The sequence below is a fragment of the Dendropsophus ebraccatus genome, chromosome 8 (assembly GCF_027789765.1).
Source record: "Dendropsophus ebraccatus isolate aDenEbr1 chromosome 8, aDenEbr1.pat, whole genome shotgun sequence".
Classification (NCBI taxonomy): Eukaryota; Metazoa; Chordata; class Amphibia; order Anura; family Hylidae; genus Dendropsophus; species Dendropsophus ebraccatus.
This window is the reverse complement of record NC_091461.1, coordinates 110488970-110561058: the sequence shown is the minus strand read 5'-3', so window position 1 is coordinate 110561058 and position 72089 is coordinate 110488970. Positions and strand designations below refer to the sequence as shown.

The 72089-nt window shown below is 45.3% G+C and overlaps 1 protein-coding gene across 1 annotated transcript; it reads right to left on the bottom strand.

Moving 5' to 3' along the window:
• Window positions 1-35137: 35137 nt before the first annotated feature.
• On the bottom strand, window positions 35138-60107 carry LOC138799798 (cystathionine gamma-lyase-like). The gene is made up of 12 exons (XM_069981427.1): window positions 59896-60107; window positions 52962-53043; window positions 46130-46225; window positions 44982-45091; window positions 44663-44794; window positions 44401-44458; window positions 43849-43926; window positions 39435-39587; window positions 38676-38797; window positions 37939-37991; window positions 36717-36855; window positions 35138-35709 (listed from the first exon to the last, which is right to left on the bottom strand). The coding sequence occupies exons 1-12, from the start codon at window positions 60070-60072 to the stop codon at window positions 35644-35646; spliced, it is 1266 nt and encodes a 421-aa protein (XP_069837528.1). The 5' UTR covers window positions 60073-60107; the 3' UTR covers window positions 35138-35643.
• Between the last annotated feature and the right edge of the window lie 11982 nt (window positions 60108-72089).

Genomic DNA, 72089 nt, shown 5'->3' with positions numbered 1-72089 from the left:
CGGGCAATATATGGCACGTGAAGCTTTCAGCTGATTTTGAGAGGTTCTACTGCTCATTTGAAAGACTGTTTTTACTGTTTAAAATTGCTTGTTAATTCTGTTTGAAAAATTAAGGTGTTTAAGCTGCTTGAGATACTTCAGTAGATTCAAGAAACCTGGACCATGCTTCAGAAGCAACAAGTTATATTCCCTATCTGTAGAGAAAGTTGGCATGGCAATGTCACCTTTTTGAACTACAGGAAGAAGTCCAATTGGAAAGGGTGAGATTGCTATCGCCAAGACCAACAAAGTGCAGCTATGCGAAAGGGAGACATGTCCTGTTCCCAAGTGGTCGAGTGTTCTTTTTGCAAATGCTATTGTAAAAGGGTAAAAGGCAATTAAGTGCGGTGTTACTTGATGTTCCTAGGAAAAATCAACCTTCACAGTGCCAGGCTGTTACTGGCAGGAGTCAAGTCCTAGAGAAGCAAGTTTCCTGAGGAGAAAATGGAAAAAAACTACTTTGGCAGCAGATGACTGTCGCTACTGTACAGCACAATGGGCCATGTTGGAGGTGCAAGAGAGAGGATGTATAGGCACTAGCTTATCACACAGAAGATGAAATCATTCACAATAACACATGGAACGATAGCCACTAGTTCCGATCACAATTACGATCGTTTATATACAATCATGGCCAAAAGTTTTGAGAACGATACAAATATTAATTTTTACAAAGTCTACTGCTTCAGTTTTTAAAATGGCAATTTGCATATACTCCAGAATGTTATAGTGATCAGCTTAACAGCAATTACTTGCAAAGTCAATATTTGCCTAGAAAATGAAGTTTATCCCACAAAACACATTTCAACATATTTGCAGCCCTGTCTTAAAAGGACCAGCTAACATCATTTCAGTGATTGCTCCATTAACACAGGTGTGGGTGTTGATGAGGACAGGGCTGGAGATCAATTTGTCATGATTAAGTAATAATGACACTACTGGAGACTTTAAAAGGAGGCTGGTGCTTGGCATCATTGTTTCTCTTCTGTTAACCATGGTTATCTCTAAAGAAACATGTGCAGTCATCATTGCACTGCACAAAAATGGCTTAACAGGGAAGAGTATCACAGCTAGAAAGATTGCACCTCAGTGAACAATCTATCGCATCATCAAGAACTTCAAGGAGAGAGGTTCCATTGTTGCCAAAAAGGCTCCAGGGTGCCCAAGAAAGACCAGCATGCGCCAGGACCGTCTCTTAAAAGTGTTTCAGCTGCGGGATCAGGCTACCAGCAGTGCAGAGCTTGCTCAGGAATGGCAGCAGGCAGGTGTGAGTGCATCTGCACGCACTGTGAGGTGGAGACTCTTGGAGCAAGGCCTGGTCTCAAGGAGGGCAGCAAAGAAGCCACTTCTCTCCAGAAAAAAACAGGGACAGACTGATATTATGCAAAAGGTACAGGGAGTGGACTGCTGAGGACTGGGCTAAAGTCATTTTCTCTGATGAGTCCCCTTTCCGATTGTTTGGGACATCTGGAAAACAGCTTATTCGAAGAAGACGAGGTAAGCGCTACCACCAGTCTTGTCTCATGCAAACTGTAAAGCATCCTGAAACCATTCATGTGTGGGGTTGCTTCTCAGCCAAGGGAATCGGCTCTCTCAGAGCCTATAAACACAGCCATGAATAAAGAATGGTACCAGAATGTCCTCCAAGAGCAACTTCTCCCAACCGTACAAGAGCAGTTTGGCGATCAACAATACCTTTTCCAGCATGATGGAGCACCTTGCCATAAAGCAAAGGTGATAACTAAATGGCTCAGGGAACAAAACATAGAGATTTTGGGTCCATGGCCGGGAAACTCCCCAGATCTTAATCCCATTGAGAACTTGTGGTCAATCATCAAGAGACGGGTGGACAACAAATGCTGACAAAATGCAAGCATTGATTGTGCAAGAATGAACTGCTATCAGTCAGGATTTGGTCCAGAAGTTGATTGAGAACATGCCAGGGAGAATTGCAAAGGTCCTGAAGAAGAAGGTGCAACACTGCAAATATTGACTTGCTGCATTAACTCCTTCTAAGTGTCAATATAAGCTTTTGTTACTCCTAATATGATTGCAATTATATTTCTGTATGTGATAAAAACATCTGACAAACACACATAAAAACCAGAGGGCAGCAGATCATGTGAAAATATAAGATTTGTGTAATTCTCAAAACTTTTAGCCATGGCTGTACTCTAGTATATGAATAGTAATAGCAATATAATTATTGGGGAGATTTATCAAACAAGGTATGAAGTGAAACTGGCTCAGTTGCTCCTAGCAACCAGTCAGAAGAGTCTGTGAGGAATGAAAGGTGGAATCTGATTGGTTGCTAGGGGCAACTGAGCCAGTTTCACTTTACACCATGGTTGATAAATCTCCCCCTATGTGTACATACACCGAACAATTAGCGAACAATTAACAATGATTTTATGGTCAGCTCAAAAGATGCAATCAACGAGCGTTGATCGTTGCCTACATACACACAAAAAGATTATTGCTTAAATGTAACGATTTTTGGCACAATAATCTTTCCATTTAATAGGGCCCTAGGAGATGGCTGCAAATCTGTGTACTCCATACTTCTCTGTAATAGCGCCTTTACACGGAACGATTATCATTCAAATTTTTGCAATAATAAGCCTGTGATGGCGAACCTATGACACGCGTGTCAGCACTGACACACGTAGCCATAGTCGCTGACACGCGGCCGCATACAGAAAAGTATGCAGCGGTGACAAGATCCAAGGCAGTCCAGCGTCCTTACAGTGCGGCCTGACCCCACGTATTCCCCGCTCCACATACCGCCCAGACGCAGCTACTGTGACGTCAGCCGCCACAGTAACTGCATATGGCCGGCAACAGCAGTGCCGCGCTCCAGCTCCGTCTTACTTCTGCTTCCAGCGTTGTCTCCTGGTGCCTCAGCCCATATCCTGGACCGCAGCAGTATTGTAAGTGTGTGTGGGGAGGGATGGGGGTCGGGAGATTGGTGTCAGGGGATGGGTCAGATGGAGTATTGTGTGTGTGTGGGGAGAGATGGGGTCAGGTGGGGTAGTGTTTGGGTGGGTGTGGATGGAGTCAGGTGCTGTAGTGTGTATGTGGGTAAGGGGGTCAGGTGGAGTATTGTGTGTGGGGATGGGGGTCAGGTAAGGTAGTGTGGGGGAATGGGGGTCAGGTGGGGTAGTGTGTATGTGTGTGTGTGGAAGGGTCAGGTGGGATAGTGTGTTTCTGGATGGGTGAGGTAGGGTGGTGTATGGGGAGGGATGGGGGTCAGGTGGGGTTGTGTGTGTGGAAGAGTCAGGTAGGGTAGTGTATGGGGAGAGATGGGGGTCAGGTAGGGTAGTGAATGGGGAGGGATGAGGGTTAGGTGGGCCTGTGTGTGTGTGTGTGTGTGTGTGTGTGTGTGTGTGTGTGTGTGTGAAAGGGTCAGGTAGGGTAGTGTATGGGGAGAGATGGGGTCAGGTAGGGTAGTGTATGGGGAGGGATGAGGGTTAGGTGGGCTTGTGTGTGTGTGTGTGTAAGGGTCAGGTAGGGTAGTGTATGGGGAGAGATAGGGGTCAGGTAGGGTAGTGTACGGGGAAGGATGGGGGTTAGGTGGGGTTGTGTGTGGAAGGGTCAGGTAGGGTAGTGTATGGGGAGGGATAGGGGTTAGGTGGGGTTGTGTGTGTGTGTGTGGGTCAGGTAGGGTAGTGTATGGGGAGGGATGGGGGTCAGGTAGGGTAGTGTATGGGGAGGGATAGGGGTTAGGTAGGGTAGTGTATGGGAAGGGATGATGGTCAGATGGGGTAGTGTGTGTGTAGTTTTAGTTTATTTCACACAAAAATTATTTTTTGGTTTATTGAGTACAGTTGTACAGTATATTACAATTATATATTTTTGTTATTTAAACTATAAATATTGCAAAATTATGGTGTTTTTTATGGTGTGACACACCATTCGAGTTATACTTGTTTTTTTGCCGAATGTTGACACACCAAGCTCAAAAGGTTGCCCATCACTGTCTTAAGCGATCTTAAAAACGATTTTTCTAACGATTTATTCGTCTAAATGCTGATCTATATAAAAACCAAACGTTGCTTCAAAATCATTAAACAATCGATTGGGCAAATTATCGCTTTGTGTAAACGGACCATAAGAATCACATAAGGATAAGCATCTGAGGAGATGGCTCCCCACATGAGAAGACTCCAAAGACTGCTATGAGACAGGTGTGGTGTTTCGAGGTATTTAGTTCTATGTTTAGAAATGCAGAGCTAGTGTTGCTGTTTAATGTCTAGTTAGAGGCTAAGTGGCCAGGATTTATTCTGTAAATGTGATCTGTAATGTAAACAGTTTGCAGTGGATTGATGAATAAAGATGGTCACAGTCGGTCTGAACACATCAATTTGGTGTGAAGTTTTTGATGTGCCAACCATCTCACACAAGAGATAACAATCAATGTCCATGAGCTACTTTGCCATTTAAGGGCCAGTTCACACTGAGGAATCAGCGCTGAATCAGGAAAGTGTTCCGGGCCGAAAATGTTCTTGCGGACTTGGGTGACTTCTAATACAACTCCACTGATTTATCATATAGATCAGTATAGTATACATAATACAGCACTGATCCAATAGATCAGTGCTGTATTACTTTGGTCTGCTGCAGCCCAGATCTATCAATCTATCGATGAATCATTCTGACACTGAGGCCCGACCCAGTAAGGAGAAGGGATCCCCCTATGTGGTCACACTAGACCACAACAGAGGGGCACCGCAGGGCATTTAAATGCATCTGTCATCTCTGAAAGCTGCATTTAAATGTCCTGATTAGTGGGCGTGACGATCGGCCCGCGATCAAATCAATTAAGAGTGGGGTGTCAGCGCTCTCCTCTCTGAATTCCCATAATGGTGCCATGACGTATGAGGTGCGTCATGGGTCGTTAAGGGGTTAATAAATCTACATTGTGTATTTTGTTTTTTCTTCACTTTTGAGACCTCTGCAAACGTTACGTAGGTAATAGAATGGCACATTCGGGGGATGGAATCAAATATATCTGGAAAACAGTGACAAATGGATGTCATGACTTATCGAGTTATTACTTGGGGGATATATGTAACTTTTAATTCTCTTCATGCTTCAGTCTCTTGTAACATTAACAAGACCCCAATTACGCGCTGAGTAAGTAAATTACCAGCATTATCTGACGCACGGTGGAACCGTAATGATTTCATATGCACAGGATCGGTAAAATGGGGCCACGGGGCCGAGGTGATTCATGACTTTGCTCATGTCAGATACAAGAGGCGTAAACAAAGTGTTACATGCTCCAATTATCCCGTATTTCAAGCATCCTGTTACCATAGCGATGCCTGTTAATAACGTAAACCTGCTGGACAGCGTAACGTGTGTATATCATCCGACTAAGTAGTCATTACATATAATAGATCTAATACGATTACTTCACTCAATTACATGTTAAATAAAGCTGATTGGTGTGGGCCTGTACTCTCAAGAGTTATCAACGCTGCCCGAGCACTGGATGTGAAGCATCACAAGAGCCCCATGTCTACTAACAATCCAACAATTGTCCCTGTCAGGGAGACATTGTTATTGCAGCAACTTTTGCTTTTTGTCCTAGGTCAACAATGAAGATGGTAACTATATTAGTTAAAGTGATACTGTCACCTGTTTCTACATGACGACTTTTCTACACAGCTGTAAGGCCTAAATTCTGCCTTTTTTCATAGCTTACTTCATTATAGATTTCTTGGTGCTTGGTACTCACCTATCCTCGAGTTTGAAGCGTCGCTCCGGGGAGCCATTGACAGCTGCCGGTGACCTGCAGCTCTCCTAGCTGCAACATCATATACCCAGCTGAGTGAGTGCCCAGCCCTATCAGTGACTGGTTGAGCGGGCAATCGATCAGCTGAGCCGTGATGTTGCCGCTGTGATGTTTGAACCATCTTGAAAATTATGTCTTTTATAGCTCTTTTGCTAACCCTCCCTTCATACACACACACCACATTATTTGAGCAGAGATTCCTTATCAGTCCAGCAATGGCTCTCAGGGTCTTAGGGGAACCCAGCGGGGTAAAACCAAAAAAGTCTGATCATTCACCTCCAATAACTTACAGACAAACGATTGTTCAGCCTTCAGTTATGTCTCCTGATGGCCACCCCCCCCCCCCCCCCCCCCCATACACAGGAACTTCCAGAACCGGGGGCATATCTGGGATTCATTGAGCCCCATAGAAAAAAAACAGTACGGGGCCCCATGAATCCTGTACGGATCCCCCCATTCCCCATACTCACCTGGCCTGGTGCAGTTCCCTGGCATTTTCTTCATTCCCCCCGCTCCCTGGAGCATGAGTAACATGGCCACCAGGGGACTGCGCCAGGCCAGGTAAGTATGTGTATGGGGCTGGAGGTGCAATGCTGAAGATGACAATGAAGGTAAGTTTAGCTGTTTTCTGATGAAGCGCGCATGTGCGTGAAATGGCCATCATGTTGATGTCTATACTGTGATGCGGTTTGGCGTCTGCTGAAGAGTGAAATGCTTCATTGAAATTTTAACTGTATTTTTGGAATAAAGCACATTGCAACTGATCGGTGAGTGCCCTCAGCTTTCTACTCTATCTGCTGTTTAACTATAAGGACCTTATTGTGAGGAGCACCAACCTTGCCACGCACCATAGCCCACACTATATGTCCAACTGATTGCACATTAACCCATAAGGGAGCAGTTCCGGTGATCTTCTAAACCACTTTGTTTTAGCTGTTTTCATGTATTTTGTAATTTAATCCATATGCTAATGAGGCTGTTTGGTCACTGTGGGCGGGGCTACCCCTCTCAGTGCATGATTTCCCCTGGCTGGCCTGCCTGCCTATCATAATGAATATTAGGACAGTGCTTTGCGGTGACATCTCTTTGTCAGTCATTGATGCAGAGCACCGGATAAATATTCATAAGAAGGGGCGGTTGGGCAGATTGGTGCACTGAGGGTGGTAGTCCCGTCCCCAGTGCACCCCACCTCCTCATTATCATTTGTATTGAATTCCAAAATACACACAAACATGCAAAACTTACCTTCATCCTCAGTGCCCCATGTGCTACAGGGACAAATCAGCCGGTTAGATGCTTCTAACCAGCTGGTAGTTTCCCTTGGGGGGGGGGGGGGTAGTTTCCCCCAAATTCTTCAAATGTTTTTGTAAAATTGCAAATTTGGGTCAAATTCTGCGTCATAAAAAGAGGAGGACATCCAAAGAATAATTCTGAATAAATGACAATAAATATCATCTCTGCCCAAAACATCTTGTGCCTTCTCATCTGTGTGACACCCAATTGAAATGACTGCGGAGTCAGTAACCGCAACCAATTTATATTCCAGCGTTACACATGCCATGCTACCACGGGCAGAGAGGAAGAACACTCGGGGGATTAGTAATTGGAACTACTCAGTGTTGAAATGGCTGTAATCGCTGTGACATCAGCATCCAGAATCAGATCTGAAAATGAAAATGATCCGCAGACGGCAATAACACAGAACAAAGCTCTCAAGGGCATTTCATTCCGGTAAGTATCAGGCCGCTTCTCTTCCTCGCCAAAGTAACAGGAAACTGGGGGAATATTTTGAACAGAATAAGAAACTTTAACCATGAATCGCAATAAAGTTGTATGAGAACCAATAAATGAACATGAATTAACATACTGAAGAGCCCAGGCCTTGATAGAAAGCCTTTCTTTAGTTTTCCGGGTTAGGGTGGGTTCAGACTGAGGAATTCTCGCGGAAAATGTCTGCGGAATTCCGTCAGCTGTCCGAGATCCGCTGAAAGAAGTGACATGACACTTCTTTCAGTGTATAGCGGAATCCGCCGGCCCATAGAATGGTGTCTATGGGGCCGATGGAAAAGTGCATGCCCGTGCGGACGGACAGCTGACGGAATTCCGCAGACATTTTCCGAGAGAATTCCTCAGTCTGAACCCACCCTTAATCTGATTGATGGGGATAGGTCATTATAACTGTTTGGGGCCCTCGCTACACAGTGAAGGGGGCCAGTAGCAATTTGCCTTGTTCACTGTGTAGAGGTGATGCATAACCACTCAGGTGCTGAGCTGCAGTAACCAGGCCTGGCCACTACATAGTGAATGGAGCCAGCCAGCTCCCCTATCCTGCGGATAGGCCATCAATCACATTATCCTTGAAAACCCCTTTTAAAGCGATACCATCATCAAACATGTCAAAAGTTACTGATTGCAGTGGGTCTCACTACTACTGTGATCCTGAGATACAGCCAGGGGGAGAGCACAATTTTCTACATTTGTCAATTCAGTCTGACTCTTCTGCTTTATTAAAATCTATAAAGTGAATAAGTCATGTATTCCATACTAAGAACACCTGTGCTAATACCTGATGCACCGACTATAATTATATCACCTGTGATAATACCTGATGCACTGACTATAGTTATATCACCTGTGATAATACCTGATGCACTGACTATACTTATATCACCTGTGATAATACCTGATGCACTGACTATAATTATATCACCTGTGATAATACCTGATGCACTGACTATAATTATATCACCTGTGATAATACCTGATGCACTGACTATAATTATATCACCTGTGATAATACCTGATGCACTGACTATACTTATATCACCTGTGATAATACCTGATGCACTGACTATAATTATATCACCTGTGATAATACCTGATGCACTGACTACAGTTATATCACCTGTGATAATACCTGATGCACTGTGTATAATTATATCACCTGTGATAATACCTGATGCACTGACTATAGTTATATCACCTGTGATAATACCTGATGCACTGTGTATAATTATATCACCTGTGATCATACCTGATGCACTGGCTATGGTTATATCACCTGTGATAATACCTGATGCACTGACTATAATTATATCACCTGTGATAATACCTGATGCACTGACTATAATTATATCACCTGTGATAATACCTGATGCACTGACTACAGTTATATCACCTGTGATAATACCTGATGCACTGTGTATAATTATATCACCTGTGATAATACCTGATGCACTGACTACAGTTATATCACCTGTGATAATACCTGATGCACTGTGTATAATTATATCACCTGTGATAATACCTGATGCACTGACTATAGTTATATCACCTGTGATAATACCTGATGCACTGTGTATAATTATATCACCTGTGATAATACCTGATGCACTGGCTATGGTTATATCACCTGTGATAATACCTGATGCACTGAGTATAATTATATCACCTGTGATAATACCTGATGCACTGACTATAATTATATCACCTGTGATAATACCTGATGCACTGACTATACTTATATCACCTGTGATAATACCTGATGCACTGACTATAATTATATCACCTGTGATAATACCTGATGCACTGACTACAGTTATATCACCTGTGATAATACCTGATGCACTGTGTATAATTATATCACCTGTGATAATACCTGATGCACTGACTATAGTTATATCACCTGTGATAATACCTGATGCACTGTGTATAATTATATCACCTGTGATAATACCTGATGCACTGGCTATGGTTATATCACCTGTGATAATACCTGATGCACTGACTATAATTATATCACCTGTGATAATACCTGATGCACTGACTATAATTATATCACCTGTGATAATACCTGATGCACTGACTACAGTTATATCACCTGTGATAATACCTGATGCACTGTGTATAATTATATCACCTGTGATAATACCTGATGCACTGACTATAGTTATATCACCTGTGATAATACCTGATGCACTGTGTATAATTAGATCACCTGTGATAATACCTGATGCACTGGCTATGGTTATATCACCTGTGACATACTAAGGAAATCCTCAAAACATGACCTGTCAGTGACCATGAGGACTGGAATTAAAAAGTGATCCTTTAAAGGAATTATCTTTGAAATAAAAATTTTCCCACAGGATAGTGGATGATTGAAAACTGATTGGAAAAAGGGTCTGACCACTGGGATTCCTCTTTGCCCTCAGTATGAATCCTGATGTTGCCTGTACGGCAGAATAACAGATTCATTCCGAGGGCAAAGATGAATGAAATATGGTGGAATTACTCTGCTTGCCGCATCAGCTAAAACAGTACTTACAGATGCGGCTCTATTTTTTGGACGACTATTTTTGGGACGACTTCAGTTCCGTTTTCATCGGATCGAGCAGCTGAGTGCTAAAGAACATGGAATATTTTCAGCATTGCCATCAATTACAACTTATCTTCCGCCCTAAAGCTGATGGATATGACCAGGACATACTGGGAAGCTTCCTTTTATACGAGCAGCGCCAACGTCCACGGTTCTTTGTACTCAACATTGATCAATCCCGGGGTTGTCTGTTTACTTGGTACGTTACCCACTCAACTCCAGACCATTAGGAATAGAAATGAGATGCAGAATCGAGTATATGGCAGATAGAAAATCCATGGTCCTCACTGGAAAACAAAGCTCATTCATCTTAATGACTTTGTATCTTGTTCCTGAGGAACATTTCTAATGAGCGCTCCGAAGCTGATTGTCCATTGTTAATGATTCAACGCCGATAAAATCTCCTTAGGAACCTGATCAGGACAGAAGATTGTAAACCTGACAAAACTCATTTCACTAGTCCAGCACCACAATCTCTGCTGGTCCTAGGGACTTATTGATTGACAGGAGATTGAATGTAATGCGATTTCTTAAAGGAGAAGTTCAGCGAAAATTTTTATTAAAGTATTGTATTTCCCACCAAAAGTTATACAAATCACCAATATACACTTATTATGGGAAATGCTTATAAAGTGCTTTTTCCCCTGCACTTACTACTTCATCAAGGCTTCACTTCCTGGATAACATGGTGATGTCACTTCCTGGATAACATGGTGATGTCACTTCCTGGATAACATGGTGATGTCACTTCCTGGATAACATGGTGATGTCACTTCCTGGATAACATGGTGATGTCACTTCCTGGATAACATCCACTACCCGACTGGCCAATGGAACAGTTGGGACTAAGGAATAGAACTTTATACAGGATTGTTGGGACTTTGTGTATGTCTGAGTTTGTGTTTGCATACTGTGGCCCTGGTTTTTGAATGGTATTAGTATCTGGATGTTTCTGGCTCTTTGAAACAATTTTCTTCATTTAGGAAAGAAGTCAAATCACACAAACCAGACGACACGTTAATTGTGGATTAATGTAATTTTTGCATTATTCAAAAGAGGCATGACAATTCCCATTATAAGAGGATGAGAACACACACTCCAGCCGGGCTGTGTGGCTTCTCTCTCAGACGCCTGACACATAAGTCATGTTATTCACATTGACTTCGTCCTCGCATCCTGCTCAATCACGTATTCCTGGGGGGATCGGAGTTCAGTCAGCTTCTCTCATCAAAAGGAATACTTCACTAAATTAATACCTTTAAATGCAAAACACTTGATGAATTAAGGATTTGAGCTGTTTAGAACGTCCCTAGACGGTTTCAGATCACGTCCCCGAAAACAATTTACAAATCAGTCACTGTTTATGTAAATCTATGGAGAAGTTAGAAGAAGGAAATGTACCAATGATTTCTATACATTGGAGGACATGTTCATGACCATGGCTGGCTGACGTGATGGCTCTGAAGACCACCATCAGCTCTGACCAAGTAGAGTCTTAAGTTGTGTTTCCCACCTAGAGTTCCATGGCACCTTGGGGCTCCTTAGAACCTGGTTATGGGTTCTCCAGTTGTAGAGTTGTCATGGTAAACATGGAGGAGTCGTAGTGGTTCCCCGGTATGGGAACAAAAATTACCATGGTGAAGAGTTTGGGAATTAGTAGTCATATGTCCCTAGGGTCAATTTAAGATAGAATTGACTGGTTAAGGCTACACAATATATCAGAAGTAATGGCATTTAAGATGGCAGCAATTAACAACAGATTGATGGATAGATGCAACGGTGGTCGAGAAACCATGGTGACAACAACAGGAGTATTAGCAAGAGCAAGGAATATTAGAAGTATAAAGAAAGTCTTCTCAAATAGGGGTCAATGAAAACCAGAAGTTTCTTAGGAAGATTCCCCAGAAAACAATAAGAGCTGTTACAGAAGATGAGGGGTGTAGGGGTTCCCCAAGATGGATACAAAGATTAGCAGGGGCTCACCATGGAAATATTCATCTAGCCTATATCTAGCCTGTGTTCTCAAGGGCTCCTGGCAAGGGAGAGTTGACTGACTACATGAAGTAGAGGATCTCAAGATGTCCTCCTATAGAAGCAACTAGCAAATAGAAGCATTGATGACAGTCGTAGTGATGACAGGAACCAAAGTGGTAAGTGGTGGATCAGAAATTCATAACTGTTAGCCATAGTTGTAGCCAAATGTTTCATGGAAACCTGGGGTCCCTAAAAACTTCCAAACAACTGTAGGGTTTGCACAGTAGACATGGAGACTGCTCCAAAGGCCTATTTTCTAACTGGTCTATTATCCGAGGGGTCCACAGTAGAGATAAGCGAATAGTGAATTATTTAAAAATTTGAAATTCGATTCGAACAGCTCCTGATATTTGTAAATTCGAACGAATATCGAATCCCATTATAGTCTATCGGAGAAAAATTTTTGGGACCTGTAAATTAATATTCGACCACTAGGAGGTCACCAAGTGCACAACGACGCCTCAGGAAATGATGCCAACACCTCTGAAACGCATATGGGACACCAGGGGAAGCATGCCTGGCTGCATCGAACACTAGTGATGAGCAAACATCCTAATTTTTGATTTGGATCCCGTGTTCCGTGTTTACCGAACATTCACAAACAGATTACGAACCTAAAGTAGAAGCGTACGTTTCGGTCTAGCGGTATGCACTTGCGTACATATCAGGTGCAGTGTAAAATACGTAATAACGAAAATTAACGATAACTACAAATTGGTAGTAGCAAGTTAACAGGTATTATCACGCAATCACAGTATACACCTGTATACCAGATATATAATTGTTTTTTACAATAATAAAATGAAAGAGCTGTTTAACGCCTTTACAGGACGTAGACTGTGCAAATAAGTAGTAGCAAGATAATAGATATTATCCCGCAATCACAGTATACAGCCGTATACACTATCAGTAGATGTCTGAACACACTGCCTGTCTCACAACAGCTTCTAAATCTCTGCTTTTTATACTTTTAGTCCTAACAAGGGCTTTTGGGGGTCCCTTCCTACCTAACTTCCCCCTAAAAGCTTTCTCTCCCTGGTGAACAGTCTGTCCCTCTCTAGCTCCAACCAGCAAGTGACACGAATCTGAAATCCATTATTATTATATTCAGGAATACTGTTCGCTTATCACTAGTCCACAGAATGAAAAAATTGTCAAGCAACATAATATCTCAAATCATGTCCTTCTATGGTGGCAATTGGCAACAGATGGATGGAGAATAGGAGAAGTGAGATACCAGAGCAGCAGGCATGAATCTAAAGTGGTATTTCCCAACCGAGAACAAGTTTAGAGGCTTCACAGGAGAAAGCAGGCATGTGATAGTAGAAGAGGTTTCCTACAATGGAAAACCAAGAGTTTTCAACATAAAAGAGTTAAAAATTATTAGTCTGGCAATGAATGGATATAAAATGGGAAAAATGGCAGCAAAAAAAAACAACAACATATTAACATATAGACATAACATATAGAGATAACAAGCGGTAATAAGAAAACAAACAGCAAGAACAAGGAACAAAAGTTACTCCGAGGTTAGTTGAGCAGCAGAAACACAGTACTAATAATCACTTAGACATGCAAACAATAGATAATTCCCTCCAAGAACATACCGAGTGGTTAATGTAAGGACAGTCTATGTAGTGTATAAAGCAGGTACAAACAGTGCTTGTCACAGCAAACCGTTTCATCGTGTTTTATCTTATTTTCTGGATTTAGAAAGAGAATGATCTTGTACGGTGCAGCACTTAAGCTTGTGAGCGCACTATGTGGGTGTAGATTAAAGCATAATCCCCATCGTGATGGATGCCAAATGTGGTGTCGCTTATAAGACAGTTCTAGTGGGTGAATCACTGGTATAGATTTAGCTTTATGTATTTCAGACACATCACTGGCTCGGTCAAGTGGTTCTCTAACATGATCCCATGAAGGTTAATGGCCCCTGTACAAGAAGAACCACTGTAGATAGAATATGTTCTCCAGCATCACCCATAGAGGCAGCTGCACGCTCTGCACCATTGATTTACCGCTGATCTGATAAGGATTGTTCTAGCACATAATGTTCCTTGTATAGTGCAGAAGACCATTGGGTGCCATTGGATTTCATTAGTTACATGTAAACTTTTGCCAGCTTGGTATAGTCCCGGTGTCATTTGTATTCATGGTGTAATTTCTTGGCTTTCCCCTTTGGACTATTTTGATACTTTGGTAGTGGAACCCTTTTCTAAGAAGACCCGAGCAGTTGAAGATATCATGTTGTCCACCTGGACCGCCATGATTTTAGCAAGTTTGGCTTGCTACAAACAAACCAATATAACCATTACATTTATGAAGCGGATATTCCTAAAGAAAATGTAAATATTTTGTTTTACCTTTTCACATTGAGCGCCAACAGTAAGGGGCAATACCGTGTTGTGAACTTGTGAACTGCAGGGCTGCTGAAAGCGACTCTGTACCCAAAATCTGCCCCCCACCCCCACCCCAAACCACTTGTACCTTCGGATAGCTGCTTTTAATCCAAGATCTGTCCTGGGGTCCGTTCAGCAGGTGATGCACTTATTGTCCTAAACAACAACTTTTAACCCCTAGACGACCCAGGACATACCTATACACCCTGGACGCCTGTCCCCAGACAACCCTGGGCGTACAGGTACGTCCACCTATAGGAGGTGGGGGCCAGCAGTGAGCAGTGAGCAGCCCTATGTCAAATTGAGTGTCTGTGCCCTAGGTTTGCACCACCTCTCCATCCCTCCTTCCTGCCCTCTTCACCATTAGGAATTTCCCAGGCAGGATTTATCCTATACTTCACTTGTCTGAACTATCCAGCACATGTGCAGTGTTCAGACAGGTGATGATTAGGAGAAATTTTGGGGCATTCCTAATGGTGAAGAGGGCGGAGAGGAGGAACAGAGAGGCGTCGCAGGCCTAGGGCACAGACACTGTAGGCCACGCCAATTTGACACAGGGCTGCAAGTTTAAAAGTTTTTTTAAGCACAATAACTGCATCACTTGCCGAATGGACCCCAGGACAGATCTTGGATTAAAAGCAGCTATCCGGCGGTACAAGCGGTTTGGGGGGGGGGGGGGGGGGAGGTTGTGGGTTCATAGTCACTTTAAAGTGTCACTGTCATCATAAAAAAAAACCTTTGACATTTCATAGAGACATGTCAAAACTTTTGATCGATCCAGGTCTAAGTGTTTGTACCAATCAGGATAATGAGTGGGGAGAGGACCACGCTGCAGCACTTCCTATCACCGCTCTAAGAAAAAGTCAGGCTCCATAGACTTATATCAGGGGCCTGTACACAGAGCAGGAGCGGACATGCTTCAGCGCATCCTCTCCCGCTCGTTCTCTCAGTTGGTAAGGGTGTGAAAACTCAGACCCCCACCGATCAAAACTTTTGACATGCCTCTATGAAATGTCAAAAGTTTTATAAGATGACAGGTGAACTTTAAGTCTTTGTCCAAGCACAGTTACATATGCAACATAGCAGTTTTAGCCATACTGAGCCTTCCCACATCACATCTTTGAGAATCATCTGTTTGTATCAAGAGAGCTGCAGCTGTAGCACAGTTTAACGAGGCAAGCGAGATAACTGTCAATCACAACTTGCTCTGCTACAGGCTACCCCGAAGGCAGCACTACTGACACAGACAGCTTTTCCAGATGTCTATTCTAATATATTCTAATATAATATGTATTATATAGACGTCAGAGGAGGCTTAGTATTTGTATGCTGTAGCACCTTTCATATCTAACTGTGCCAGGACCGGGGGTTGTAAAGCCCTGTGCTTCTTGACATTGGTAGCAGCAGTGAGGCCGCCATTTAATGGCAAATAATGGCCGTTATTTCAAAACAATGGTCATTGGTCATTGTTTTAACAGGAGTTAATTGACATTAAATGGCGGCCATCCATTAAATTTTAGCCATGTCTGTTCGGAACTCTGCATGGCCCTTGACTCATAGTATACAGCCGAAACTGAGCCTTCAGTCATGTTTTGTGTTTGAATTATATGTTTTTTTCATGTGTCTGAACACTGTCCTACTCCTTTCGCACTGCCGATTGATTTATCTGCCACACCCGTCTCTTCCCTGCTGAGTTCCTTCTGGCCACTTCACAGTTAATCACTGTTTTGCTTAGGTGATTGACATCTCTTTCCACTCTTGCTGGACCAAACCACTGGCCTCCCATTTATACTTCCTAAGTCTGTCAATCCTTTGCCAGCTATAAGTTTTTCTTTGTAAAGCATGCTATCGAATCTTGTGTTCTTCTCCCTGTCTGCTCTTTTGGTTTTCTGGCTTTGGCTCTGTTACCTGACTATTCTCTTGGATCCTCTTTTTGTACCTTGCCACCTGTTCAATTTTGACCTGGCCTGTTGACCTTCCCTTGTATGTAAGTTTGTCTTGACCTTGTTCTGTGTTATTACCTTGACCTTGTTCTGTGTTATTACCTTATCGGAAGAAGGGACGATCTCCGTGGTTGTTCGCAGTCACCTAGGACTGTTAGGAGGCAGGGCTAGCTTGTAGGACCAGGAGCAATGTCTGTGTGCTTCCCTGCCCCCTCTCAGGCTATACCTTACTTACGGTCATGACATGAGAAAGGATTCTTTACAGTAAGAGCAGTAAAACTTCGGTAAACTCCACCTCAAGTAATGGCAAAAACAGTGATGAATGGATCTGAAGAAAGTTGATCAATCTCATAACTATTTGACTATGACTAATCACCTGGTCTGAATATGATTGGCAGGTGTTAATCTCTGTAACTATAAAAGCTGTGGATGTTAATGGAGAATTAAACAGAACATTAGGTTACTGGAAGAAAACTGAAATTTAGATTTCTGCTGTGAAATGGAAAGCCGTCAGCAGCTCTATTACTCAGTTTACAAGGTGCATAGTCATCATAGGGTCCCAGCTGTGTTTACAGTAACTTCTGAGCATCCATCACCCACACAGATCTGCTATCACGCCTAATAATGAAGTGTTATTACATAGATTTGTGTCTTAGTATTAGTCTGTTACACACAGTCATTGGGATTCTGGGTGACACTTCCCCTGGAAGCCTGCCGCATGGCCTGACTTCACCTCCTCAGGACACAGGTACAGAGAACACAGAACCCTTCTCCTCCATTTACTCAGTGATTTCTGATGGTGATGGGTTGGCGTGATGACATCATTGTATAATGTCAGGTCTCGTAAGCTGCAGGTCTTAATGGGCCAAGATGGTTGGACAGGTCAGTGCTCCTGGTACAGTATATATATAATATAGTAATAGCAACCGGCACTACAGCATGAGTGGGTATAAACAGATCACTTTGCAATGCAAGTGTGGAGGAGAATAGGCCTCGATGGGTGCTAACTCCCATAGAAACAAGTCCATGTAAGGAAATCCAAATGTTAGGAAAAATAGAGAGTGCACTTCTCCTTTATTGGATCAAAATATAAAATTAATCAGATAGGTAGCAGATGGTGGAGACGCCAACACCTCCGTGAACAATGTGACAGCTGTTTCGTGCTATCTAGCACTTGTACAAGACTTTGCATGAAACAGCTTTGGTGTTGTTCATGGAGGTGTTTGCGTCTTCACACTCTGCTACCCGTCTGATGGATTTTAAATATTGATCCAATAAAGAAAAAGTGCATTCTCTATTTTTCCTAACATTTGGCTATATACTGTCATGGACGTGGCCGCCCCCGCTCCTCTCTCCCTGCATCTGCTGCGGGTGCAGCATCCCTGATGCAGGGACCCAGGTCCGCTCGTTCTCTGGCCCCCCATGTGGGCTCTCACTTCACCACGCTCCTGGCTCTCCTCGTCGCTGGCGCGTGCATCAGTCATCTTCCTATGAATCCCAGCCTGCCCTGACCCTAGTGTTGGAGCTTCTGCATGCTTCCTTTAGTGTGTGGTCCCAGCTGCCCGTGAATCCAGCCCGTGAATCCAGCCCGTGATTCCTGCCCGTGTTTCCAGCCCATGATTCCTGCCCGTGGTTCCAGCCATGAGTCCTGCTGTGTTCCTGCTGCCTATGTGTTTCCAGCTGCAACTCACGTGCCGCCGCTAGCAAGCTAAACCAGGGGTAGCGACCTGGGGGTTGCCAGTCACAGCAAGTCTATCCCACTGTACCACCACCCTCAGTGCACCAATCCGCCGGGAACGGCCTTCTATTGAATATGTGAGTGGTGCTTTGCAGTGATATCAATGCAGAGCTACGGATGAGTACTCATTAGAAGGCTCGGATTGGTAGACTGAGGGTGGTAGCCCCGCCCCCAGTGCACCAATAGTTAAAATGGAAAGTTCACCAAAATGGCCCCAAGGATCAAGGTAAGAAAATGGCCTTTATACTCAGTACCTTGTGAGCTATATGGAGAAAATAGTAGGTTATATGCTTTTAACCTTCCAAAAGTTTCCCTTTAAGTAACCCACACGATGCTGCCATATGCCGCACCTTCCACTTAATACTGCAGTTCAATAGTTAAATAAAAACAGGGTCCTGAGGCTTTTGCCTAGTTTGCCCCCTTTGAAATAGTGGATAGAAAAAGGTATATATCCAAATGGTACACATAGGGGGAGAGTTATCAAACATGGTGTAAAGTGAGACTGGCTCAGTTGCCCCTAGCAACCAATCAGATTCCACCTTTCATTTTTAAAAGAGTCTGTGAGGAATGAAAGATGGAATCTGATTGGTTGCTAGGGGCAACTGAACCAATTCTACTTTACACCTCCCATAGTGTAAAATAAGTATCAGCAACTTCCTGACAATGCTTATAGTGTCAGCACTGACCACCTGTGTCCCTACGACAACACTTCCTGTTCTTTCACTCTACAGCTCTTTATACTGCACCCTCACAGCAACTGATCTGCCAAGAGAGAGAAAGATGTTATAGTTCTTCTAGGATGTATCTATATCTATACAATTATTTCCTGATAACTTTTGGCCAATAGAAATTCATAGAGCAGGGATCATAAAGATGGATCTTATCGCAGCACATACACTGAGGGGTAATAAAGTGTAATGTGCATTTCCTCCAGATAGGCTCAATACTCTGCGGCCCAAAGCAAAGATACGCCCAGACCTTCAAACAGAGCGAGAATGAGACGGAAGCAATGTAATCACAGTCAGTATAGACAGGGAGGCGGGTGGCATCCAGGCGGGTGGCATTGCCAGGCAGTGTACACAGCTCCTGGAAACACCATGTTATCACATCCGGGGGATAACACCTGTTGTGTACAGCAACACTGGGAGGAATAGTGTCCTATAAAAGACGGTGATCGCCAATTCCCAGAAGGGGATGTGAATATGCAACTAGGTCACCAATGACATTGCAAAAAAAACTAATGGAAATGTTCAGCTTGGCGCAGGCTCTCTGCTTGTTCAGGGTCTTTATGTGCACAGATTTCTATGGAACATCCAACTTTGAAGGATAGGGGATTACAGTCTATAACTAATATATACGTGTGTAGTGTCCCACTGCAAGATTCACTAATGTTGCGTTTACATTGAACGATTATCGTGCGAATTCGCACGACAACGATCAAATTTGAACGATAATCGTACGTGTGAACGCAGAGAATGATCAAACGACGAGCGTGAAATCGTTCATTTTAATCTTTCAACAAGTTCTCAAATCGTCGTTGATCGTTTGCAAAAAATTGGCAGATCGTTCCGTGTGAACAGTCGTTCGCCGATTTAACCAATGTGTGAGATAGGCTTAAGCTATCACAAAACGATCGCAAAACGAATTTTCCATATGATATATCGTACCGTCTAAACGCTGATCGTTATGAAAAAAAATCGTTACTCTGACATCGTTAATCGTGCAAATTATCGTTATGTGTAAACGTAGCATAAGTTCTAACCGCCCATGAGAATGTATGTCTCTCAGGTGTCACACCAAGTGCTGGCAGCTGTGCTTTCCTCTCCAGCCACTTCAGTCCCACTTCACCCCCTTAGGCACAGCTGCAGTCCTACAAAAGTTTTAGCTATGTTATGCTGTCCAACCCATCACAGGTGCCGCCACTCTACCCTTCTCACACTCTCTCACCCTTAGTTTCTTTGATATAGCCCTAGGCAGGATAGAGGTTTCCTGTAGTTAATGAGTTGTGGTCTACCTAGGGAAGAGATTAGACCTGTTTTCCCAGAGAGACTTATACCTGCATTATGCAGTGCTAAGCCCTAGAGGTAGGGTAACCGGGACAGTAGGACCACCCTTGTCTATGCCAAGGATTCTTTCAGTCAGGACAGTCACCCCCTAAGGAAAGGCAAAGGGACTGATCCCCAGTAAGGCAAAGTTGCTACAGGCCGAAGTACCATACTGACATATGCTCATCCACTTGGGTAAATCTTCAGTGGGAGCTTCACGCAGAGACAGAGACCTGGGATTCGTACTACCTCATATGGTGGTCATATTAAGTGGTCATATACACAGATATCTAAGCATAAGTATGAGGATTCTTCTTCAAGTACCTATTCCTGTAAATAACATTTATTTTTGCAATTTGTCAATCCTGGCAATCTGATGAAGAGGCTGTGGCCTTGAAACACTTTGGGGGAGATTTATCAAACATGGTGTAAAGTGAAACTGGCTCAGTTGCCCCTAGCAACCAATCAGATTCCACCTTTCATTCCTCACAGACTCTTTGAAAAATGAAAGGTGGAATCTGATTGGTTGCTAGGGGCAACTGAGCCCGTTTCTTTTTATACCATGTTTGATAAATCTCCCCCTTTAGTTCTAGACATTAATATTAATAGACAGAGGGTTACCTGTGTTTTTGTATACCGAACTCTACTGGTCCGTATGGTTATGGATTAGTAACTTTAGAGCAGCGGCCTGTGATTGTGACTATATGCTAGTATAGTGGTTGTGGCTATGCGTAACCCAACCAGGTGATCATGCAAAGGTCATGCAACAATAACTCCATATAGTGTCAATTACGTATTCAAATCTCCGTGTTTTTTCTTTCTTTCACTTATATGTGTACTTTATTATTTTATGATAGCCGCAACCTGAGACGTCTCAAAGTTTGAATAGTTGTTTTGTTCATTAATCTATGCTGCAAAATTACCCTACTAATTTACCTTGGCTGTGTTCTAAAATCTTTTAATAAAAAGTTAATGATAAAAAAGTTAAAGCCTACCAGCACTAATCAGCTGCTATATATCTTAGAGGAAGTAATGTATTCTTTCCAGTCTGACACAGTGCTCTCTGTTGCCACCTCTGTCCATGTCAGGAACTGTGCAGAGCAGTAGCAAATCCCCATAGAAAACCTCTCCTGCTCTGGACAGTTCCTGACATGGACAGAGGCGGCAGCAGAGAGCACTGTGTCAGACTGGAACAAATACACCACTTCCTGCAGGACATATAGAAGCTGGTAAGTACTGGAAGACTTGAGATTCTTATATGGAAGTAATTTACCAATCTGTATAACTTTCTGGTAACAGTTTATTTAAAAGAAATTCTTCCAGAGAGGCCAACCAATCAAGCCAATGGCTTCTTGCATGTAACTGTTAGCGTTCATTACGAAATCTCACAGTTAAAGGCCTTTGGGCCCCCTTAGTAAACGGGCCCCCTGGCAGTGGCGTGGTCTGCCTTCATGGTAGCTACGCCACTGCCATTGACCCCGGAATAACGTGAAGCTTATAGGCCCCAATGCCAAATCTGTAGCAGGGTCCCCTCCTACCTATTATGGGACCTTTGAGCATCTTGAGATGCCAGTACCCGAGTTTAGCCGCAACCTCTGTATCTCCTATAACAATACCCAAGCATATTATTGAGTTTGAAAATTACCAGTGAGTCCGTAAAACTAGATTCTGGCTAAACAGAAGGAAAGTAGTGCAGTGGATAAATAGTATGGCTTCACTCTGTATCAGTTTGGGTCCTTTTTGAACATGTGAAATTTATTTTGTTTTTATATTTTGAGACTGGAAAGTGAGTAGGATCCGACCACTTCCAAACAACTTGACTTTAGCCCATCACTGCCATCTAGTGGCGAACCCATTAACAGCGTTCTTTTGGAAAAATCAAAATGCTAAAGGGACTGTGGAGGCAAAAGATGGAAAAAGCAACTTTAAATAGTGAGGCAGGATAGGTAGAGGAAGAATAAGGAGAGACACTTTGGCCCTTTAAATCCAAGAAATTGACCATGAACCCTAGTGGACAGATGTAGAACTGCAGCAGCTGTAAGCACATGAACGTACATGAGTGCAGGCTAGAAGAAGCAAGGAAGCCTGCGGCACCTGCCAGCATAGACTGCACAGGGACTGCAGGGGAAGGAAAGCCAGGACTAGTGTTAAGCGAACCTGTCAAAATGTTCGGGCTTGGCAATGTTACCCGAACCTGAATGCTCTGTGTTTGATTCCTAGCAGCTACATTAGTTCGATACAAAGCCATAGACTGTATCCAGGATTTCCTGGCAGCCCTAGGGCAACGTCCAATTTATTCAGCCAAACACAGAGCATTCAGCTTAAGCTAAAATTGCCAAACCCGAACATTTTGACAGGTTTGCTCAACACTAGCCAAGACTGGACCACTGGGGGTGAAGGCCCTATTACACTGAGCGATAATCGGCCGTATCAGTCCAATTTGGCCGACTATCGCTCCGTGTAATAGAGACAACAATCAGGCGATGAAACAATCATCGGCGGATCGTTGTTTTAGGTTTGCACATTAAATCGTCGGCCATGCATCGCTACATGTAGTAGCTGACGGCTGGCAATTCCCCAAACACCTGACACCTTACCTCTTCCCGCTCCCAGTCTTCTCTCCTGTACTCCGCAGCTTCCTGGTCCCAGCGGCAGCAGTGCCAGCTGACAGGCCGCTCAGATGCTCAGACACACATGTTATAGTTGATCTAGGGCAGTGATAGGGAACCTTCGGCCCTCCAGCTGTTGCAAAACTACAATTCCCATCATGCCTGGACAGCTAAAGCTTCGCTTTGGCTGTCCAGGCATGATGGGAATTGTAGTTTTGCAACAGCTGGAGGGCCGAAGGTTTCCCATCCCTGATCTAGGGGGTTAAACAGCTGGGAGTGCCAGCTGTATGTTATGTTTGGTGTAGCTATTGTGCCATATACCTATGGTGAGGGAGCTCCGGATGGTGTTTCCACTAGCTGACAGCAAGCAAGCGGAGAGCTGCAGCTCATACACACATTATACTGTATCAGGAACTTATAGAACTTTGCATTTTACTAAAATGTTTTGAGAAAGAAAAACAAAAAATATTTTAGAAACTAAAACTTTCTCTCGGTCAACATCTGCTTACGAAACTGCAGTAATTGCGCTTGCTTAGGCGTTCTTCCCCTGAGGCAGCGTCTCTGTAATCCTATCCTCATGTTCTCTGCTTTTAAAGCAAGCTAAAAAATATATATAGTGGGTGGATCAGGCGATATCTTACATCTGAGATCAGGCAGTTGAAACTAGTGGGAGAGCGAGCCTAGATACAGACATGGATATGGCTCAGATGTTCATCAGTCGGTAGCTTTACAGTTATTTGCGCTAATAAAGGATTATTACAGCTCGGCGTATAATGTTTTATTATTACACCCACACGCTGCGATTATAGGGATGATACACATGACTGGAGAAGCAAAGGGAAAGCTAACAATAGCAACTTTTCTGTAACTTTTTCTTAGTTTTCAAAGTTCTGATCCATTAGAATAAATTTAGACCAGAGCAGACTCCTAAATGGATTCAGACCCCAGATCAGATCCCATTTATGTAAATTTTTCTCAGTTTTCAATGATCTTTTTGGTGAGATCTGATCAGACCCCTAAATACATACACATCCCAGATCAGACCCCTATATAAATATAGATACTAGATCAAACCACTATGTAAATATAGATAGTAGATCAGATCCTTTAACAAATACAGACCCCCAGATCAGACCCCCTACAGTGGTGTAGCTGCTATGAAGACAGACCACACCACTGTTATGGGGCCCAGCACCTCAGGGTGGCCAGCTCCTCCAATCCCGAGGATAAGCTCCGGCGGATTCCGTGTGCACTCCCACTTGAACATCTGGCCGTCCCATAGACTCCATTCTTTAGTCCAGTGGATTCAGCCGTCCATCCAAAAAATTGCCGTCAATTCTATAAATGCACACAGAGGCTTAAAGGGAATGTGTCACCTAAATTTTCTTTTATTGATTAGAAACAAATACTAAAATCTGTTCTTTTATTCTAATCTGTTTCTATTTTCTGACTGTAATTTTTTATTTTATTTTACTTTTTGTACATTGTTATTGGGATTACCATCATGCCTGAGCTGTTAGTGACATGCTTTGCAGGAAGACTCATGGACACACACCACAATAGGCAGACCCTGTCCCCTTGAGATGAATGTAAAACATTACCGAGCATGCTCTGTGACCTTTGAAGAGGTCATTCTACAGGAAGCTGCTCTATCTACTGGTGTTACATGTCGCTCCAAAGCTCTGTAGATCACTTTACAGCAGTCTACAAACACAACAGCCCCCCCCCCCCCCCCCCCAAAAAAAAAAAAAAAAAAACACAAGTTTCAGCTTAGTTTTAGCCCCATGAGAATAAAAACAAGATTTTAGGATTATTTTATAAAATAGATAGAAAAATGAAACATTTGAAAAAAGTGTCACCAAAAATTCTTTAAAAATGTGTTTAACCTAAAAACATAATTAAAACAATAAGTCATTTTCTGGTGACACATTCCCTTTAACTGTAGTTTGCCAGAGCTGGTATGCCACTATTGTCTCAGCATACATGTCGTCAGGTACTGTGTGTTTGTTTGCTTTGGGCTGAAGTACCACACAACACTACACCTATCACAGACTCAAGTGATTCCAGAAGGTTCCTAACCAATCACAGGGTTCCCTCTGTAGTATATAATGTGAGGAGACCTATTTTACTGGGTTCTTGTCAGTGTATTTCTAGAGAGGGAGTACAGCAAAAGAGCCTGTTCCTGCTGTAGTTACCTCAGGGCCTGGCCTGAAGGCCAGGTCCCCTGCATGGGACTCTATGCCAAAGTGTCTCCTTCAGCGGTATCTATTGCTGTAGAGTAGAGAGGGGCAACTACTCTAAGAGGGACCAACCTTGGCCTACGTCTGGGATGACCATTCTTCTTCTCAAGTCAGGACGTCCTTCAGCTGACCAGACCACCTGCAGTGGAGCAAAGAGCAGTGAAGCCGACGTATTCCATTGATTCCACTCAGGCATCCCGGGTTATCTTGAATGGCTAGCTTAACCTAGTTGTGCAAGCTCGGGGCCCCTGCTACCAGATCTGGCACTCTGTGAACTCTCTGGCAATAGGCGGTAGTCTCTTAAACCATGAGTACGGGTTATTCTTCTTTCAAGCTTTCTACAACTAGATCCCCCTGGAAGAGTTCTATTACTGCTTAGGCAAGGTTCCCTTGGTAGCCCCCTACCTAACTCCTAATAAAGTCATGTTTAATGTAACTAAAGTTGAGAAAAGTCAAGGGTATTCAGAGACTGTCCTTAAAGTATATATCTATTCCACCAGCAAAAGGCTGAGATTTGTCCGTATACCTATATACCTAACACAAGAACCCAGCTCAAGTGATCTGTGTTGTCCACAACGTGTGAAAGAATATTATTGAGAAAATATAACTTTACTGAAAGAGTAGTAGATGCTTGGAACACATTTCTAGCAGATGTGGTTGGTAACTCTACAGTAACTGAAACTGTAAACCTTTCTGGGATAAATATGTGTCTATCCTAAGACAATAAGAAGGGAAATACTAATAGGGTGGACTAGATGGACCCAGGGGTCTTTTTCTGCCGACAATCTTCTAGGTTTCTTTGTAATTCCATGAAAACAAATGCTGTTCCCATTGTAAAGTATTGTCAGCGGAGAGTAATGCTTTATCAGTTTGCTGTCACTCCTACTAGGTCTACACTACAACTCCCACATCACTCACTTCTATGTCAGTCAGATTACTCACTCCTTCTACATGACTGCTCTTCCACACCCAACTACTACTTCTGCATCACTACTACTTCACCCTCCATTGCTTACTTATTCCATTCACATCTACATTTTTCCTAAACTCCTTGGATCTCATTTATAAGTATATATATATATATATATATATATATATATATATATATATATATATATGGATAGGCTGCCTAATATGTTATTATAGGTCTGTAATGGAATACATTATAGCTAATGCATCTTCTTCTACAAATGACTATACCCCCTCCTGTCTCCCTGCGCCTGGAGCAGTAAAATAAATGTCTTCCTGCCCATTGATCCCATATACAGATCCTATATATTATTCTTGCTCTGTTACATGTTAATCACCTTCATCCTTACTCCACACTGATATCCATTAGTCCAGTCCATTTGTACCATATGTTGCACACACAATGTAAATCAATGCTCGCCATGGCGCCGACAGTGATTGTAAGGCCGGGCACGTGCCTCCAGATCCATTATGATTTATATAACACCTCTGTATAAATAGGAGTCACTGCAGGGCTCATGTACTGTATAGAAACAGATCTTCATCTATACCCAGGAAGAAAATGCAGTGCGTATATATATATATATATATATATATATATATATATATATATATATATATGCATTCTGTCCCAAGTCTTAACCTAACCCCCCCACACACACACGCACACACACACACACACACTCAAAAAAAAAAAAACATGAAGAGCTTGTGTGGAACAGTCCATGCAGCTACACCATACAGGAGGTTCTGCTTACTAATATAGTGACCTTATTGAGATCGCAGAAACACATGTGATTTCCAGGGGGTCACCATAAAATCTCATGATCCAACTAAAGGAAAGGATTCCAAGATAGAAAGGATTTCAGATAGAAAGGAGCAACTAAATGAGGTAATAGTAACATAAATATACTGGCTGACTAGCTGCATGGTGAGTAATAAATACAAATTCTGGGGTCCGGTTCAGTTTCCCTGACAGATGGAAGAATAATACTTACCTCCGTCCTGTCAGATCGGCGATCTGCATCTAGAGTCTGCCTCAGACAGACTCTAAATGCAGAGCACCAATAACACTTGCCATTGCATAGCATTGATCAGTATAAGCAATTTAATGAATGACTATATAAGTCTCCTAAAAGGACTTAAAAAATATGTTAAAAATTTTAAAAAATATTACAAACGCCTCCCCGAATAAAAAAGCTGAAATCACCCCCTTTCGTTTAAACGAAAAAAAGGGGAACAAAAACCACCAGGATTGCTGATTTTTTAGAATTATATATCAGTATTTTTTTTTTACAAAATAACATAATATTTGTCAGGACCGGCAGGCGTAGACAAGACAAGAGACAGTGGGCCCTAGATCTGAACCCACCCACTGTCACCTGCCTACTTGCCTCAGTCGGCCCTAGGCGGCCGTGGACAACCACATTGACGTTCCCTGCGCTAAATACGTGCACACGGAACAAGACGGACAAACAACACAAAAGAATAGTCAAACAAGCCGGGTCCAAAATCCAAACAGGCAATGCAGTACAAAATCAGCAAGCAAACGGGTAGTCAAAAAGTCAGGCAGGAGGTCAGGTATCAAGTCGAGCAAAACAGAGGGATTAGGAGTGGGGATCGCAGGAGTAGACAAGGGAAGCTGGGATCAGGGTATTAAGCTAATAACCAGCACTGGAACTCTGTCTTAGCTTCCTATTTATACTGAACCAGAGCCCAGTCCGAATCCCCCATTGGACCGGCGCTCAGATATCCAGGTTCCAGATAGGCAGAGATTCCTGTCAGTCTAAAGACCTAATCAGCTGGAAAGATCAAGTCTCCTAGGAAATCAGATTAACTCCCGCATTGCCAGGTAGCAGAGAAGCAAGCGGGTGTGGCACACAGAAGCAAAAACAGGTTCAGTTCACACCAGGTTTCAGCACAATCCTGACAGTACCCCCCCTCTTACGAGGGGCCTCAGGACCCTTATCCAATGGACCAGGCTTGGAAGGATTTTGTACGTGGTATCGCCGAACCAAGCGAGGAGCATGCATGTCTTTGACAGAAACCCACGTTCGTTCCTCTGGCCCAAAGCCCTTCCAGTGGACTAGATATTGCAGTGAACCTTGTTCCCAACGAGAATTCAGAATCTTCTCCACCTCATACTCCAACTCACCCTGGATGATGAGTGGAGCAGGGGGAGATGACGGAGACACCGGAGGAACATACTTTTTTAGGAGAGCCTTATGAAACACATTGTGAATTCGAAGTGATGCAGGCAGTTTTAATCTAAAAGTCACAGGATTAATAACTTCCACAATGGTATACGGACCGATATATTTGGGTGCTAGTTTAGCAGACTGTACTCTTAACCTTAAATTCCTGGTAGAGAGCCAGACCTTTTCCCCCAGGACGTATTGATGGCCAGGTATGCGTCTTTTATTAGCATGTTTTTGATATAACTCTTGGGCTTTAACCAAGCTCTGATGAGCTTGGGCCCAAACTGTGCACAGTTTCGTGAACAAGGCTTCAGCCGAAGGGTTAACTGAATCTGCGGAGTGAGTAGAAGAGTACCTAGGGTTAAAACCGTAATTGCAAAAGAATGGCGACATTTTAATTGAACGTTGTTCCTGATTGTTTAAGGCAAACTCTGCCAAAGAGATAAAGTCCCTCCATTTGTCTTGGGCATCAGCCACGAAACATCTTAGAAATTGCTCTAGAGACTGGTTGATTCTCTCAGTCTGCCCATTCGTCTGCGGGTGGAAGGCTGACGAGAAGGACAAGGAGATTCCCAACCGTCCACAGAACTCTCTCCAAAATTTCGCTACAAACTGAACGCCCCGGTCAGACACAATATTTTCAGGGATACCATGAAGGCGCAAAATGTGATTAACGAACAATGTAGCTAAGGTGCGAGCATTAGGCAGTTTACACAAAGGGATGAGATGGCACATCTTAGAAAATCTATCCACAACAACCCAAATTACAGTTTTTCCCTTAGACAGCGGCAGGTCAGTGATAAAGTCCATTGAAATGTGTGTCCAAGGTCTCGTAGGCACCGGCAGAGGACGTAAGAGACCCTCAGGTGGCCTACGGGGAACCTTGGACCGAGCACAGGTCTCACAAGCGTCAACAAAAGACTTTACGTCTCGGGCCCAGGAAGGCCACCAGTAATGACGCGCGAGCAAATACTTAGCTCCTGCCACCCCCGGGTGACCAGCCAACACCGAACCATGAATCTCCTCCAAGACCCGGAGACGAAGGTTCGGGGGTAAAAACAATAGAGTTTCTGGAGTATTCTGGGGTGCAAGGGACTGAGACTCTGCAATCAAAGTCACCAGGTCAGGTTGTAAGACGGCCACTACTACACCAGGGTTCAGAATAGTATCGGGCTGGTCCCTATGAGTGCTCTCGAGGTCAAAGCTCCGAGACAAAGCATCAGCTTTGACATTTTTGGAGCCAGGCCGATAGGTGATCTCGAAGTTGAAGCGAGTAAAAAACAGGGCCCATCTGGCCTGCCTTGGTGTGAGACGTTTAGCTTTATCTAAGTATACTAGATTTTTGTGATCAGTAAGCACAACCACCTTATGTTTTGCCCCCTCTAGGAAGTGTCTCCATTCGTCGAATGCCATTTTTATAGCTAGTAACTCTCTGTTCCCAATATCATAGTTACACTCTGCCTTAGAGAACTTCCTAGAGAAGAAAGCAATGGGCCGGTGGTTGGTAAGAGTAGCTGACCCTTGAGACAGGACCGCTCCTACCCCCACCTCAGATGCGTCCACCTCCACAATAAAAGGACGCTCAAAGTCCGGTTGTGCCAGTACTGGAGCCTCTGAGAAACATTGTCCTAGTTTGTTGAATGCCCTGATAGCGTCTGGGGTCCAGTTTACCAGATCTGATCCCTTCCTGGTTAAATCCGTGAGGGGTTTGGCTATAAGCAAAAACCCCTTAATGAATTTTCTATAATAATTGGCGAACCCCAAAAACCTCTGCAGAGCCTTCAGGTTATTGGGTCGCTCCCAGTTTTCGATGGCTATGACCTTAAGGGGGTCCATACCAAACGAGTTTGAAGTTATTTTGTACCCCAGAAATGAGACTTCCTGTATACCAAACTGGCATTTTGACAGCTTCGCACAAAGGTTATTGGCTCTCAGAAGCTCCATGACTGTACAGACATGCAGGATGTGTGAGGACCAATTGGGAGAAAAAATTAAAATATCATCAAGATACACAACTAAAAAACGACCCAGATACTCTCGGAATACATCATTTACGAAATGCTGGAAGACTGCTGGGGCATTGCATAAGCCGAAAGGCATAACAAGGTATTCAAAATGCCCTTCAGGGGTATTGAAAGCAGTCTTCCATTCATCACCCTCCTTAATCCTTATCAAGTTGTATGCTCCCCGCAAGTCAATCTTGGAGAACCATTTAGCACCCACTATCTGGTTGAACAAGTCAGGAATTAGGGGTAGCGGGTGTTGGTTCTTAACAGTGATCTTGTTTAACTCCCGGTAGTCTATACAGGGCCGAAGCCCACCATCCTTTTTACCCACAAAAAAGAACCCCGCCCCCAGAGGAGAGGAGGATGGGCGAATGTGGCCCTTACGGAGACTATCCTTAATATACTCCCGCATGGCCTCCCTCTCAGGACAAGACAGATTGAAGATACAACCCTTGGGATATTTGGCATCGGGAATTAAATCAATCGAACAGTCATATGGTCTGTGGGGAGGCAATCCGTCCACTGCACTTTCATCAAACACATCCACATAATCAGATAAGAATTCAGGAATTTCTCCCTCCCCAGGGGAACATTCTGCAAGAGACACAGCAACGCAATGGGAGGCACACTTAGGTCCCCATCGAACAAGTTCCCTGCTGGACCAATCGAATACAGGATTATGTGCTTCCAGCCAGGGTAAACCTAAAATCACATCAGAAGAAAGATTTTGCATGAGAAGAAAATCCATGGTTTCAACATGAACAGACCCCACCTTAACTTCAAGGCAGGGGGTAACATACTGTACATTCCCTTGAGCAAACGGGGCAGAGTCTGCTCCAGTGACACTTACTGGACACTTGAGCAGCAGGGGACATAACTCTAAACCTGACCAGAAAATGGGGTTAATAAAATTAGCAGAAGACCCAGAATCGACCTGGGCATACCCAGAAATACATCTTCCCCCCAACATCAGAGAAATAGGCAATAAGAGCTTGTTCTTTTTGGTGAAGGTTACCTGTGCGCCTGAGTGACCCCCTCGATAGTCACTCAGGCGCCTGGAGTTTTCTGGTGGTGGCACCGGCCTGGAAGGACATCCTCTTACACGATGTCCAGCCTTGCCACAGTATAGGCAGAGGTTGCTCACAAGACGGTGAGCTCGTCTGGTCTTGGCGTCTGCTTCCATGGTTTCTCCCAGAGTGGGTATCACAGGTGGGAAAGGTTTAGGGAAGGAGGGTCTGGTATGGTCTAAAGTACCCCTTTCCTGCTGTCGGTCCCTCAATCGTCGGTCTACCCTAATGGCCAGGGTCATGCTTTCCTCAAGGGTGCCAGGCGTCAGGTAGGCCACTAACATGTCTTTAAGTCGGTCGCTCAACCCGGCCCGGAATTGGAACCGGAGGGCAGAGTCGTTCCACATGGAAGGACCGCTCCACTGCCTGAACTCCGAGCAGTAGTCCTCAACCGGTCGGTCACCTTGCCGTAGCATAGTCAGGCGTCGCTCAGCATTGGCTGCACTGTCCGGGTCATCATAAAGCAGTCCCAATGCAGAGAAGAACCGGTCAACTGTCTGCAAGTCAGGGCAGTCAGGTGACAAAGAAAAAGCCCACTCCTGAGGGGGCCCCAGGAGAAGGGACATAACAATACCCACTCTCTGAGCCTCGTTACCTGAGGAGCGAGGACGCAGTCTAAAAAATAGTTTACAACCTTCCCGGAAGGCTTGGAAGCTTCTCCTGTCCCCCTGGAATTTCTCTGGGAGCTGGACGGGAGGCTCAGGAGGTACCGGGGAGGTCATGGTAATTTGTCGGGGAACCGTCTCTTGTACCTGGACCCGTTCAGCAAGCTCCTGGACTGAGGTATTGAGCTGCTGCATACGGTCCACTATTGTTGTCAGGGCGTCCATGACCCCAAGGCAATTTTTGGGCTGGTTATTCTGTCAGGACCGGCAGGCGTAGACAAGACAAGAGACAGTGGGCCCTAGATCTGAACCCACCCACTGTCACCTGCCTACTTGCCTCAGTCAGCCCTAGGCGGCCGTGGACAACCACGTTGACGTTCCCTGCGCTAAATACGTGCACACGGAACAAGACGGACAAACAACACAAAAGAATAGTCAAACAAGCCGGGTCCAAAATCCAAACAGGCAATGCAGTACAAAATCAGCAAGCAAACGGGTAGTCAAAAAGTCAGGCAGGAGGTCAGGTATCAAGTCGAGCAAAACAGAGGGATTATCAGTGGGGATCGCAGGAGTAGACAAGGGAAGCTGGGATCAGGGTATTAAGCTAATAACCAGCACTGGAACTCTGTCTTAGCTTCCTATTTATACTGAACCAGAGCCCAGTCTGAATCCCCCATTGGACCGGCGCTCAGATATCCAGGTTCCAGATAGGCAGAGATTCCTGTCAGTCTAAAGACCTACTCAGCTGGAAAGATCAAGTCTCCTAGGAAATCAGATTAACTCCCGCATTGCCAGGTAGCAGAGAAGCAAGCGGGTGTGGCACACAGAAGCAAAAACAGGTTCAGTTCACACCAGGTTTCAGCACAATCCTGACAATAATAGTAATAAAAACCACAGATTATGGCCTGGACATCCGTGCACCTTTGGTCATGAAGGGGTTATTCAGCCTTATAAAAGCATAGGCCATTAAAATTAGATGGGAGGGAGTGCAGCTCCTGGTTTCAATACAGAAAAGCTGTTGTAGGAGGACACCTTAAAGCGACTCTGTACCTACAATATGCCCCCCCCCCTTCCACAAACCGCTTGTACAGTCAGATAGCTACTTTTAATATAAGATCTGTCCTGTGGTCCGTTCGGCAGGTGATGCAGTTATTATCCTAAAAAGCAACTTTTAAACTTGTAGCCCTGTGTCAAATTGGCGTGGCCTAGAGTGTCTGTGCTCTAGGTTTGCACCGCCCCTCCTCTTAGTAGCATATTGTGCTGAGAAGCAAAGATGTTCTACCATGTCTGTTTTTTCTCCAAAGAATTACATCAAGTTACTTAGCCTTCACCATAAATCCATAGTCACTTCTGTGTGCCAGGGTATCTTGGCACCATGTTAGGGAGCTATCGCCCAGAGCAACAAAGCTTCTATAGAAGAAGAGCTTGATAGTAGGAAGAGCAGTACGGACATATACAGCCATAATCCACTAGACCCATCTAAGGAAATGGTAAATCCTTATTCTCACAGGGTTGCTGTATAGGGATTTTATTCCTTGTTGGATCACTTCCATTTTGCCTCAACTACTACAAATTCGTAGAAAAAGTTGTGATTGTTCATTCGGTGGAATTAAGTCTATATATAGCGTGAACGGCGAGAGACAAAGAGCAAGGGAAGCATGTGGGAAAAAAATAGCTGGCTGTAATGTGAAAGACAAAGCATATGGTGCCAGTCAGCTGCGAGGAAGGTTTATGATTTTTTATGTTACTCAGAAGTCTTTCTTTTTTAGGATGGGAGGAGTACAAAGTGTCTTTCACGTCATATTTTGAATTAATCAAAAAAAGTGAACTGAGGTATGTTTGATAAGACTGCGTCTATATGGAGACATTCCCAGCTCTGAATCTAGGGGATATCAGCATATACACAGAGTCCTTTATAGCAGGTGCTCTCTGTATAGTGCAGTTACATCCAGTGTCTACAGGGGACTTCTTCTCCAGATATGACCAAGATCACAATGATAATTTTTCGCTATTCAATTCTAGAGTTTGCTGCCCAGCTGCCTTTGGTTTTTCACCTTTTCAACCCACCTTCTCCCAACATCTCATTTTGCTGTCCCCTTAAAATAAAAATGAATACTCACATTAGGGCAGGAAAAAAAAACAGATGGAGGGCACTCACCAATGACTTTTGTGGTTATTTTGTTCGTGCATCACACAACACCGGTAACATGCTGCATTAGACAAAGAGCAACAGGGGCGCTTCACTATGCTACGTCTGTTTCACGCTGACGCGCTTCCTCTGGCTAGAGGAAAATAACCACAAAAGTCATTGGTGAGTGCCGTCCATCTGCTTTTTTTTCCTGCACTTATGTCAATTGAAGCCTACTATATTGGAACAGAGCACCACTAATTGGTTAACTGGTATGTCCATTTGCGGCTGCAGTAAATCAAGCTAATTGCTCACTTTGCCCTATGGTAGCGGCAGTGCCGGGATTCTACTCATTTTGCAATAAAATGAATACTCACCTAGCCCTGTTCCCACTACAAAAAGAGTTTATCATTCTGTCTTGGAATCCTGTTCACACATCTTGATGGCTACAGACCAAATGGTGCATTGCTTTGGTGTTATTGTACCTACAAGGAGTCACCAACAGCAGGGGTCAAAGGGTGAATGGAGGAGTAAAAATAGATTACTGTATCTATCTTAAAGCTAGAGATAATAATACAACATCCATCATTCAGAATAGATTGACGGTCATAATGGAGCCAGGTTTATGACCTCAGCTCGCAGCACACGCATGGGTCTAACAGATTCATAAATCCCTGTATTGCTGTGAGGCCTTAGACCTGCAGTGGGAACAGGAATTGCAGTCATTATAAAACCAGGTAGCCACTTTACAGCCATCTGCATGAAACCTAAGGGACCAATGGTGGATCTTTTGGAACCATCACCATTTACATATAAAGAGCTTTTATAAGACAGAGACCCCCATAATCATGTAATAGAAATACAAATACTGCGGCTGATCCTGCCTTCAGATTACTATGCCATCTTATAAATGAAAAGAATGGAAAAACAAGCAGCCTATGTAAAAATAGCACTGATTTATTAACGTTAGAATATGGACAGGGCAGGGTATGAGGATACCGGATTCAGTCATGTGACCACCACTTACTAAACGGACTTCTCCGCCTTCTCATCCAGGACTTTATAACTTCTCATCAGATACAGTAAGGTTTTTTTCTGTGCAAAAAACAGTAAAGCAGTCTCTGAACCGGACCCAAGGGTGGGATTCTCAAGTATTAGTGGGTGTCATTTAGAATTTAGTCTACATAAGAGTCTGCCAGCAGAATACTGAGTGCAGCTCTGGAGTAAAATACAGTATATGGTAGAAGAGGTGTTTCCACCATTTATGTAGACTTATAAATTAATACAGTGTTTCAGGATCCCAATTCACAGTTGAAGCAGCACCGTGAATAAATTAGATAATAATTACAAGGTGTAGTGTGCCCGGTCTGAGGTGTCTTCAAATATTTTAATAATTTTAAAATACTGGGGAATCGGGTGAGGAATGTTCTTTAGGTGATTATTCAGCAGTTGGACTTCAGATGCTGCAGCAGATCGTCTACCTTGGTCGGGTTTTTAAGGTCTGGGTGCTACAAAGGAAGAAAATAGACAACTGATTATTGCTCATACATACATACACACACACATATATATATATATATATATATATATATATATATATATATATATACTGTATATACACATATACATATACACACACATACACAGATATAAATATATATATATATATATATATATGTTACTGGTAAGCTGTCACAAATCTGTCTACAAATGGGTTTGTCTTCCTTCAGGAGGACATTCTAGTGCGGTTGATAGTCCTCAGTCATGTTTCTTAAAGGGTCAGTGATTGGCTGAGCGGGCTGTCTCTGCCGGAAGTTGAGGCAGGGGCATTCGGCAGGGAGACAGGAGGAACCCAGGGAGCACAGAGAGCATCTGCTTTTTGTTATTTTCTATATACATGCATTGATATATACAATGTTTTCCCTAACCGGATAACGCCTTCAAATCTCTATTAGGGCCCTTGAATACTAAGTAAGAGAGGCTGAATTTACGAGCGGAGTCCGCGCGGCAGATTCCACTCGAAATTCTGCCTGTCCTATTTCTTTAATGGGATTTCTCTTGTGCCTTTGCTCTTTGCTCAAAGAGGAAAGGCGCAAGAGAAAACCCATTGAAGAAATAGGAGAGGCAGAATTTCGAATGGAATCCGCCACACGCACTCCCTTCATAAATTCAGCTTCTTATGATGCAAGCATTGTCTTACTGCCTCCAGTAGATGGCACTAGAGAGCCAGCCTTTTTACCTCTGGGGCTAATTTGAGCTAATTTGCATACTTTGTCTTCCATGGAGCATTGCCTGGCCTATAGGACTCCCTCTGTTCTCCTTAAGGAAAAACAGTACCCCCCTCGAATCAGCAGTAATAGAGTACAGAGACCTGGCTGGATAACCCCTTCTTTGGCAATTAAACATGTCTGTATACTTGCAATAATTGTAAAAAGCACATGGATTTCTGTAGCTACCCTTTCTGGGTAAGGCAGACTCCTATACGGCCAAGCTTAGCACACCTATGAGTACTTACCACAGTCTGCAATGCTTGATCCAGGTCTTCTATAATGTCTTCTGCGTCCTCCAGCCCTATGGAAAGGCGAATGAGGGTGTCGCTGATGTTCAGGAGAGCGCGGTCCTCCTCCGGCACTGAGGCGTGAGTCATGATCGCTCTACACAAGAGGGAACAGACAGAGTATTATACGGACGATAAAAGTGCTGGAAGGAAATGAGCCGCTTACCAGCCCATCTGTCCGCTTCCCTGCACATTATACCATAGTATCTGCTGACAGTCCTGAACTGCTGGCACCGGGATATGGATGTACAGATAGGGATAGGAAATAAACGTGGGTTATAAAACGATTTATAGTGAACATTTCTGTGCAATTCAAGGGTGATTACACATGCTAATAATACATCTGCTTCCATGGCAGTGATTCCCAACCTGTGACTCAACTACTGCAAAACTACAGCTCCTATCATGCCTACAACTTCCATCATACCTAATGGGAATTATGGTCTGCAACAAGGGGAAAGCCATAGATTGGAAGACATTGCTGTTTTGTGCTTATATGTAGACCTTGCATCTACATAATCGGCTGATCGTTGGTTTATGTTTGGACCTAAAATCGTAAGGCGCGCATCACTACGTGTAATAGCAATGTCAGCTGCCAGAACGGTCAGCCAATCACAGGCCGTGGCGGAGCAAAGGAGAGATGACTGGGAGCAGGGAGAGGTAAGGTATCAGGTGTTTGGGCAAGGGTTAAATGGACATCACTAATGATGTCCATGCAGCCCTTACTGCCCGATTATAGGGCCGTCTAATAGGTCCAGTAAACGAGCGCCGATCTAGCAGATCAGTGCTTGTTTACTAAAATGATCGGCCCGTGTAATAGTGCCCTTAGGCCTAATAATCCCATAAAGAAAAAGCTATAAGTTGGTAAGAGCTAGGGGTTAACTACAATAAAACCTTCACACAAAGAAAGCCAGTTAAGATCAATGAGTGCTCATGGGTGAACTTGTGTATACACCCACTAACCCACAGGGAGCTGAGTTAGGATTTGAACCCAGCCTGGGGTCTGTGGAGGCTCGATGGGCCATTTACTACATCACAGCACCAGGGTAATAACTGGTACATGATAAGTTAGTGGCCTTGTTATAGTTAGTTTCTGACACCAAAGCTTTAATATCCTTCAAGACCTGGCCGCCCCTGGTTGGAGATCACTGCCATAGAGATCACTGTCACATATACTCACGGATGCTCGGCCAGACTTTCATATCCTCCAAGACTTTCAGCGAGTGCAAACACCTGAGAAATAACAAACCAGAATTCAGTCTGTTTGCACTATGACTAAAATATGAAACAGAACAGTCAATGTCAAGTATTTCCAGATTAGAAGCTTCAGATTCCGAGATCTGTGAACGACCAGGCGCTTAGTGTTTGCCATTACAACATCAACAGGATAAATATTCCACCTGGCGCCAACCTTGGTGTGGGAAGCAGGTCTAATCCATGCCAAGAGGTGCCGGCAATATTGTAGTATTGTAATCACAAGAGGTGACCACTACTGCTTACCCATATCTAAAGGTAGGGGGTTACTGCTTCTTATCCCTCCCATAATAGATATCAACCCAAAAACCGTGTCTGGTCTTGCAGCCATATTCACACAAAGGGTGGATTCACACTACAGAATCCATGCGGATAAGTTCCGCGGGATTCCGTCGTTCGTATCCGTTCATGGCGGCACGCGTCTCCACCCATGCCATAGACACCATTCTTATCCGCGTGGATTCCATAGTGTGAACCCACCCTTATGCTGCAATACCAGATACAGCCTATAGACAAAAGTGGCGCCATTTCTACATATAACTAAGGGAAAACTTTTCTAATTTTGGACAATGCATGTAAGCCTCTTGCAAAAATAAATGATAAAACATTATATATATATATATATATATATATATATATAGTTAAGAATCTATAATCATTTACCCTCAGGCTCTTGAGGAAGACCTTTGCATGTTCCAACTCGCCTTTAATATAGAAGGTGATCATCCCTGGCACTCCAGTACACTGACGCTTGGTGAGCTCATACTGTGGGTGAGATGGCAGTCCTGGAACAAGAGGATCACTGTGTATATGAGGAGTATAGATGAATACTCATTGGTGGCTCTCAAGGGAGAAACTGGGAAAAATAGTACCCAGTATGGCACCATATGGCAGCGCATAAGTAATGTATTGAAGTGTACCGTCATTTTACTAATCTCATAAAGGAGAAGTCCAGCCATTTTTTTTAAAAACCGCAGTGGCGGGGGGGAATGGAATAAGGGGTATTAACCTCTCCCCGTGCCCTTGATGAGTGGCAGGACCCCCTGCCAGACGGCATTTTCCCCCGAGTTGCTATGATGTCACAATTTGGGGGAAAATGCCTGTGTCGGCTGATCGACTGGACGCTCAGCCAATCTGTGACTAGAGCTGTGTCCTGCCCAAGTCATTGGTGGAGATCGTAGAGCCTGGTGATGGCCCCGAAGCGGTGATCCGAGGCTGAAGAGGCACAGGGAGACTTTCCCCCATGCCCCTGCCTTTTTTTTAAAGAAGTATTCCCAAAATTATAAAGTCTTTAAGTTAAGGAAAAAACTAGGTGATTGGTAAGCGTCCAAGTGGTAGACCCCCCCCCCCCCCCATCTCCAAAAACGGAGGAGAAATGGCCACTGGCCTCAAGGTCTTTTTTAATGCCCCTATAGGGTTTACCTGGAAATAGAACTTTGTCGACACGAGGATCCCGCTCCAGAAACATGGCCACAGCCAGAGCATTATGGAAGTGCTGCCTCATTCTGAGATGTAAGGTCTTCAGTCCGCGGTTGCAGAGGTAGCAATCAAACGGGGATGGGATGGCGCCAAGAGCTGCATTATATAAGAATTGTCAGAGATTCAGGCTGTAATGCAAATATTTGAGATTTCAACATAAGAGTTTTTGAAGGAAAGGAAGCGATGAAACACAAACATGAAGTTCATAGAATCCTCCGACTGAGAAATGCGTTGGACCCTGCAGGGACAGACATCTGACATCAGAAGTGAAGCGCTCGCCTTGATTAAACATTGAAGCAGCAAAATGATCAAACTAGTAACTAGGAGGAAAAAAGTGAATGGCATACAGAATTCTCCATGGAAAAAAAGCTGGAAGAAATCCATAATACACAAAGTAAACACTGTTCAGCGAGCCAATGGGGTGTGTAAAGCCTGAAATTCTTGGGCTGTCTAGTTTAAGTTTAGGCCAACTATTAGTTGGGGTTATACGGGCTTAGAAAAAATGCAGGTATTTTCTTGCAAAAACAGTGCCACCCCTGTCCTCAGGTTGTGTGGTATTACAATTCACCTCCATTCACTTCAATGGAACTGAGCTGCAAAACTACAACCAAACTAATGACAAGGGTTGTCTTGTGTTTGGTAGACCATGTTTTTCTAAGCCTGAATAATCCCTTTAAACTGCACCAGAATCTTACTGGCCCCATAGACTTGTATATACTTTATTATTACTGCCATGTATTGAAAGATATCTATAGGTTTTTAAAACTTTTGTCATGTCATAAGTTTTGAGCAGTGGTGGCTCCATGTGTTGGTTGACTTCCTACCAATTCCTATTCCAAAGCAGCAGAAGAGTTTAGTGCTCTACCCCTCCATTTCTTATAGACATTCCTCATAGATGAGATTCTGGTCATTCACAGTAAGCGTGGGTTCAGACTACAGAATTCGTGGGGATAAATTCTGCCGAATTCCGTCGCTAGAACGCGCTCACATCCGCACGCCTTTCTGCCGGCTCCATAGACACCATTCTATGAGCCAGCTGATTCTGCTATCCGCCCAAAGAGTTGACGTGTCGATTCTTTCGGCGGAATGCGGAATCCGCCCGTGCATAGAATGGTGTCTATGGCACAAACAGAGAGGCGTGTACAGGCAACGGAATTCGCCGGATTTTATCCAAGCAAATTCTGTAGTCTGAACCCACCCTAAGGCTGGGTTCACACTGAGGAATTCTCGTGTATTTTCAGGCAGATCACATGGTAAAATGCGCGTGGAATCCCCCCGTAAAGAATGAACATTGTGAATGTACATTGGCTTTAATGGGCTTTCCACTTATTTGTTCACACAGTGGAATTTCCGCTCTGAATCCCCTTTCTACCCAAAGAATTGACATGTCAATTCTTTGGGAGGAATCCGCTAGAGGAATTCCATAGAAGTCAATGGGGCTTGAATTCTGCTTGAAATTCTGCTTGAATTCTGCTTGCATTCCGCTCAAATTCTGCCAGAGCTGAATAGACAAGGAATTTCAAGCAGAAAACTTTCCCCTACAATTCCTTGAGAATTCCTCAGTGTGAACCTACCCAAAGTTTGAGAAAATTAGTAAGAATCTGTACATTAATCTCTTTGAGTAAAGCACAGGACTCAAGGTCGGACTGGGCCACCGGGGGACCGGGGAAACCCCCGGTGGGCCCCGAGTAGGAGTAGGCCCCGCCCCCCCAGTCAGGGAACACGCAGCGGGGGCCCCCGGGCCCCCCGTGCTCCTGGGGGGCCCACTCAGCCTCCGATTGCCGGCCCGCACCTTCCCTTTTAACTGCAAGCGATCGCAACGATCGCTTCCAGTTAAATCAAGCAGTGTTCCCATTGACAGGGCGAGGGCAGCGTCTTGCTTGCGATCACAAGCGTGCCGGTGCCGCCGCCACCCGGACAGATTGGCAGCTGCTTTTCCCGGCAGTGTCATCCCCACTGAGCTCTGTGCGCGGTCCGGCAGCTGGGACTTCCGGTTCACGTAGCGCATATCGGAAGTCCCAGCCACTGCGGCGCGCGCGAGCTCAGTGTTGATGGTGCTGCCCGGGACCAGGAGCTGCTCATCTGTCCGGGAAGAGAGGAGAAGAGACGCGCGACCGGCGGGGGAGCGTGGTGACAGGTGAGTTGGGTTTTGTTTTTTTTATCATAGGGGGGAGATGGACAACATGGGGGGGCTGGCTATGGGGGAGATGGACAACATGGGGGGGCTGGCTATGGGGGAGATGGACAACATGGGGGGGCTGGCTATGGGGGAGATGGACAACATGGGGGGGCTGGCTATGGGGGAAATGGACAACATGGGGGGGGCTGGCTATGGGGGGAGATGGACAACATGGGGGGGCTGGCTATGGGGGAGATGGACAACATGGGGGGGCTGGCTATGGGGGGAGATGGACAACATGGGGGGGGCTGGCTATGGGGGAGATGGACAACATGGGGGGGACTGGCTATGGGGGAGATGGACAACATGGGGGGCTGGCTATGGGGGAGATGGACAACATGGGGGGGCTGGCTATGGGGGAGATGGACAACATGAGAGGGGCTATGGGGGGAGATGGACAACATAAGGGGGATATCTATATTGAAGGACAACATGAGGGGGCTATATATATGGGGGATGGACAATAAGGGGTGCCATTTATAAGGGGGACAACACAGGGGAGGCCATCTATAATGGGGACAACACAGAGGGGACCATATACTGTAAGGGATATATATATATATATATATATATTTTTTTTTTTTTATTTTTTTTTTTTTACATACATACTAGAGATGAGCGAACCTTTGAGCATGCTGGAGTCCATCCGAACCCGAACGTTCAGCATTTGATTAGCGGTGGCTGCTGAACTTGGATAAAGCCCTAAGGCTATGTGGAAAACATGGATATAGTCATTGGCTGTATCCATGTTTTCCAGACAACCTTAGAGCTTTATCCAAGTTCAGCAGCCTCAGCTAATCAAATGCCGAGAGTTTGGGTTCGGATGGACTCGAACCCGAACCCGGTTCACTCATCTCTAATACATACATAGTGTCAGGGCTGCCTACTAAAGAGGGTGTAAAGGGGCCAATATAGATGTGCAGTGTGTATAGAGATGAGGAGGGTGCCAGAGTGAGGAGCCTAATATATCTGTCTGGCAGATTCTGTGGCTTCGTGGCTCGGAGAAGTTCTCATAATGGCCCAGGGCAGATGGAGAAGAAGATGAAAATGGAAGAACTCTGATCAGAGAAGACGTCCCCTGTGAGTTACCTGATATATTTGCACTGTAATGTATATGGAGTACAGAACCTGTGTACAGCTGCATCCACCTCTATATGACTGGATGAGATGATGGTGATCTGTGTACAGTGAATCTTATTCAGTAGCAGTGTTAGTGTGTTAGTCAGTATGTGGTGGTGTTAGTCAGTATGTGGTGATATTAGTCAGTAGCAGTGGTGGTGTTAGTCAGTATGTGGTGGTAATATTTGTTGCTTGTATTCCGGTACTGTGTTTTATTGGTCTTAGTATACTGGATTTGGTCAGTAACAATATAGTGATGGTATTGGTTGTGGTGTGGCGGTAATATTTCCCCCTTGTATACTGGTATTATTGGTAATATTGGTATACAGGATTTGGTCAGTAACAGTATGGCGGTAATATGTATGTGATAATATTTCCCCCTTGTATACTGGTATTATTGGTAATATCACTCTCAGTATACAGGATTTGGTCAGTAACAGTATGGCGGTAATTGTGGCGGTAATATGTATGATGATAATATTTCCCTCCTATATACTGGTATTATTGGTAAAATCAGTCTCAGTATACAGGATCTGGTCAGTAATAGTATGGCGGTAATATGTGTGGGGATATTTCCTGCCCTGCTGATTAGCAATCATTTGCAACCCTACACTGCCCCATATCACACCGTGTTAATGTACCCTTATTAATGTTACCATAGATAAGTGCGGTGGCTGAAGGGTGGGCCCCAAGAATGATTTCCCCTGGTGGGCCCAAGGCACTCCAGTCCGACAATGACAGGACTCACATAAGAGTTTCTGTCACTTTTTATAGTGATTGGTGTGGGGACCCCCACTAATCAAAACTTATAACATGGCAAATGTTTCCTAAACTTACAGAGATCCTTTAATGGTGAGGTTTAGCCAGTTTTCGTCTCATGCTATAGCAGCTACTTGATTTCAATAGAAACTCAAAAACTTTATGTTAGGGACTATTCCAGATGCAATCAGGTTTTAATCTATGGCTCCCCTAGTGGCGAACTCCGTGAACTTCAGGTATTGGAACACGGTAAGTGCCCAAATGGTTCCACAATTTTAGCAAATAAAAGTCTTCACTCACCGTTCTGGAGGAATTTTAACCTTTCATATAGTTTGTCGCAATTTACAGAAACTAATCCCATCACAACATCACTGTGGCCTGAAACAGCAAGAATTAAATGTTAGTTATTATATTTTCTCACAAAATTACAGCTGTATTTTGCTTTTTTTTTTTTACTTTGTGTGAACATAGCCTTAGGGTATAAAGCCACACACCGTATATGCAGCGTATTTACTGCTGCGATACGCAGCAAATACGCAGCAAACACGCAGCAAATACGCAGCAAATACGCAGCAGATTAGATCTAAATAACTGAACACATCAAATCTGTACCAACAAATCTGCTGCGTATTTGCTGCGTATTTGTTGCGTATCTGCTGTGTATACGGTGTGTGGGTTTGTACCCTAAAAATAAAGACATTCAGATGAGACAGCACCAGAGATATTTGTAGTAGATTTTTTTAAACACTTTTTTTTTTTTCTAAACAAATGGTGGCTCTTACATAGACTGCCCCCTGGTGGACAAAACCAGTATTAGTAGCAGCAGTTTCATACTACAGCAGGCCTATTTACCGTTCATATACTTGGTTGCTGAATACATGCAGATATCCGCTCCCAGAGATAATGGTCGCTAAAGGAAAAAAAAACCAACATATGTTATTGCCAAGGTGCAATAAGTATTCACTGGATCCATTGCACCTTGTCCTTACATGCGATCACAGGTCACTGCCCCCCAAAACACCCCAGCCCCGACGTCATCATTCGATGGATCTGATTCTCTACAAATTATTTTGTCCCTGTTTGTGTCAAACGCAAATGTATCCACAGGAATTACCTGGAAATAGGCGGACATGAAGGTGTTATCCACAGCCAGGAGGACATCTTGATGCTTGTGAACGATATCGGCACAACCTTGTATATCTACAACCGCTAGAGTTGGATTTGTTGGGGTTTCGATCCATACAAGCTAAAGAAAACAAAAAGATACTTAGGCTACAGCTCAATTGAACATAAGCAGAGGCCTCAGGGCATGCCGAAAAGCAGGACACCGCTGCTGTAAAGCATATGCTTGCACATTATTATGGAATGCTGGCCGAGTGCGGCTAGGAGTCCCACAGAACAGTCTTAAGCCACTACATACACACATTACTCACCTTGGTATCAGGAGTGATTGCAGCTTCCAAGGAATCCAGATCAGAGCAGTCTACAAAAGCCACCCTCAGGCCCATCTCCATCGCAACTCTCCGAAAGTATCTGTTTGTGCCTGCCAGGAAAAAACATGTTGGATCATACATTGTCCTGCTACAGAAATGATGACGTCACTGGGGGCAGAATGGTGTTAATCAGTTCTCTGATCCCAGGTTGGCCAGACACCTGATCCTTATTAGCGATGATCGATCAGCGCTGATGTTCAGGTTCGTAAGAACTCGAACCATCGGTATTTGACTTCCACAGTCTTCCCGTTCCATGGGGAAGGTGGAGTCCCACCTGGAAAACAGGAATACAGCCTGGTCCATAGGTTGTATTCCTGTTTTCCAGGCAAGACTTGGTCTGTCTCCACCTTCCCCACGGAATGGGAAAACTGTGGAAGTCAAATACCGATGGTTGGAGTTCTTACGAACCTGAACATCAGCACTGATCGATCTTCTCTAATCCTTATGTGCCAGAAACCTGATGTCTGTGATTCCCAATAGAAATAGGCTTATTTCCTGTAACAAATGATCAGGCTTTATGAAATCTAACAAGTCTGGACCTGGTTTTTCCTCTGAACATCTGCCACTAGGGATAACTATGATCCCCCCCACTAAATGGCCAGTTTGGCTAAAGTTTGTCTACTATACTGATACCTGTATTGCTCCCTGCTTCAAATCACTGCTGGAATCATGTTTCACATGCTGGGCAGCAAATAAAGCGGAGTTGAGGTCTCCATACACTTTACACAAAGGTCGGCCAGACCCACTAACTTTGGTAGGTTCAGCTGACTGTCTATAGAGTATGGTGACCTTCTAACTCTCCATCTATGCAGATATGCTGCAGTCAGAGCTAGCGGCAGCTTATCCCTCCCCTGCCTATAGAGAACACATAAACGCTCGGCCGTGCCAAACATTTATGTGTATGGAGAAATTGGGAGAGATAGCTGCCGGCCGTACCAACATTGATCTCTCTGCTATTGAAATGTTTTGGTCACCTTTCATGAGCAACAAAATAGCAGCTCAGTTTCTTTTGGATGTGTTTATTAATATATCTCTGCCGTTTTAGCACCTACATTTTTGTCTCTTATTCAACATGATTGATTCTTTACCTCCATAGACGTCACTAGTGCAGATGATCTGGTCACCAGCTTTCAGTAGATGGGCGACGTTAAGTGTGGCAGCCAGGCCGGATGCATAGGCCAAACCTGAACAGAGACAACATCAATGGTAACAATGAAACACCACCAAGCACAATACAGCAAAATTACATAAAAAATCATGTTATAAATCTTGCATTTATTATATTATGACCAAGCATCTGAGGTTGGAAATAGTGTTAATCTCTTCTTTATTATAAGGATTGTAAGATTTTACTGCAAAGAAAGCCAAACAGGCATAGAGCTCCCCACAGCAGTCACTGCGGGGAGATGTATTATATGGCGTCCTGTCTAAGCACATAGCACAGGGATACGGTCATAACATAGGGATACACCTGACCCGCCATACGGGTCTGTTCTGGCTCCAAGAGAGGGGGATTCAGCTCCTAGAGGGGGATTTCTATGGCTTAAGGACAAAGTTTGTCTGCATAAAAAAATCCCTTTTAAAGCAAAGACTTAAAATTAAACTAAATTGTATTAATGGAGGATTCCCATGCGAACTGTAAAGAATAAGATGCCCCCTCGGAACCATGTCATTTTTTCCGGGCAGACCTCTAGTCATCAACATATCTAAAAAAAAATTCTACCATCTGGAATAAAGTTCAGACTACAAAGAAAACCTGTGTGTAGTCTGTAACCATGGATACACTGTCTTATCAATCTCATATGTTGACCTTTACGTTGCTTTATTTATACACATGCATTGAAGCAATATAAATATATTATCTTACACAGTAAGGGTACTATTACAGATCAACAGCTGATCTTTGATATAGGTTTGGACCTATAATTGTTGGGAGCCGACCGCGCATCGCTAGGTGTAATAGCAAAGCGAGGCCGGCGGCTGGCTCTACCCATGTTACCAAACTGTTACCGATGTCCTTGCAGCCCTTGCTTAACCCCTTCACGTCAGCCATCTGTATATATACGTTCCTATTGCACATGCCCCGTGCAGTAGGAATGTACATATACGTTCCTGACTGACAGGGGCTTTGTGATGAGAACGGGATCGCTGCAGGGACAGCGATCCCGCTCTCATCTGTGTACAGCACCGGAGATAATGAGGATCAGCTGCGATTCTGCAGCTGACCCCCATTAACCCCTTAGTGACCGCCGAAACGGCGGTCACTAATGGGCCGCTGCCGCCGCTGTATTTCATCTCCCCCCACCGTGAATCCACGGTGGGGGGAGATGAAATAAGTAAAAATCAGACCCCAGATCAGCCCCCTAGTGCCCCAGTCACTAACCCCCCCTCCCGCGGCGGCCATCGGATCCAAGATGGCCGCCGCGATCACTGTGAACAGACTAATGTCTGTTCACAGTGATCAAAAAAGAAAAATGAATGAAAGCCCCATGCTCTCCGCCACCGGAGGTAGCGGAGAGCATGGGGCAGTCATCGGGACCCCCCCTGTGGGGTCCCGGTACAAGCGATCAGCGGTATATACTATATACCGCTGATCGCTTGTGCCATGTGCCGCCGGCACTTTTTATCCCCTGTCACCATGAATGATTGGTGACAGGGGATAAAAAGTGATGTCCCCCCCACCCCCCAAGTCGCCCCCCCACCCCCCCTGTCACCCCCGTCCCCCAGTCACCCCCCCCTTCCCCATATACTCACCTGCTCCTGGAGCTCCTTCCTCTTCCGTGTCCTGGCTGGTTATGAAGTGCGCATGCGCTCCACAACCAGCCAAGCTCTGAAAATTTAAAGTGACAGAGATCAATTTGGTCTCTGTCACTGAACTATGATTACACAGCAGGTTGCCTGTAACCACCCCAGATTGTCCGTAACCACCCCAGATTGTCCGTAACCACCCCAGATGGTCCGTAACCACCCCAGATTGTCCGTAACCACCCCACGTTGCCTGTAACCACCCTAGATTGTCTGTAACCACAGCAGGTTGCCCGTAACCACCCCAGATTGTCCGTAACCACCCCAGATTGTCCGCAACCACCCCAGATTGTCCGCAACCACCCCAGATTGTCCGCAACCACCCCAGATTGTCCGTAACCACAGCAGGTTGCCTGTAACCATACCAGATTGTCTGTAACCACAGCAGGTTGTCCGTATTCACCCCACGTTGCCCGTAACCACCCCAGGTTGCCTCTAACCACCCCAGGTTGCCTCTAACCACACCAGGTTGCCTGTAACCACCCCAGGTTGTCGTAACCACAGCAGGTTGCCTGTGACCACCCCATGTTGACCGTATCCACCCCAGATTATCCGTAACCACCCCAGATTACCCGTAACCACCTCAGACTGCCCGTAACCACCCCAGATTACCCATAACCACCCCAGACTGCCCGTAACCACCTCAGACTGCCCGTAACCACCTCAGACTGCCCGTAACCACCTCAGACTGCCCGTAACCACCTCAGACTGCCCGTAACCACCTCTAGATTACCCGGAACCACCCCAGACTGTCCGTAACCACCCCACATTACCTGTAATCTAATTTTTTTTATTGTATTTTAGTAACTGCGCTATTCTAATAACTGTTACTAGCTGCGGTTTTGCTCCAGCAAATTGGCACTCCTTCCCTTCTGAGCCCTGCTGTGTGCCCATACAGTGGTTTATGCCCACATATGGGGTACCGTTGTACTCAGGAGAACCTGCGTTACAGATTTTGGGGTACATTTTTTCTCCTGTTCCTTGTGAAATTTAGAAATTTCAAACTAAACCAACTTATTTTTGGAAAAATTCAAGTTTTTCATTTTTACTGGCCAATTTTTAATACTTTCCTCTAATACCTGTGGGGCCAAAATGCTCATCCTACCCCAAGATGAATTCTTTGAGGGGTGTACTTTCCGAAATGGGGTGACTTTTGGGGGGATTCTATTCTGTAGACATTACAGGGGCTCTGCAAACGCACCTGGTGCTCAGAAACTTCTTCAGAAAAATCTGCAGAGAAAATGCTAATTGGCGCTCCTTCCATTCTGAGCCCCGCTGTGTGCCCATACAGTGGTTTATGCCCACATATGGGGTACCGTTCTACTCAGGAGAACCTGCGTTACAGATTTTGGGGTGAATTTTCTCTCCTGTTCCTCGTGAAATTGAGAAATTTCAAACTAAAGGAACATATTATTGGAAAAATTTGATTTTTCATTTTTACTGTCTACTTTTGAATACTTTCCTCTAATACCTGTGGGGTCAAAATGCTCACCACACCCCAAGATGAATTCTTTGAGGGGTGTACTTTCCAAAATGAGGTGACTTATGGCGAGATTTTACTCCGTTGGCACTACAGGGGCACTGCAAACCCACCTGGCGCTCAGAAACTTCTTCAGCAAAATCTGCATTGAAAAAGCTAATTGGCGCTCCTTCCCTTCTGAGCCCTGCTGTGTGCCCATACAGTGGTTTATACCGACATATGAGGTACCTTTTTACTCAGGAGAACCTGCGTTACAAATTTTGGGGTACTTTTTTTCTCTTGTTCCTTGTGAAATTGAGAAATTTCAAACTAAAGGAACATATTATTGGAAAAATTCGAGTTTTTCATTTTTACTGTCTACTTTTGAATACTTTCCTCTAATACCTGTGGGGTCAAAATGCTCACCACACCCCAAAATGAATTCTTTGAGGGGTGCACTTTCCAAAATGGGGTGACTTATGGCGAGATTTTACTCCGCTGGCACAACAGGGGCTCTGCAAACACACCTGGCGCTCAGAAACTTTTTCAGCAAAATCTGCATTGAAAAAGCTAATTGGCGCTCCTTTCCTTCTGAGCCCTCCTGTGTGCCCATGCAGTGGTTTATGCTCACATATGAGGTACCTTTTTACTCAGGAGAACCTGCGTTACAAATTTTGGGGTACTTTTTTTCTCTTTTTCCTCGTGAAATTGAAAAATTTCAAACTAAACGAACATATTATTGGAAAAAATTTGAGTTTTTCATTTTTACTGTCTAATTTTGAATACTTTCCTCTAACACCTGTGGGGTCAAATTGCTCATCCTACCCGAAGATGAATTCTTTGAGGGGTGTACTTTCCAAAATGAGGTGACTTATGGGGTTTTTTCTCTCTGCTGACACTACAGGGGCACTGCAAATGCACTTGGCGCTCGGAAACTTCTTCAGCAAAATCTGCAATGGAAAAGCTAATTGGCGCTCCTTCCCTTCTGAGCCCCGCTGTGTGCCCATGCAGTGGTTTACGCCCACATATGGGGTACCGTAGTACTCAAGAGAACCCGTGTTACAAATTTTGGGGTGCTTTTTCTCTCATGTTCCTTTTGAAAATGAGAAACTTTAATCTAAATGTATATATTATTGGAAAATTTTAATTTTGCATTTTTTTACGGCCTAATGGTGAATACTTTCCTCTAGCCCCTGTAGGGTTAAAATGCTCATTATACCCCTAGATTAATTCTTTAAGGTGTCTAGTTTCCAAAATGGGGTCACTTATGGGGGTTTCCAGTATACAAATCTCCTAAATCAACTTAAAATAAGAACTGGTCCCTTAAAAAATCAGTTTTGGAAACTTTCACGAAAATGTGTTAATTTGCTGATAAATTTCTAAGCCCCGTAACACCCTAAGGGTATAAACCCACACACCGTATACACAGCGTATTTACTGCTGCGATACGCAGCGAATACGCAGCGAAAACGCAACAAATACGCAGCAAAAACGCAGCAGATTAGATCTAAATAACTGAACTCAGCATTAAATCTTCACCATCAAACTGCTGCGTATTTGCTGCGTATTTGTTGCGTATTTGTTGCGTATTTGCTGCGTATACGGTGTGTGGGTTTGTACCCTAAAAAAGTAAAATATGTTTATGAAATGAAGCCAGAATAAAGAGGACATATTGGTAATGTGACTTAGTAACTAATTTATGTAATACAACTTTCTTTTTTTAGAAGCAGAGAATTTCAAAGTTCATAAAATGCTAATTTTTTCAATTTTTCATGATATTTTGATGTTTTTCACAAAAAACACACAAAGTAGTGACCAAATTTTGCCACTAATATAAAGTGCCATATGTGACGAAAAACCAATCTCAGAATCGCTAGCATACGTTAAAGCATCACTGAGCTATAAGCGCATAAAGTGAGATAGGTCAGATTTTGAAAAATGAGCCTGGTCTTTTAGGTGCAAATAGGCTTGGTCTTGAAGGGGTTAAACTGTATACATTACCTATCCAGGCTGCAGGGCCTCTCTTGCACTTTGCTTCTCCCTGGGTCCTACAGGCTCCAGCTTCAGCTTCAGAGCGGCCTGTCTCAGCTGACAGGCCGCTCAGCCAATCACAGGCCGGGACCGCCGCGGCCAGTGATTGGCTGAGCGGCCTGTCAGCTAAGACAAGCCACTCTGAAGCTGGAGCGTGTAGGACCCAGGGAGAAGCAAAGCGCAAGAGGGGCCCTGCAGCCTGGATAGGTAATGTATACAGTTTAAGCAAGGGCTGCAAGGACATCGCTATCAATGTCCATGCAGCCCTTGTTGAACGATTATTAGGCCGTGTAATAGGCCCAGTAAATGAGCGCAGATCGGCACTCGTTTACAGTTATTATCGGGCCCCCATCGGCCCGTGTAATACCACCCTAACACATATGCCTATTTAGGTAACCAGCCCTGACAATTAGAGCCAGTTCACACAGAGTAAAACTGGTGGAAATCACGCAAGCCCTCCCATAGACTGCCAGTATGACATAGGCTGACCGGATTCAATTCCGCCAGTTTTACTCAGTGTGAACTGGCCCTTAATGGGGTAATCCAGCGCTACAAAAACATGGCCACTTTTCCCTCTCTTGTCTCCAGTTCAGGTGTGGTTTGCATTTAAGCTTCATTCACTTCAATGGAACTGAGTTTGAAACCCCACCCAATTTGGAGACAAGAGAGGGGGAAAAGTTACCATGTTTTTGTAGCGCTGGATAACTCCTTTAAGGAGAAGATGACTGCTCACTAGAGATGAGCGTGACTCAAGCATGCGTCTGTTTAGTATTTGAATACCGGTGAAAAAGTTGCATGCCTCCCTACGGAGTTTGGGGAAACATGGATACAGACATAGGCCATAGGCTGTATCCATGTTTTCCAGGACTCCCTAAGGCAGCATCTAACTTCTTCAGCCACTGGTAATTAAATGTCAAGGGATCGCAATCCAAGATGTTCGAGACGTACTCATCTGTGCTGTTCATATGTCCTGAACACAGTTAGGATCCGTCTCTGTAATACAAGTATATTGTCCTATTCAATAGATGAAAAACCTGAAGCTCTTTGTCCTTGACCAGGTGACAAACTATAATAACCTACATATCCTGCAATTATTGCCTTACAGAAGTGGTATTTATACAGGGCAAGGTCCAGAGCAATGGATTAAAACATTGGGTGTGTGCACAGATATCAGTATTTAAAAAAGCCATATGAAAGGCAACAAGCCTATATGTATGCGAAATTAGTAAAAGAAAAAAAAAATCATTATAGATTACGGGAGATGTAAGGGCTATGGTAAAAAGAAAAAAGTCAACCTATGGCAATGTTCACACAGCGTCAAAATGACGGCCATTATTACTGGACAGCGGTCATTTAACGGCCAAAGACATGTTATTGTATAACAACGACCGTAATTATATGACGTCCGTCCAATAAAAACGGTTTGTCCTCGAGATTGTTAATGTAAGTTAATGTAAACCTGCCTGGGATAAACATATATCTATCTGAAGATAATAATAAGGGAAATATTATAAGGACTGACTGGATAGATGGGGGGGGCTTTTTCTGCAGATAATCTTCTAAAAGACAATTTAAAAGAATCACAAGTTGAAAAAAGATTGACCCATTAGGATTTTGAATCTTACAGTATTTGGCACCATCAAGGGCGGCGACAGCTTTCTCCAGACAGTTCCTTGTTGGGTTCCCACTGCGGCTGTACTCGTAACCCTAAAAAAAATATATATATATATTTAAAAAAAAGTAAAAATAAGTAAATATAATATAAAAAATGGGAAGAATTCCAGACTTTTATTAGACACTTCAACAACACATGAGGCTACTTGGCACCATACATTAAAGGAAAAGTCTCACAGAAAAAAAAAGGAAGCCAGGGGCGTGTGGGAACATAATAAACTATACTTACCTATCCTCATGCCCCATAGCGACACTCCCAGGTCCCACTGATAGCCACCGGTGATCCTGCAGCTCTTACAGGGGTAATATCACGTACCTAGGTGATCGATTGCCCTCTCAGCCAATCAGTGACTAGGGTGGGACACTGCCCCAGTCACTGATTGGCTGAGCAGGAAATCGCTCAGCCAGGCCATGACACTGCAGCTGGAAGAGCTGTGTACGTGCCTAAATTCCAGCTGAAAATGACAGCTGTCAGCAGGACCCAGGAGCGGCACTACGGAGGCACGGGGACTGGTAAGTATACCATGTTTATTATGTTTCAGCGCTGCCTTCCATGAGACTTTTCTTTTAAATAGAGACAACAACTGGCTTTATGCTTTCTTAATCATTCAGGGTCCCAGCAGGCAGACTCCAACCTGTCCATGGCGGCCCTACTTGCACTTTCCACATGTGAATAAGAGGCGGGCACTGCCAGGTTTTGTGAAAAACAATTTCATAAAAGTTCAATATTAAGCTGAATGTCTCCAGTTAATCATTGCATAAAGGGTAATGAAAGGCTTTACTGCTGCGTGTAGCTATGAGAGCCAGGATATAACCTTTTAATAAATTACCAACGTCTATAGATTTCACAGTACAGGCATCTCACAACCACGACCTATGTCCAGATGCCTTAATAATTATAGAAGAAGCGTCCTGTGATCTAGTAGAACTGGTCTGGTCCTGTATTACAAGGCCATTTGAATGAACACTGTGTTATAATACTTGTGCTGTGACATGCAGTATGCTATTGATAGCCAACAAATCCAGCGAAAATCTTTTTCTTTCAAATCAACTGGTTTCAGAAAGTTTTACAGATTAGTAATTTACTTCTATTTAAAAATGTCAAGTCTTCCCATACTTATCAGCTGCTGTATGTCCTGCAGGAAGTGTTGTATTCTCTCCAGTCTCTCTGCTGCCACCTCTGTCCATGTCAGGATCTGTCCAGAGCAGGAAAGGGTTTTTTATGGTTGATTTGCTGCTGCTCTGGACAGTTCCAGTCTGGGACAGAGAGCACTGTGTCAGACTGGAAACAAAACACCACTTCCTTCAGGACATACAGCAGCTGATAAGTATGGGAAGAGATTTTTAAATCTATATAACTTTCTAAATCCAGTTGATTTTAAAGAAAAAGATTTTCGCTGGATAATCCCTTGAAAGTATCCAGAGCTGCAACAACAGGCAGATCACCAGAGAGGCTGTCATTAAGGAAGGGGCTGTCTTGTTGAGACAGCTCCTAGGTCAGAGGTGTCACACTCATGGCCCTCTAGCAACAAAACTTTAATTCCCATCAAGCCTGGACAGCCAAAGCCAAACTAATGGCCCTATTCCACGGAACGATTATCGTTCGTTTTCGGACGATATCGACCGCTACGGACGATAATCGTTCCGTGGAATAGAGTGCAACGATCAGCCGACATCGTTCATGTCGGCTGATCGTTGCAGTCGCTTGTTTTTCAACATGTTGAAAAACAAGCGACTGATATAGCAGCGATCTGCTGCCGTCGCTCCGTTGAATAGGAGCATCGGCAGCAGACGCTGCTATATCCTATGGGCTGCCCGGACGATCAGCGATCCCCCGGGCAGCCCCCCCCCGCAGCTCCCCGCCGCCCCTCCCGCACTCACCCGCTCGCTGCAGCCGCGTTGAATAGCGGCGGCAGCGAGCGGGGAACGAGGAGCAAACGAGCGCTAATAGCGCTCGTTTGCTCCTCTAAAACGACCCGTGGAATAGGGCCATTAGCTGTGTAGAAATCTTATCCACACACTGCTTTAAAAAGTTTTCTACAGAAAGCTGGTGTATAAGAGTCGCAATTTTGTGCGCAGTATTGCTGAATTGCCATCAGATCCATTATAACATTATACATGTGGAGAGATTGCGTGGAACTGTCCTTGCAGCTTGGTAATATCAGAAGTTCTGGCAGAGATGATGACCCCAGTAGAGTACAGAAACACATGTATTTACCAGGGGGTCACCATGATATCACATGACCCCACTACAGGAAAGAATTCTAGGAACTTTCAAATAGAAAGGAACAACTAAATGAGGTTATACTAACTGAGTTATTTGAAATGTCTGACTAGCTGCGAAATGAATAACTTGTGGGATTGCTTCTTTAAGGGTAGTAGCACTTCTGCAGAGGCAAATTTCATGCGAATTAAGCAAAAAAAATCTTTGTACAAAATTTTTGCCAGGTCTTTGCTGCTACACGGACAGCTCAGATGTGCTAGAATTTCTACCATGATGTGCGCCTCTAAATAAATCTGGTGTGGCCTTGTGCTGCCAGGTAATTGGTAAATACCATTGTGAGAGTCAGATTTGTTGCAGCTTTTCATTATAGACTTTCAACGTAGCAGGGATGGAATCTATAGCAGAAAAAATTCTGTCATGTGTGAACTTGTCCTTAAAACCTTGTTTCACCCTGCTGAATATACTCATGTAATGTAACAGGAACCAGGATCACAGTACAGGGCAGGAAGTTAAACTTTGACTTGTTAGAACCTTGGGCGAATTTCCAAGTGAAGATTAACCCAGCAGTCTACTATGAGAGCAGAAATAGTCTTATACAAGCACCAGGCGCTGAGAGGTTATAAAAACCGGCCATGTGACCTCTCTGTGGCCAATCACTGTGCTGCTTTCATTTTATCAGCTCTTCTGGTAAAAATGAAAGCTGTGCTGCGATTGGTTGCTATGGAGACGTGGCCTATTGATCTCTTTTGATACATGAGGCCTGATACTGAAGTCATTTAATAGTCAAGTAAATAACATGTTTAATAATGTGGCCTATGGGCCCTATTACATGGAAAGATTATCGGGAGAAAAATCGTTATATCATTCAAATTTAAGCGATAATTGTTCACAAATTTTTCGGTGTATGTCCACAACGTAATTACGATCATTCATATAAAGGAGTATATGAACCATCATAATTGCGATTGTAACTAACAACTATTGTTCCCTGTACTATGGTGAATGATTACAGGTCGCTCCCATTTATCGGTGGAATCAAAATATTGCTTCATCAAATAGGACCCTACTACACGGCCCGATGACTTCCTGTAAGAGAGCGTTCATCTCCAAGATCAATGCTCGCTTAGGGTCCTATTCCACGGGCCGATGGGGGCAGGGCCGGACTGGGACTAAAATTCAGCCCTGGCACTCAAACTCTAGCAGCCCACATAGCGTATCCTCCCTGATATATTATAGATAACAGTATACTTTATACGCTGTAATGAATTCTGCTTCAATTCGCCATGTTCCTCACAACTTCCTTAAATATGTGAACCCCATCATCAACGCATAAAAATTAAGACACAACATAATCTGATTTGGATTTGATGTTGCATATTTATGTATTACAGCAGCATTAAATCCACTGTGGATTAGGTATGTACGTGCCCTTAAAGGGAATCTGTGAAGTCTATACCAGGTGCGGGGGAAATACAGTATAAGTGACAGGACCTTTAGTCCATTGTAAACTTTTATAATCCTCCTTTTCATTACCAGCTAAAGTGTCAAAGAGGAGGAGCCAATCCACAGCTGCAACTCCTGCCCCGCCCCTCCCTGCTCTAACTGAATGACATACATGGTGAGGCTGTGGCTGTTGCTGTGACACTACAGCTGGTAATGAAAAGAATTATTATAAATGGAGTGACTATAGTGCAATTTCATCCAGTGACTCACCGGAGGCGTCTTCTCTGCATGAATTGCTAATGGTATTTTTGCAGAAGTTGGTTGCTTTTTCTTGCTTGGCTATCATGAAGACTTCTCCGTGACTTCTTTCTGCAGGATCTACCGGACAAAGATTTTAGGCTCCTTACTCCAGCATCATCCACATCTATATTCAAACTCTCCAAGAGTATTGCTTTACACAGTAACCTTTGCTTCCTTTGTGCCCCCATATAACCAGTTAATCTCAGTTTGTGCTTCCAAATAGTAGTCCTCCCCTTTGTAACATCCCCATATAGAATCAGCCCCCTCCCTTTGTAACATCCTTATAAAATCGTATTAAGCATGCTTGCAGCATTTCCATAAAGAATCAGCCCCCCCCCCCCCCCCCCCCGGTAACATAGTCGTATAGAATAGTCCCCCCCCCCCCTTGTATCATCTCCATAAAGAATTATCCCCCCCCCTCTTGTAACATAGTCATATAGAATAGTCCCCCACACCTTTGTATCATCTCCATAAAGAATCAGCTCCCCCCCCGTAACATAGTCGTATAGAATAGTCCCCCCCCTTTGTATCATCTCCATAAAGAATCAGCCCCCCTCTTATAGAATATCCCCCCCACACCTTTGTATCATCTCCATAAATAGGCCCCTCTTTTGTAACATCTGCATATAGAATAGCAACCCCCCCCCCTTTTGTAACATCCCCTCCCCCCCAAAAAAGTCCCCCTACTTTATAATATTCCCATATAGAATAGTTCCCCTCCCTTTGCAACGTCCCTATATAGAAAATTCCCCCCTCCTTTAGTAATAGCCTCCCCCCTTTGCTACATCGCCATATAAAAAATATATAACATCCCCATTTGCCACCCCCTTTGTTGTCCAGCCCCCGTGTGAAACAAAGACAAAACAAAAAAAGCGCATATTCACCTGTCACATCGTTCCCAGCAGCAGCGGCGTCTTCTTACTCCTCCTGTTCCAGCTCCCGGCAGCTTCTTCTCCTCTGCCCTCCAGGATCCTCTGCGGCGCGTCCAGGAAGTGACGTCAGCTGCCAGGGATTGGCTGTAGTAGACGTGCCTGCGTGCGGCACGTCTACTACACAGGATTTTAAAGGGGCAGAGCAACCCCTCAGTCAGTGCGGGGGCTGCGGGGACTGACATGGGGGCTGGCAGAGCGGCTGAGTGAACAGCGCGGCAGCCGGCCGCGCTGTTCACGGCCGCTGCAGAGGGCCGCCAGTCCAATTATGCAGCAGGACTGGCAGCCCACGGATTGGTGACCCTGGCGGCCCAGCGGGCGTTTGCCCGGTCCGCCAGATTACCAATCCGGGCATGGATGGGGGCCCGATCAATAAAGTAAGCTAGCGCCAATCTGCTAGATCGGCGCACGTTTACTGGGCCTATTACACGGCTCGATAATACGTTATACATATACATATAATACATATGTTGCAGGGCTTCTCCTGCGCTCCTTCTTTCTCACAGCAGCAGTTTCGGAGCGGCCTGTCTGAGCTGACAGACGGCTCAGCCAATCACTGGCCACGGCGGTCCTGGCAAGTGATTGGCTGAGCAGTCTGTCAGCTTAGACAGGCCGCACCAAAGCTGCTGCTGCGTGCGGGACCGGGAGGAAGAAGAAGCGCAGGAGAATACCTGCAATATGATTAGGTAATGTATGGTGCTTGTGAAATTGTCGGTCGTCTGCCGTGCATCGCTATTCCACGCAGCGATGTGCGGTCGGTGCCAAATGATTTTAGGTTTGAACCTAAATAAAAGATCAGCCGATGACACGATCATTGTTTCTATTCCACTGAGTGATAATCGGGCCGATTCGGTCGATTATCGCTCCGTGGAATAGGCCCCTTCCTGAGCCCACACAATGCCTGATAATTGGGCAGCAAGGGCTGCACGGACATTGTTAGCAACATTTTTATGCAAAAACAGCACCTCTCCTGTCCTCATGTTGTGTCTGGTACTACAGTTCAGCTCCATTCACTTCACTGCAGCTGAGCTGCAAAACCACTCGCAGACAGGACATAAGTGGCACTGTTTCTGGCAGCCATGTTTTTCTAAGCCTGAACAACCCCTTTAAGTTACACATATACAAAAACTTGTGACCAACAGCTCTCCCTCCCCCGCATACACCATTCACACTCACTACTAAATGTGGTAAAAACAAGCATCTGCATCCTGAGCTGCACTCCCACCACACACGCTGTTCCTAGAAAGTGCTGATATCCAGTGACTAGGCAGAAAAGAGTGGAGTCTCATGTAACATTACATCATGTATGTCCCTCCATGTAAACAGCAGCAACATCAGTGACTACAAAGCTGCGGAACCTGCTGGTGAACTCTATTGTATACTGTGACCATGCACAAAGAGGGACCGGAACAAAGGAGGTGACAATGCTGGAAGCTGCTGCAGAACTTCTTCATTTCACCTTATGTCAGCCTTTGTAATGTATAAAATTATAATGTAACATTATAAGTTATAAAAATTCATTGTGAATAGAGACGAGATGGAAATTTCTGTGCAAGTTGTTCAGAATCTGAAGAGTGCATGGCTATAGGATCTGGTAATGTATTGTTATATCTATAGGTGCATAAGTATAGCAAAAATATAGCACTGCAGCACTCCGGTAAAGGTGAAAAAACGATGAGAAGTTTATTAAAGCATCACACAGTATAACAGCGACGTTTCGGTCGTACAATTCCGACCATTTTCAAGCTAGTGATCACACCACACTCTAGTGAGTTATATACATGTGTCTATACATCAGCATAGGTATAGATATATCTATATAGAATTGGGTAGGGTCCGTATATATCTATAGGTGCATGGATATACAATCCTGTAGTATATACTGTTATATCTATGAGTACACGGATATAGAAACCGGTAGTGTACGATATATCTATGGGTGAATAGATATAAGACTCCTATAGTAATTTGCATTGTCATGAGACTTACCGCATGCTCTCCTGGACCATGCTGCTTGAAGGTGGTGGATAGGGAGATGGGGGGCACCACCGCCATAGACTTCCATTGCTCAGGTTCCTGCCCTGTGTGGATAGCCTCAGTGGCAAAGTGCTTGAAAGCCTCCAGGTAGCCCTGTGTGGCACATTGCTTGTTGTGCTGATGCTCCATGATGCTGGATGTGACAGTGTGATGTGTGCTTACCCTTCCTTATGTGTAGTTCCCATTCCCCGGCTGTAGACCATTGGTTGAGCCTGGAGGCGTTGTCTTCATCATCACTAGAGGGGGAGGTGTAGACCGCCCATTTTTCCTTTGATGTCATCAGCAGCTTCAGAGAGAACAGTGTGCAGAGTCTGCTGGAGCCAAAACAAATAACCTACTGTACATAACAGATACAATGTTGCAATAAGTGCACAAAAGCGTATAAGATACACAAGGTATACAATGATCCATTATCATAGGTGCGCAATGTGTATATAGAATAGATGAGTGCAGAATGAATGTACATGGATTTCGAGGCAGAAATGTTTCTAAGATAAGTGTGATTTACACGCCAATGTTAGAGGTTTCTCCCGTAATTTTATCTTTTTTTTTTTTTGTAGAATGCAGCGCACTACTAATACAAGCAGAATACAAACGTCTCTTGTTTATAAACCATCAATAATTACACGGGCAAACGACGCGGCATGTGCACTATAGAGCGTGTTATAAGTGATCTCACTGTAATTCATTGGGCAACACAAAATTGATGTAACGTGCATTTTGAATTTATTATGCATGTATTATGCTTCAAAATACATGTGAAAATACACTATGTAATTTCCAGGTGTTTTAAATATTTATTATTATTATTATTATTATTATTTATTTATTTTATTTTATTTTTTTATGCATATTGTAAGTATTCAGTATTCAGCCGATTTACAAAGAGATCGGTGGTGAAATAATGTCTGATCTTAAGGCCCTATTACACAAAATGATTATCAGCCGTATTTGGCTGGTATCGGATGTAATAGGAGGCATCGATCAGCCGACATGAACGATGTTGAAAGACAAATGACTAACATAGCAGCGATATGCTGCCGTCACTCCGTTGAACAGGATCGGCGGAGGCAGACCGCTGATATCTTCTATGGGCTGCCGGGACGATCTAGTGATCACCCGGGTCCCGCAGCCCCCCTGCTCTTACCCGCTCGCTGCCGACACGTTTTAATAGCGCCAGCAGTGAGCGGGGAACGAGGAGCAAGCGAGAGCTGAAAGCGCTCATTTGCTTCTCTCCGTTGCCCTGTGTAATAGGGGCTTTACTCTATGGCCTTATTTCACATATGTTGCGCTTGTCATAGATTCTGCTCCAACTGCATCAGATATGATGACAAACCCTATCCCATGCATATGAATTGGGTATCAACAACCCTGTTTATATGCAAAGGAACTTTTTGGGCACCACCACAGGACACAATGTTGCTCCCTTTCTGTGGATTTTACTCATAAAAGCAGATAATTCAATGACAATAGGGCCAATGTTGTCCATAGACGGGAGCCCCTAAGTAGTGGAGGCTCGGAGGCATTTTCCTGATGACTATAATATGGTATAATGCAGCCTTGATGAGGAAAGATGATGGTACCTAAGCCCCAAACAATCCATGAGGGAGGGTCTACTTTACAGTCTCAAATTACAACAAGATCATCAGAATAATGCATTGTTTACAGGGTGGTTACCAGCCATTTTTCAGGCTGATTCATAGAGGACATCAATGAAACCTTCATCCTAAATCACATCTCAAGTAGGAAGCCTTATGATCACGTCAATGCAAAGACTGAAGGTGTACAGGATTATTTGGGCCCTCAAGAGAAGACAATGGGCGCAACCTATCCTGCGGTGGTGTGTGGACAAAGGTGTTCCTATGGGTTATGATGGATTACAGCACATGTGATGATGGAATAGTGGAGGGTCTGTGTGGCCATCTACTCTAGATTATGATGTTGCAGATAGGATGTGGAGGAGTGCGGTGGAATAGCGCGTTATAGCGCATTTAATTCCCTACCTCTGTAATGACTGAAGCCGTGGATCTGCTGTACCACCCGTAGCAATGACGTAAGCAGCACTAGGGAGCTGAGTCTAAGGGGCCGCTGGTCTTCACCAGTGCCCACTGCAAGGCGGTATGGACTTGCTGCGGCAGACGACCCCCAGGTCTTTACCCCCAGCTTAGCTTGCTATCGGTGGCAGGCGCGGAGCCGCTGGAGACAGGTAGCCAGGCAGGCAGGAAAACAGCAGGACTCACAGACGGAACTGGGACAACAGTCACAGGCAGGAACCACAGGTAGCTGGTACCATGGACCGGAACCACAGGTAGCTGGAACCAGGAATGGCAGGAACCACAGGTAACTGAAAGCAGGAACGGCAGGAACCATGAAGAGTAGTGATGAGCGAATACTGTTCGATCATATATATATTCGATCGAATAGTAAGGTATTCAATAGTATCGAATATTATCAAATAGTTTGCCGAATATTCGATTAATATTCGATAAGCATTTAAATCCCCCAGCTTCCGGTTTTTACCTCCAAATGGTCGAATAGATGTTTTTCAATAATGGAATACTTGTTCCCATAGACTTTAATGGGATTGAATATTCTATTGAATATTCGAATATTCGGGAGATATTCGTACGAATATTCGAATATTTCACTATTCGCTCATCACTAATAAAGAGGAATCACGGAAGAGATGGGACCACACACATGCAGAGGCTCAAACAAGGAATGTCAGGACAGGTGCAGCTTTATAGGGAAGGTGATTGGGTGCACATCCAATTAAGGTTGCACTGTCCCTTTAAATTTGAGACACCCAGCTCGCGCGTTCTCCAGGAGGTGGGGCTGTGCGCCCAGCTGAGACATGGAACCGGGGGAACCAGGAGCCAGGGCTGGTGAGTCGTCCGCCAGACACGTGGGCTCCGGCATCCGCCAGGCAGAGCTGGCAAGGAGAGCAGCTGCGGCAGCCCGGGACACGGACCACCGCCACGGCCATGACAACTTCTTAGCGATCTCCATCCAGGCTGCTCCCTTATAAGTCTATGGAGTCACTAGACAAAGATGATTGACAGTGGGGAAGTGCAGCGGGCTGCCACGAGTTTCCTTCTGTACTTAAAAAGCTGTTTTGCAGGCCACTCTGACGTTACAGCGCGCGGGACTCGGGGAGAAGAAGACCGCAGCAGCAGCCCTGGAACGTGGATGGGTAATGTATATCGTTAGTCGCCGCCCGTGCACCACTATTACACGTAGCGGTACGCGGTCGGCGCCCGTCAAAAATAGGTCAGAACCTATATCAACGATCAGCCGATGATCGTTGTCATCGGCTGATTGTTGTATTTATTACATGGAACGATAATCGGCCAAATCGGGCCGATTCGGCCAATTATCGTTCCGTGTAATAGGACCCTTACACTTCAATGACTGGCGCCTATTTGTGGCCCTCGGTCAGGACATGTAAAAGGACAACATAAAGAAAAAGTTTTAATTGTATTGTTAGACCTCGCTACGACCGTTGAATGGCTGAGAGAACGGGGCGGGGAGATCCGGGACCCAGCGCTGGAACCGGGGAGGTAAGTGACCGGCAGCATCTATATCCACTCCCTCTCCGGCCATACACAGAAAATACCCCTAGCCCGGAGTACCTCTTTAAAGCGAATGTAGCATTGGGTATACTAGGTATGAACAGACCAACGCCAGTGCTGCAGTCCTTTTCTTGAACTGCCACCCGATTCCTGTGCATGGTGTCGGTGTATTACCCAGCAGCGCCTGGACATGAAGCACTGGAGGTGGGCCCATCATCCCCCAGGGTGATGATCTCCCCTCTGGTTCGACTACAGCAGGGACCTCTACTTTGTGTGTCCTCCTTCCACGAGAATCTGAGTAGAAACTGATGCTACACTTCCTCCCACCTAGTGACTACTTCCTACAAGGATGTGTGAAAGACCCTGTGAGTGGTGGAAAAGAATGTGTGCAAAGGAAAGAAGAGAAAGGATAGGCTAGAAAAGAAGAGTAGCTCCATTGGTCAATAAAAGTACACAATACATAAGGTACAGTAACCATTTGCTTACTTCAGCTGTGAAATAGAAAAGAGCTCACATAGAAAATACTGACATCTAGTGGCAAAACTAGAGAATGCTACCTTCAACACCATTAACTTTGAAAAAGGGGCTTTTGCGACAGGTGTGACACACAACACACCTGTGGTGGGACACCACACAAGGACCAGAAAACTAGATGCTTGTGATGGATAGCATGGATATACACTCATTTGTGCTGTCAGTTTCCAGGCTGCATAGATGATGCAAGGATCATTCATGCAGGCCATCTGCTTGATTTCTTCTGCCACGTAAAGGCACAGCAAACAAGCCATCCGATCCTGCTCATTGGCACTCATTTGGGGCCCTCACGGCCGAGAAATCCGTGTATCTAAAAGTAGCGTTAGGGCCCTATTACACCAAGCGATTATCGGCTGTATTTAGCGATTACTGGCCGATAATAATTTGGTGTAATAGGTCCGTTAAAAGGCAACGGTCTGCTGCTAGTCAGACTGCTGCTCTCTTCAATGGGCCACCTGGGTGACCTAAGGATCATCTGGGCAGCCCCTCCAGCCCCCTCCCCCTGCTCCTCCAGTTTGCAGGACAGGTCGGCCTTGCAGGTTGGGGCACAATTTCTCCTCACGTGTAATACAGCCTTGGGCTGGGTTCACACACAGTATATTTCAGGCAGTATTTGGTCCTCATGTCAGGTCCTCATAGCAAACAAAACTAGGAGTGAATTGAAAGCACAGAAAGGCTCTGTTCACATAATGTTGTAATTGAGTGGATGTCCATCATTTGGGGTATAAACCCACACACCGTATATGCAGCGTATTTACTGCTGCGATACGCAGCAAACTCGCAGCAGATTAGAACTAAATAACTGAACACAGCATCAAATCTGTACCAACAAATCTACCGCGTATTTGTTGCATATCTGCTGCATATACAGTGTGTGGGTTTATACCCTTAGGCCCCGTTCCCACTGAGCAAAGCTAGCGGAATTCCGCGACGGAATTGTCCGCCGCGGAATGCCGTTAGCCTCCGGCTCATAATGGGAGTCTATGGGAGGCGCGCGCTCCTGCCCTGTCCGCGCTGAAGAATGAACATGTTCATTCTTCAGCGCGTATAGAGCAGCAGCGCGCGCCTCCCATAGAGTCCCATTATGAGCGGGAGGCTAACGGCATTCCGCGGCGGACAATTCCGTCGCGGAATTCCGCTAGCTTTGCTCAGTGAGAACGGGGCCTTAATGGCAAATATTTGCTTTTATCTTAAAATAATGGCTGTTGTATTGAAATAATGGCAGTTATTTACCGTTATATGGCGGCCATCCACTCAATTTCACCATTGTGTGAACAGATCCTTTCTGTGTTTTTAATCCACTCCTGGTTTTGGTTGCAATGAGGACCTGACATGAGGACTAGAGATGAGCGAACCGGGTTCGGGTTCGAGTCAATCCGGACCCAAACGTTCGGTATTTGATTAGCGGTGGCTGCTGAACTTGGATAAATCTCTAAGGTTGTCTGGAAAACATGGATACAGCCAATGACTATATCCATGATCTCCACATAGCCTTAGGGCTTTATCCAACTTCAGCAGCCACTGCTTATCAAATGCCAAAAGTTCGGGTTCAGATGGACTCAAGCATGCTCCAGGTTCGCTCATCTCTAATGAGGACCAAATACTGCCTGAAAGATACTGTGTGTGAACCCAGCCTAATACTAAGTTTACACGAGGCGATTATTGGGCCGATCGTACGATTAACGATTTTGAAGTAACAATTTTTTTTTATAACGATCAGCGTTTAGACGGTACGATATATCGTACGAAAAAATCGTTTTGCAATTGTTTTGCGATCGCGCGCCCGCAGCCCGCCCCCCCGCTCAACCGCAGCCCCCGCAGCCCGCCCCGATCGCCGCCCCCGCCGCTCTAATCGCCACCACCGCCGCTCCGATCGCCACCCCCGCCGCCGCTCCGGTCGCCGCCACCGCCGCGTCTAAGAGCATACGTTACCTGCTCCGCGCGGCAGGTCTTCCGACATCCCGGCTCCCATCTTCAGCGCATTGATTGGCTGAAGAGATGATCCGGGAATTTCAAATGGCTCCTCTTCAGCCAATCAATGCTCCTCTTCAGCACTGATTGGCTGAAGGGGAGCCGTTTGAAATTCCCGTCTCATCTCTTCAGCCAATCAATGCGCTGAAGAGGGGAGTCGGGGATCTCGAAGACCTGCTGCGCGGAGCAGGTAACGTATGTTCTTGGCCGCGGCCGCGGCGGTGGGGGCGATCGGAGCGGCGGCGATCGGAGCGGGGGGCGATCGGAGCGGCGGCTGAGGGGGGGGCGATCGGAGCGGTGGCGGGAGGGGGTGGCGGGAGGGGGTGGCGATCGGGGCGGCGGGGGTGGCGATCGAGCCGGCGCAGGGGGCTGCGGATGAGCGGGGGGCCGGGCTGCGAGCGGGGGGCCGGCCGGCGGGTGGGGCTGCGGGCGGCCGGACTATTGCGCAACGATTGTTTACACAGAACGATCGGCGAATTTTTTTTTGATCGACGAACGACGATTTGTGAACATGTTAAAAGATCAAAATGAACGATTTTTCGATCGTTCGCCGCGTTTACACGTACGATTATTGTTCGAATTCGATCGTTATCACGAAAATTCGCCCAATAATCGTTTCGTGTAAACGTAGCATAATGGTGTGTTTACACAGGCAGATTTATCTGACAGATTTTTGTAGCCAAAGCCAGGAACAGACCATAAACAGGGAACGGATCATAAAGGAAAGACTGAGATTTCTCCTTTTTTCAAATCCATTCCTGGTTTTGGCTTCCAAAATCTGTCAGATAAATCTGCCTGTGTAAACACACCATAATGCTACGTTTACACGAAACGATTATCGGGCGAATTTTCGCGATAACTATCGAATTCGAACGATAATCGTACGTGTAAACGCGGCGAACGATGGAAAAATCGTTCATTTTGATGCCAGCCGCCCAGCCCCCCACTCGCAGCCCGGCCCCCCGCTCATCCACAGCCCCTGCGCCGGCTCGATCGCCGCCGCCGCCGCTCCGATCGCCCCCTCGCCGCCGCTCCAATTGCCCCCGTTGCTCCGATCGCCCCCCCCCTCGCCGCCGCTCCAATCGCCCCCCCGCCCCTGCCGCTCCGATCGCCCCGCCGCGACCATACGTTACCTGCTCCGCATCGCATTGCTCCGACATCACCGGCTCCGCTCTTCAGTGCACTGATTGGCTGAAGAGGGGAGCCAGGAATTTCAAACGGCTCCTCTTCAGCCAATCAGTGCTCCTCTTCAGCACTGATTGGCTGAAGAGGAGGCGTTTGAAATTCCCGGCTCCCTTCTTCAGCCAATCAATGCAAGGCAGCACTGAAGAGGAGCACTGATTGGCTGAAGAGGAGTCGTTTGAAATTCCCGGCTCTCCTCTTTAGCCAATCAATGCAAGGCAGCACTGAAGAGGAGCACTGATTGGCTGAAGAGGAGCCGTTTTAAATTCCCGGCTCCCCTCTTCAGCCAATAAGTGCACTGAAGAGCGGAGCCGGGGATGTAGAAGACCTGCGACGCGGAGCAGGTAACGTATGCTCGTGGCCGGGGCGGGGGCTATCGGAGCTTCGGGCAATCGGACCGGCGGCGGGGGGCGATCGGAGCAGCGGCGGCAATTGGAGCGGCGGGGGTGGCGATCCGAGCGGCGGGGGTGGCGATCCGAGCGGCGGGGGTGGCGATCCGAGCGGCGGGGGTGGCGATCGGGGCGGCGCAGGGGGCTGCGTGGGGCCGGGCTGCGGATGAGCAGGGGGCCGGGCTGCGAGCGGGGGGGGGGGGGCGGGCTGCGAGCAGGCCGGGCTGCGGGCGTGCCATCGCGAAACGATCACAAAACGATTTTTCCGTACCATATATCGTAGCGTCTAAACGCTGATCGTTTTAAAAAAAATTGTTACTGCAAAATCGTTGATCGGGCCAATAATCGCCTCGTGTAAACTTAGCATAAGGGTCCATTTACACAGAAAGATTATCTGACAGATTATCTGCCAAATATTTGAAGTCAAAGACAGGAATGGATTTGAAAAAGGAGAAATCTCAGGCTTTCCTATATGACCTGATCTCTGTTTATAGTCTGTTTCTGGCTTTGGCTTTAAATCTTTGGCAGATAATCTGTCAGATAATATTTCTGTGTAAATGGACCCTTATGCTGCCTTTACACGAAGCGATAATTCGACAAATCAATCGTTTAACGATTTTGAAGCAACAATCTGGTTTTTATTACGATCAGCTTTTAGATGAATAAATCGTTAGAAAAATCGTTGGAAAATTCGTAAAAAGAATTGTTATTGCGATCGTTTTAAAGATCGCTTAAGCTCATCTTTTACATACGGTAAATCGGTGAAAGACTGTTTACACAAAGCGATCTGCAAATTTTTAGCGAACGACGATTTAAGAATATGTTGAAAGATCAAAATGAACGATTTCTCGCTCGCCGTTTGATCGTTAGCTGTGTTTACACGGTGCGATTATCGCTCAAATGCGATCATTTATGCGAAAATTCAAACGATAATCATTCCGTGTAAACGCAGCGGGCAGGCTGCCTCAGCAGTAGTGGAAACAGCTGCGGGATAGCTGGGAGCAGCTGCTCATCAGCCGGTTACTCCAGCATTTATCACACGGCACAAGGGCTTTACAAGTGTGTAAGTATATGCTTCTCATATTCTCTAAAACAGGTTATATCAGGTCAAAGTAATCATTAAAAGACGGTCAACTGGCATATACTAGTTCAGACCAGAACAGGTGAAAGGCACAAGGAGGAGATTTATCAACCATGGTGTAAAGTGAAACTGGCTCAGTTGCCCCTAGCAACCAATCAGATTCCACCTCTCATTCCTCACAGACTCTTTGGAAAATGAAAGGTGGAATCTGATTGGTTGCTAGGGGCAACTGAGCCAGTTTCACTTCACACCATGTTTGATAAATCTCCCCCAACGGGTTTCCATATAAGCTGTCCTTTGATAAAGCACAGGGCCGGCCTTTGGGGTTAGATGTGCTGTCTGCACATCTGTCTGCGTTTGCACAGCGCGCATCACTTCCGGCCAGCTGGGGGCCACTTCAGCAGATGAACGGCACACTTATGCTGCGTTTACACGGAACGATTATCGTTTGAATTTTCGCAATAACGATCGCATTTGAGCGATAATCATTCCGTGTAAACACAGCGAATGATCAAGCGATTTTGATTTTGATCTTTCAACATGTTCTCAAATTGTCGTTCATCGTTTGATAAAAAATCGCAGATGGTTTTGTGTAAACAGCCTTTCAAATATCCACCCTATGTAAAAGATGGGCTTAAACGATCTTAAAAACGATCGCATTAACAATTTTTCTTACAAATTTTCTTACGATTTTTCTAACGATTTATTCTTCTAAACGCTGATCGTTATAAAAATCAAATTGTTGCTTCAAAATCGCTAAACGATCGATTGGGCGAATTATTGTTTCGAGTAAACGTAGCATTAGTGATAGAGATTTCTAAGTCAGGTGTGCTGTCTGCCTGCCTGCCGGAGCGCTCCCCTAACTGGACGCCTCCGGCAGCATATCTAACTTAGAAATTCCTATGTCTAAGTGTGCCGTTCGTCTGCTGGAGCGCCCTGGCCTCCCTTTTCCCGCAGGGGATAGGTTCCTTACCTTCTCCTTTGCGAGAGGCTGGGAGCCTGGGGATGAGGGGCTGGGAGGCTGGGGATGAAGGGCTGTGAGGCTGGGGATGAGGGGCTGAGAGGCTGGGGATGAGGGGCTGAGAGGGAGGCTGGGGATGAGGGGCTGGGAGGCTGGGGATAAAGAGCTGAGAGGCTGGGGATGAGGGGCTGGGAGGCTGGGGATGAGGGGCTGGGAGGCTGGGGATGAGGGGCTGAGAGGCTGGGGATAAAGAGCTGAGAGGCTGGGGATGAGGGGCTGAGAGGGAGGCTGGGGATGAGGGGCTGGGAGGCTGGGGATGAGGGGCTGAGAGGCTGGGGATGAGGGTCTGAGAGGTTAAACTAAGGGGGGGGGGGGCACTGCTGTGGAACTACAACCCCCAGCATGCCAACGGTTAAGGTAGTTGTTCATATTGCTTGGGGGGGGGGGGGCTGGCTGGCTGGCTGGGCTGAGGGGCTGGGGGGGAACTGCTGTAGAACTACAACCCCCAGCATGCCAAGGGTTCAGGTAGTTGGTTGGGCTGAGGGGCGAGAGGGAATGCAGTGCTGCAGAACTACAACCCCCAGCATGACTGGACAGCACTGCTGTGGAACTACAACCCCCAGCATGCCTAGACAGCTGCTTTTATGAAAATACAACCCCCCAGCATGCCTATACAGCCAATGTTTTGAAACTACAACCCCCAGCATGCCTAGACAGCTGCTCTTGTGAGACTGCAGCTCCCAGCATGCTGGAAGTCGTTGTTTAGAGGGGGACGGCTAATTTTTTGTATGGCTGGGGGCGGGGGGGGGGGGGGTTGGATTGGGTGGTAGGTAGTGGATGTCGTCTGGAGGTGTGGGAGGCTGTAGGATTTGGTGTATGTATGTGTGTGTGTGGGGGGGGGGGGGGCCAAAAAGGAATGTAGCACAGGGTGCCCTGAAAAAGCACTAGTCCATATTTTCTCCTCACTGACAGCTGTACGCTCACTGATTGGCTCCTATATGATTCCTAAGAAATAAGTAGAACTTATTGAGCTGCAATGCTCACTGCAGGGTGCAGGTCAGGTAGAATAAGGCAGCTTCACAGCCAAGAAACCATGGAAGGTGCTATGATAGCTATGGGGTTCTTGTCCACCAGCGGTCCTGCCTAAAGGAGAGGCTTCACTAAACATCACACATCCTTCCAGCCTGAGACTGGCCTAGACTAAGGGTGGTATTGGGCCGATTGGGCCTGATCAGTAATGTAAACGTGCCCCGATCTGCTAGATCGGCGCTCGTTTACTGGACCTATTACACGGCCCGATAATCGAGGACTGCAGGGAGATCAGTACTGATGTCCTTTCAGCCCTTGTTTAAAGAGGACCTGTCATCCCCCCCCCCCCCCGTGCCGGGGTGACAGGCTCCCGACCCCCTGTTACAGCCCCCTATACTCACCTGATCCCGCCGGGTCCAGCTTCCTGATCCGGTCGGGTCACAGAGATATGAACGCCCGAAGCCCGGCGCAAACGCTCACAGGAGAGTCCAATGCCCATAGAGAATGACAGAGCATCGGACTCCCCATTCATTCTCTATGAGCGTCGGACTCTCCTGTGAGCGTGCACGCTGGGCTTCGGGCGCTCATATCTCCGTGACCCGTCCGGATCAGGAAGCAGGACCCTGTGGGATCAGGTGAGTATAGGGGGCTGTAATGGGGGGTCGGGAGCCTGTCACCCCGGCACGAGGGGTGATAGGTCTCCTTTAAACACCATACTTTACCTAAACATGTTGCAGGTCTTCTTCTACGCTCATTTTTCCTCCCGTTGCCGCGCGCAACAGCAGTTTCGGTGCGGCCTGTCTGAGCTGACAGACCGCTCAGCCAATCACTGGGCGTGGTGGTCCTGGCCAGTGATTGGCTGAGCGGCCGTGGTGGTCCTGGTCAGCTAAGATAGGCCGCACCGAAGCAGGAGCGCAGGAGAAGACATGCAACATGCTTAGGTAATGTATGGTGCTTGTGAAATCAATCGGTCGCCCGCAGCACATCGCTATTCCACGCAGCGATGCGCGGTTGGTGCCCGATGATTTTAGGCTTGAACCTCTGGAAAGAGAGGGCTCCTCCGTGGGTATTCTCCTGTAGGGGATAGTTTCGGCCTTTCTTCCAGGAATAGGAGACAGGAGGGCAAGTGAAGGATCTCCACACACCACACGGGCATCTTCCGGCTTATGCTACCCTGGTTCTGAAGGTCATTCGTTGGTGGGGTTTGGGGATGTGGGAGATTAGGACTCTGTCGAGGAAATTCCTTGACAATAGGGTCCTGTGGTCACATTTCCAAAAACCACTGGCACTCAAAGATTGCCCAAGCCGGGATCTGGAGGTTGGTTTGGGCCTATTGAATTCCATCAGGATCCCCTTGAAGTTTTGGGACTTGGCTTGGCGCTGCTTCCATGGGAAACTGTATGTGAGGGACAATCTGAAGTGCAGGA

Bases quoted from the DNA above. Each gene is read 5' to 3' on its own strand.
- LOC138799798 (XM_069981427.1), bottom strand. From the start codon at position 60,072: ATGGAGCATCAGCACAACAAGCAATGTGCCACACAGGGCTACCTGGAG. The intron at 38,798-39,434 runs GTAAACCCTATA...CTCTTGTTCCAG, and splicing joins CGACAAAGTTCTATTTCCAG to GACTGCCATCTCACCCACAG. The intron at 36,856-37,938 runs GTGAGTATATGT...CCTCTTGTGTAG, and splicing joins GAAAGTCTGGCCGAGCATCC to AGCGATCATGACTCACGCCT.